Source organism: Bos indicus x Bos taurus, chromosome X, assembly GCF_003369695.1.
Source record: "Bos indicus x Bos taurus breed Angus x Brahman F1 hybrid chromosome X, Bos_hybrid_MaternalHap_v2.0, whole genome shotgun sequence".
Taxonomy (NCBI): domain Eukaryota; kingdom Metazoa; phylum Chordata; class Mammalia; order Artiodactyla; family Bovidae; genus Bos; species Bos indicus x Bos taurus.
In genome coordinates, this window is record NC_040105.1 from 79,671,453 (window position 1) to 79,743,541 (window position 72,089).

The 72,089-nt window shown below is 41.3% G+C and overlaps 1 pseudogene; it reads right to left on the minus strand.

Moving 5' to 3' along the window:
- Nucleotides 1–39,242: 39,242 nt before the first annotated feature.
- On the minus strand, nucleotides 39,243–55,322 carry LOC113888088 (annotated as a pseudogene).
- Nucleotides 55,323–72,089: the final 16,767 nt, after the last annotated feature.

Below are 72,089 nucleotides of genomic sequence, written 5' to 3' on the forward strand. Positions count from 1 at the left end.
CCTACAATCAAGAATACTCAGGAAGACACTCATTTAGATTTGATGGAGAAATCAAAAGCTTTAAAGAAAAGCAAAAGTTAAGAGAATTCACCACCACTAAACCAGTTTTAAAACAAATGCTCCTCTAGGCAGGAAACAGAAGAGAAGGAAAAGATCTAGAAAAAAATGACTCCCAAACAAGAAAGGTAATAGGATCATGCATATCAATAATTACCTTAAATGTACATTAATCCATTATTAAATGCACCAATCAAAATACATAAGCTGACTTGGTGGATACATAAACAAGACCTGTATATATGCTGTCTACAAGAGACCCACCTCAGATCTAGGGACACTTACAGACTGAAAGTAATGGGATAGGAAAAGGTATTCCACAAAATAGAAATCAAAAGAAAACTTGAGTAGCAATATGCATTCCAGACAAAATACACTTTAAAGCAAAGACTGCTTTAAGAGACAAAGAAGACAACATATAATGATGAGGGTTAAATTCAAGATGATATAACACATAAATATATACACACCCAACATAGGAGCACCTCAATATATAAGGCCATAACCTAACGACCATATATGGAGAAATTGCCAGTAACACAATAATAATGGTTTACCTGAATACCCTACTTTCATCAATGGACAGATCATTTAGAGAGAAAATTAATAAGGAAACAGATCTTTAATGACATTTTAGAAAAGTTGGACTTAATTGATATTTATAGAGAATTCCATCCAAAAATTGTGGACTACACATTCTTTTCAAGTACACACAGGACATTCTCCAGGATTGACCACATGCTGGGCCAAAAGATGAGCCTTGGTGAATTTAGGAAATCTGAAATTATATGAAGCATCTTTTTTGACCACAAATATATGAGATTAGATGTAAACTACAAAATTAAAAATATATATAAAACACAAACACATGGCAGCTAACCAATATGCTACTAACAAACAATGGATCACTCAAGAAATCAATGAGGAAATAAAAAATACCCAGAGACAAACGAAAATGAAAGCATAATGGTACAAAACATGGGATGTTGCAAAAGCATTTATAAGTGGGAATTTTATAGTAATACAATCTTACCTCTAGAAACAAGAAAAATCTCAAATAAGCAACCTAACCTTGCAACTAAAACAACTAGAGAAAGAATAAACAAAACCTAAAACTAGTAAATGGAAAGAAATTATAAATATCAGAGCAGGAATAAATGCAATACAGACAAAACAATTGCAAAGATTAATGAAACAAAAAGTTGGTTCTTTGAAAAGATAAACAAAATTGACAAAATCTAGACTCATCAAGAAAAAAAAAAGAGGGAGTACTCACATCAATAAAATTAGAAATGAAAAATAAGTTACAATTGACTCCACAGAAATACCAAGAATAATAAGAGACTAGTATCAGCAACAAAACTCTAGGAATCCAGATCCAACAATACGTTAAAAATATCATACACCACGATCAAGTGGCAATCATCCCAGGGATGCAAGTATTTTTCAATATTCACAAATCAAGCGGTAGGATGCATGACATAGCAAATTGAACATTAAAAACTATATGATCATCTCAATAGATGTAGAAAAAGGTTTTGACAAATTTCAGCATCCATTCATGATAAAAATTCTCCAGAAAGTGGGCATAAAGGGAACATATCTCAACATAACAAAGGCCATATGTGACAAACCTACAGTTAACATCACAGACAATAGTGAAAAGCTGAAAGAGTTCCCTCTAAAATCAGGAACAAGTCCAGGATATCCACTCTCACCACTTCTATTCAGCACAATTTTGGAAGTCCTAGCTATAGCAATGAGAAAAGAAAAAGTAAAGGGAATCCAAAATGGGAAAGAGAAAGTTACAGAGTCAATGTTTGCAGATGACATAAAACTACACATAGAAGATCCTAAAGATGCTACAAAAAAAACTACTAGAACTCCTCAATTAATTTGGTAATGTTGCAGGTTACAAAATTAATACACAAAAATCTGGTGCATTTCTACACACTAACAATGAAATATCAGAAAGAGAAATTCAAGAAACAATTCCATTTATCATCACACTGAAAAGAATAAAATACCAAGAATAAACCAACTTAAGGGTACAACAGACCTGTACTCTAAAAACTGTAAGATGCTGGCAAAAGAAATCAAAGACATAAATAGATGGAAAGATATACAAAGTTTGTGGATTGAAGAATCAATATTCTCAAAATGACTATACTGCTGCTGCTGCTGCTACTAAGTCATGTCAGTCATGTCCGACTCTGTGCGACCCCATAGACGGCAGCCCACCAGGCTCCCCGGTCCCTGGGATTCTCCAGGCAAGAACACTGAAGTGGGTTGCCATTTCCTTCTCCAATGCCTGAAAGCAAAAAGTGAAAGTGAAGTCCCTCAGTCGTGTCCGACTCTTAGCGATCCCATGGACTGCAGCCGACCAAGCTCCTCCGCCCATGGGATTTTCCAGGCAAGAGTACTGGAGTGGGGTGCCATTGCCTTCTCCATGACTCAAGGCAATCTACAGATTCAATGCAATCCCTATCAAATTATCAATGGCATTTTTTTTTTTTACAGAACTATAACTAAAACAAAAGCAATAAACCCTCAAAGTTTGTATGGAGAGACAAAAGACCAAGAATGGTCAAAGAAAACCTAAGGGCAGGGAGGGCGGGGAAGTGGAACTAAAGGAATCAGGGTCCTGGACTTCAGACTATACTACAAAGCTACAATCATTGAAAGAATGTGGTACTGGCACAAAAACAGAAAAATAGATAGATGAAACAGGATAGAAAACCCAGAAATAAGCCTCATGCATCTATGGTCAATTAATCTATGACTAACTACACAATATTGGAAAAACAGTCTCTTTAATAAATGGTGTTGAGAAAACCAGAAAGCTACATGTACCAAAATAAATAAATAAATAAATAATTCTTTAATTCCATACACAAAATAAGTTCAAAATTTATTAAAGACCTAAATGTGAAACCAGACAGTGTAAAACACTTAGAGGAAAACATAGGTAGAACACTGTCTGAAATAAATTGCAGCAGTATCTCTTTTTCCTCCATCTCCCAGAAAAATGAATAAATAAATAAATGGGACCTACTTCATGAAGCAATAAAGAAAATGAAAAGAAAAAACAAATACTGGGAGAAAATATTTGCAAATGATGTGCCTGATACTTGATTTGTCTTCAAATTTTACAAACAGCTCATGATGCTTAACAATATCAAAACAAGCAACTGCTCAGAGAGTAGAACACTTAAATAGATAATTCTCCAAAGAAATACACAGATGGCCAATACGCACATGAAAAGATGTTCAACATCTTAATTATTAGATAAATGAAAATTGAAATTACAATGAGATATCCTCATAGCAGGCAAAATGGTATCTTTAAAAAATCCACAAACAATGAATAATAGAGAGGGTGTGGAGAGAAGAGAATCCTCCTACACTTTTGGTAGGAATGTAAACTGATACAGCCACTATGGAGAACAGTAAGGAAGTTACTTAAAAAACTAAAAGTAGAACTATCATTAGTTCAGTTCAGTTCAGTCACTCAATTGTGTCCGACTCTTTGCAACCCCATGAATCACAGCACGCCAGGCCTCCCTGTGAATTGCCAATTCCCAGAGTTCACGCAAACTCACGCTCATTGAGTCGGTGATGACATCCAGCCATCTCATACTCTGTCGACCCCTTCTCCTCCTGCCCCCAATCCCTCTCAGCATCAGGGTCTTTTCCAATTACTCAACTCTTCACATAAGGTGGCCAAAGGATCAGAGTTTCAGCTTCAGCATCAGTCGCTCCAATGAACACCCAGGATTGATCTCCTTTAGGTTGGACTGGTTGAATCTCCTTGCAGTCCAAGGGACTCTCAAGAGTCTTCTCCAACTCCGAAGTTCAAAAGCATCAATTCTTCAGTGCTCAGCTTTCTTCACAGTCCAACTCTCTCATCCATACATGACCACTGGAAAAACCATAGCCTTGACTAGATGGACCTTTGTTGGCAAAGTAATATCTCTGCTTTTGAATATGCTATCTAGGTTGGTCATAACTTTCCTTCCAAGGAGTAAGCGTCTTTTAATTTCATGGCTGCAGTCACCATCTGCACCATGATTGGAGCCCCCCAAAATAAAGTCTGACACTGTTTCCACTGTTTCCCCATCTATTCCCCATGAAGTGATGGGACCAGATGCTATGATCTTCATTTTCTTTTTTTTTTTTTTTTAATTTTATTTTATTTTTAAACTTTACATAATTGTATTAGTTTTGCCAAATATCAAAATGAATCCACCACAGGTATACATGTGTTCCCCATCCTGAACCCTCCTCCCTCCCCATACCATCACTCTGGGTCGTCCCAGTACACTAGCCCCAAGCATCCAGTATCGTGCATCAAACCTGGACTGGCATCTCGTTTCATACATGATATTTTACATGTTTCAATGCAATTCTCCCAAATCTTCCCACCCTCTCCCTCTCCCTCAGAGTCCATAAGACTGTTCTATACATCAGTGTCTCTTTTGCTGTCTCGTACACAGGGTTATTGTTACCATCTTTCTAAATTCCATACATATGCGTTAGTATACTGTATTGGTGTTTTTCCTTCTGGCTTACTTCACTCTGTATAATAGGCTCCAGTTTCATCCACCTCATTAGAACTGATTCAAATGTATTCTTTTTAATGGCTGAGTAATACTCCATTGTGTATATGTACCATAGCTTTCTTATCCATTCATCTGCTGATGGACATCTAGGTTGCTTCCATGTCCTGGCTATTATAAACAGTGCTGCGATGAACATTGGGGTACACGTGTCTCTTTCCCTTCTGGTTTCCTCAGTGTGTATGCCCAGCAGTGGGATTGCTGGATCATAAGGCAGTTCTATTTCCAGTTTTTTAAGGAATCTCCACACTGTCCTCCATAGTGGCTGTACTAGTTTGCATTCCCACCAACAGTGTAAGAGGGTTCCCTTTTCTCCACACCTTCTCCAGCATTTATTATTTGTAGACTTTTGGATCACAGCCATTCTGACTGGTGTGAGATGGTACCTCATAGTGGTTTTGATTTGCATTTCTCTGATAATGAGTGATGTTGAGCATCTTTTCATGTGTTTGTTAGCCATCTGTATGTCTTCTTTGGAGAAATGCCTATTTAGTTCTTTGGCCCATTTTTTGATTGGGTCATTTATTTTTCTGGAGTTGAGCTGTAGGAGTTGCTTGTGTATTTTTGAGATTAGTTGTTTGTCAGTTGCTTCATTTGCTATTATTTTCTCCCATTCTGAAGGCTGTCTTTTCACCTTGCTAATAGTTTCCTTTGATGTGCAGAAGCTTTTAAGGTTAATTAGATCCTATTTGTTTATTTTTGATTTTATTTCCAATATTCTGGGAGGTGGGTCATAGAGGATCCTGCTGTGATGTATGTCAGAGAGTGTTTTGCCTATGTTCTCCTCTAGGAGTTTTATAGTTTCTGGTCTTACGTTTAGATCTTTAATCCATTTTGAGTTTATTTTTGTGTATGGTGTTAGAAAGTGTTCTAGTTTCATTCTTTTACAAGTGGTTGACCAGTTTTCCCAGCACCACTTGTTAAAGAGATTGTCTTTAATCCATTGTATATTCTTGCCTCCTTTGTCAAAGATCAGGTGTCCATATGTGCGTGGATTTATCTCTGGGCTTTCTATTTTGTTCCATTGATCTATATTTCTGTCTTTGTGCCAGTACCATACTGTCTTGATGACTGTGGCTTTGTAGTAGAGCTTGAAGTCAGGTAGGTTGATTCCTCCAGTTCTGATCTTCATTTTCTGAATGTTGAGCTTTAAGCTAACTTTTTCACTCTCTTCTTTCATTTTCATCAAAGGCTCTTTAGTTCCTCTTCACTTTCTGCCATAAGGGTTGTGTCATCTGCATACCTGATGTTACTGATATTTCTCCCAGCAATCTTGATTCCAGCTTGTGTTTCTTCCAGTCCAGTGTTTCTCATGATGTACTGCTGAGGGCCGGCGAGAGGCACTCCACTCGTGACAAAGGTCATGAGGAAGGAGGCTCGGCACACACAAAGGCGGGATTGAGCCTCAGGAGTCCCCCTGGATATTCTCAAGCATCTACCCCCCAAAAACCCAGAGTCTGCCTACTTTATTGCTTTGTGCTGTCACCTCTGACTTTACTTGGGGCTGTCCCCCACCACCATCTTGCTCTTTCTGACAAAGAGTTAACTTACAGCTCCAATTAATAAAGTTCCTGGGCATTAGGAGTGTTTAAATCTAAACCCCTCAGATAGTTCTCTAACTCGCCTGACAAGTTTACCCTGACTCCTACAGCTATGCATACTATTGTTTACAGTCTCCCAGCCTTGAGAGGCACGGGAAGCTTAAGATATTCAAATAGCTTAGAGCCTCTCAGAGAGTTAGAAACTGTCAGAATAAAGCTAGTAAGAGATTTCATTGATGAGCCAATGCTTGCTGCCAAGTTTTCACTTCCCCTGTATTGTATCCTTGAATGTGTATTAATTAATATATTTGGTATGTAGAAAAAATAAGTAGTGGCCTTGGTGTTAGCAACTTTAGACCCTTAAGGTAATAAATTCTTTCCTTTGTTGTAAACCCACTACACATCTGCCCTATAGGAATGCAATTTTATCTAACACCTTCGGAAGATGGCGCCAAACCTTAAAATAATTACTCTTAGAGAAAATAAGTCTTACGGTTGACAAACCTTTGTCAAGAGTCATAAAATGTTAATAGGCTTTCTGGCCAGAAGATGATGTAAATCACCTAAACCATTTGTATATGATAAATTTGCAGGAAAGAAACCCTGGTTTTTGATAAGGATCAAAGACTGCTGACTTTGCATCCCCTATTATCCTCTATGTGTAACTTAGGGTATAAAAGCCCCTGTTGAAAATAAAGCTACGGGCCTTGCTCACCAAAGATTGGTCTCCCCATGTCATTCTTTTCCTCAATTTCCAGCTGAGTCTCCATCTGGAACGCAGAGGTCCTCTGCGGCCATTTATTTGCCCAGGCTTCTAAGACCCACTCGAGAAGGTGTCTAAGGTGGGGCACCTTCCGCTATTCGAGAGGGCGCCTGGGGCCTCCGTGGTCAGAGCTAACCTGGTGTCACAGGTTATATTGATTTTCCGCGTAAACCAAGCTACTCAGCCTCTTTCCTCTGCTGAATTTTCCTACTGAGCTATCCTCATTCTATTACTCTTTATATCTTTGATGAATATTTAAGTTAAGTTGCCGATGCCGTCTCTGCTTCAAATACCCTGGATCAGCCGGGGCTGGACCTTGGCAATGTACTCTACATATAAGTTAAATAAGCAGGATGACAATATACAGTCTTGACGTACTCCTTTTCCTATTTGGAACCATTCTGTTGTTCCATGTCCAGTTCTAACTGTTGTTTGGTGACCTGCATATAGGTTTCTCAAGAGGCAGGTCAGGTGGTCTGGTATTCCCATCTCTTTCAGAATTTTCCACAGTTTATTGTGATCCACACAGTCAAAGGCTTTGGTATAGTCAATAAAGCAGAAATAGATGTTGTTTTTTTTTTTTGGAACTCTCTTGCTTTTTCAATGATATGATCTTGCAGTCCCACTCCTGGGAATATATCAAGAGAAAAACATGATCCAAAAGGACACATGCACCCAAATATCCATTGCAACACTGTTTACAATAGCCAAGACTTGGAAGCAAATGAAATGTTCATCGACAGAAGATGGATAAGAAGATGTGGTACGTATGTACAATGGAGTATGACCCAGCCATTAAAAAGAATGAAGCAATGCCATTTGTAGCAATGTGAATGGATCTAGAGTGTGTCAAACTGTGTGAAGTCAGAGAGAGAAGGAGAAATATCATATGATGTCCCTTACATGTGAAATCTAAGAAGAAATGATACAAATGAAGTTATGTACAAGACAGATTCACAGACTTTGAGAACAAGCTTATGGTTGCCAGGGGGAAAGGATCAGGAGAAGAGATAGTCTGGCAGTTTCGGATAGAAATGTACTTACTGCTATATTTAAAATGCATAACCAACAAGGACCTACTGTACAGCACATGCAACTCTGCTCAGTGTTATGTGGCAGCCTTGATAGAAAGGGAGTTTGGGGGAGAATGGATACATGCATATGTATGGCTGAGTCAGTTCACTGTTCACCTGAGACTACCACAATATTATTTGTTAATCAGCTATATCACAATACAAACTAAAAAAGTTTAAGAGAAAAAAAAAGACTAAAAAAAAAATAAACCAAACTTTGACTTAGTTTGGTTTTGTGCATTCTGAACATAAAGGTCGACATCAGACTTTGAACTAAGAGGTTCTCTTGCTCCTCGCAAGTTTCAGAGTTTTACAAGTTGTGACTTGTGTAATGTCCCATTGAAACCATGGAGGGGGGAAGTTCTAAGGAATACCAGTTCTTAGGCACTTTTATGGAAGAGTGAAACTGTTCCTTATTAGTAGTGTAATCCTAGACAAATGTCTTTAAGTTTTTAAAATTTATTCTCCTTATGTGTAAGCAACCTTCTCATAAAATCATGGAGAGTAAATGAGGGATTATGTTATGGACACATGTGTATTCACTTTAAGTCATAATTATTATTAAAAGCAAGCATTTTCAAAAAAATACAGGCAATTATCATTGATGAACAGAGATGCAAAAATCTTCAACAAAATACTAGCAAACCATTTTCCACAACACATTAAAAGTATCATACACCATGATCAATTGGGATTAATCCTTGGTGTCTCTGTGTTAAAGAATCTGTCTGCCAATGCAGGAGACGTGGATAAAATCACTGGGTCAAGAAGATCTCCTAGAGAAGAAAATGGCAACCCACTCCAGTAGTCTTGTCTGAAAAATTTCATGGAGAGAGGAGCCTTGTGGGTTACAATCTATGGTGTCACAAAAGAAATAGGCATGCCTTAGTAACTAAAACAGCAGAAAATTGCAAGGATGCAAGAATTCTTCAATAAACCTAAATCAATCAATGTGATACACCACATTAATAAACTGAAGGATAAAAAACCATATGATAATCTCAAAATATGTGAGAAAAGCTTTTGACAAAATTCAAGATCCATTTATAATAAAAACGCTCCAGATAGTGGGCATAAAGGGAACATACCTCAATATGATAAATGCCATGTATGACAAATCCACAGGAAACAGCATTCTCATTGGGGAAAAAAAAAAAAAAAAACCTGAAAACATTTCCTTGTATCAGTAATTAGGCAATGATGTCCACTCTTATCAGAGAAGGCAATGGCACCCCACTCCAGTACTCTTGCCTGGAAAATCCCATGGATGGAGGAGCCTGGTAGGCTGCAGTCCATGGGGTCACTAAGAGTCGGACATGACTGAGTGACTTCACTTTCACTTTTCACTTTCATGCATTGGAGAAGGAAATGGCAACCCACTCCAGTGTTCTTTCCTGGAGAATCCCAGGGACAGGGGAGACTAGTGGCTGCTGTCTATGGGGTCACACAGAGTCGGCCATGACTAAAATGACTTAGCGGCAGCAGCAGTCCACTCTCATTCAGTTCAGTTCAGTTCAGTTCAGTCGCTCAGTCGTGTCTGACTCTTTGCGACCCCATGAATTGCAGCACGCCAGGCCTTCCTGTCCATCACCAACTCCCGGAGTTCACTCAGACTCATGTCCATCGAGTCAGTGATGCCATCCAGCCATCTCATCCTCTGTCGTCCCCTTCTCCTCCTGCCCCCAAGCCCTCCCAGCATCAGAGTCCTTTCCAATGAGTCAACTCCTCGCATGAGGTAGCCAAAGTACTGGAGTTTCAGCTTTAGCATCATTCCTTCCAAAGAAATCCCAGGGCTGATCTCCTTCAGAATGGACTGGTTGGATCTCCTTGCAGTTCAAGGGACTCAAGAGTCTTCTCCAACACCATAGTTCAAAAGCATCGATTATTCAGCACTCAGCTTTCTTCACAGTCAAACTCTCACATCCATACATGACCACTGGAAAAACCATAACCTTGACTAGACTTGGCAAAGTAATGTCCCTGCTTTTCAATATACTATCTATGTTGGTCATAACTTTCCTTCCAAGGAGTAAGCGTCTTTTAATTTCATGGCTGCAGTCACCATCTGCAGTGATTTTGGAGCCCAAAAAAATAAAGTCTGACGTTGTTTCCACTGTTTCCCCATCTATTTCACATGAAGTGGTGGGACCGGAAGCCGTGATCTTCGTTTTCTGAATGTTGAGCTTTAAGCCAACTTTTTCACTCTCCACTTTCACTTTCATCAAGAGGCCTTTTAGTTCCTCTTCACTTTCTGCCATAAGGGTGGTGTCATCTGCATATCTGAAGTTCTTGATATTTCTCCTGGCAATCTGGATTTCAGCTTGTGCTTCTTCCAGCCCAGCGTTTCTCATGATGTACTCTGCATTTAAATTAAATAAGCAGGGTGACAATATACAGCCTTGATGTACTCCTTTACCTATTTGGAACCAGTCTGTTGTTCCATGTCCAGTTCTAACTGTTGCTTCCTAACCTTCATATAGATTTCTCAAGAAGCAGGTCATGTGGTCTGGTATTCCCACTCTCATTATGTCCATTAAATATAGTTTTGAGAGGCAGTCCTAAGATGGTGGAGGAATAGGACGAAGAGAGCACTTTCTTCCCCATAAAGTCATCAAAAGAACACTTGAACGCTGAGTAAATTCCAGAAAACAACCTCTGAATGTAGGCAGAGGACATCAGGCACCCGAAAAAGTAGCCCATTGTCTTCAAAAGGAGGTGAGAAAAAATATAAAAGATAAAAAGAGAGACAAAAGAGATAGGGACAGAGCTCTGTCCTGGGAAGGGCATCTTAAAAAGAGAGAAGTTTCCAAACACCAGGAAACATTGTCACTGCCGAGTCTGTGACGAGCCTTGGAACCACACAGGGCAACATAACTGGGAGGAAATATAAATAAATAATTAAAACCCACAGATTACATGCCCAATGGTAACTCTCGAGTGGAGAAGCAGCACAGACACCTGCACCCGCCACTAGCAAGCAGGGGCTGGGCAGGGAGGCGTGGGCTCCATTGCTTAGGGTAAGGACTGGGCCTGAATGCCCTTGGGGCAATCTGAGGGAACTAACCGGGGATAGGAAACCAGACTGTGGGACAGCTACCATACAAAAAGCCTTAACCTAAGACACCACCAGACCCGCTCACAGAACAAAGGATTGAACAGAGCTAGCCGGCTGCAGACCATCCTCCTCTAGTGACAGGCAGCTAGAGCCAGAATGGGGCAATCGCAACCCCAGAAAGGCATTATCTACCAAACTGCAAGCAGGCTTCTTTGTTAACTAAGACTTCTTCAGGTTCTGGACAGTCAACATCCACCTGAGAAGGTGTGCCGGGTATACACACAGAAAACTGAGCAGCAGGGATGGGGGAGGCGGTAAGTTGCAGCGACCATGCTCACCAAACACCTCATCACCTGAGCTGCTCGGACCTGGGAAGGGCACAAAACGTAGGCCCAAACGAGTCTGTGACTCTGAGGACTACCCAAGTGCCTGAACCTGAGCGGCTTAGACCTGGGAGGTGCATGAAGCCCAGGGCCACCCTCGGACAGTTCCCTGCAGAGCAACCTAGGGCTTGAGCAGTGCAGGAATGGAGGGCACATGTACCATGAGCTGGGGCAGACCCAGTGTGGCTGAGACACAGTGAGCACACGCCAGTGTTGTTTGCAGCATCCCTCCATCCCCACAGCGTGAATGAACAAGTGAGCCTAAAAAGGGTCCACCACCGCCCCCTTGTGTCAGAGTTGAAATAAAAAACTGAAGAAACAAGCAAACAGAAGAAGCTAAAACAGAGGGAACTGCCTTGGAAGTGACAGGTGCAATAGATAAAAACCCTATCGTTAGTACCAACTACATAGGAAGGGGCCTATAGATCTTGAGAAATATAAGCTGGACCAAGGAACTATCCAAAAATGAACTGAACCCACACTGCCCACAACACCACCAGAGAAAGTCCTAGATATATTTTTACTATCACTACTTTTTTTTATTTTTTTAAATTGTTGAGTCCTCTATTACTCCTTTAATTTTCATTTTTATAACCTGCTATTACTTTGCAAAAAAAAAGAGACCTTATTTTTAAAGCAAACTTTATATATATATATATATTATTATTATTATTTTTGTGACTTTTTTTTTCTTTTCTTTAATATTGTATTTCTGAAAATCCAACCTCTACTCTAGATTTTTAATCTTTGCTTTTGGGTATTTGTTATCAATTTTGTACCTTTAAGAACCCAATCTTCAGTACCCATTTTTACTTGGAAGTGAGATTACTGGATTGACTGCTCTCTCCACCTTTGAACTCTCCTTTTTCTTCACCACATTGCTTCTATCTCCTCCCTTCCCCTTCTCTTCTCTACCCAACTCTGTGAATCTCTTTGTGTATTCCAGACGGTGGAGAACATTCAGGGAACTGATTACTGGCTGGATCTGTATCTCTTCTTTTGATTCCCCCCTTTATCCTCCTGACCACATCTGTCTCCTTCTTCCCTCTTCTCTTCTTTGTGTAACTCTGTGAATGTCTCTGAGCAGTCCAGACTGCGGAGTGCACATAAGGAAGTGATTACTAGCTAGCTTGCTCTCTCCTCTTTTGATTCCACCTCATCTCATTCGGGGCACCTCTAACTCCCTCCTCCCTTTTCTCTTCTTCATGTAACTCTGTGAACCTCTCTGGGTGTCCCTCACTGTGGAGAAAATGTTTATCTTTAACCTAGATGTTCTATCAACAGTGCTGTATAGATGGAGAAGTCTTGAGGCTACTGTAAAAATAAGACTGAAAACCAGAAGCATGAGGCTTAAGTCCAAAACCTGAGAACACCACAGAACTCCTGACTCCAGGGAACATTAATCGACAGGAGCTCATCAAAAGCCTTCATACCTACACTGAAACCAAGCACCACCCAAGGGCCAACAAGTTCCAGAGAAAGACATACCATGCAAATTCTCCAGCAACACAGGAACACAGCCCTGAGCTTCAATATACAGTCTGCCCAAAGTTACTCCAAACCCACTGACATCTCATAACTCATTACTGGACACTTCATTGCACTCAAGAGAGAAGAAATCCATCTTAACCCACCAGAACACCGACACAAGCTTCCCTAACCAGGAAACTTTGACAAGACACCCATACAATCCCACCCACAGTGAGGAAACCACAATAAAGAGAACTCCACAAACAGCCAGCATATAGAAAGGCCACCCCAAACACAGCAATATAAACAGGATGACGAGACAGAGGAATACTCAGCAGGTAAAGGAACAGGATAAATGTCCACCAAACTAAAGAGAAGAGGAAGAGATAGGGAATCTACTTGACAAAGAATTCTAGATAATGATAGTGAAAATTATCCAAAATCTTAAAATAAAAATGGAATCACAGATAAAGAGCCTGGAGACAAAGATTGAGATGATGCAAGAAAGGTTTAACAAGGACCTAGAAGAAATAAAATGGGGAAGAAAATAATCACCCAAGTCCAAGAAACCCAGAGAGTCCCAAACAGGATAAACCCAAGGCAAAACACCACAAGACACATATTAATGAAATTAACAAAGGTCAAACACAAAGGACAAATATTAAAAGCAGCAAGGGAAAAACAAAAAGTAACACACAAGGGGATTCCAATAAGGAAAACAGCTAATCTTTCAATAGAAACTCTTCAGGCCAGGACAGAATGGCAGGACATACTTAAAGTGATGAAAGAAAATATCCTACAGCCCAGATTACTGTACCCAGCAAGGATCTCATTCAAATATGAAGGAGAAATCAAAAGTTTTACAGACAAGCAAAAGCTGAGAGAATTCAGCACCACCAAACCAGCTCTCCAACAAATGCTAAAGGATCTTCTCTAGACAGAAAACACAAAAAGTGTGTATAAACTCGAACCCTAAACAATAAAGTAAATGGCAACGGGATCATACTTATCAATACCTTAAAAATAAATGGGTTGAATGTCCCAACCAAAAGAAAAAGACTGGCTGAATGGATACAAAAATAAGACCCCTATATATGTTGTCTACAAGAGACCCACCTCAAAACAGGGGACACATACAGACTGAAAGCAAAGGGCTGGAAAAAGATAATCCACGCAAACAGAGACCAAAAGAAAGCAGGACTAGCAATACTCATATCAGATAAAATAGGCTTTAAAACAAAGGCTGTGAAAAGAGACAGAGAAGGACACTACATAATGATCAAAGGATCAATCCAAGATGAAGATATAACAATTATAAATATATATGCACCCAACATAGCATCACAATATGTAAGACAAATGCTAACATGTCTGAAAGGGGAAATTAACAATAACACAATAATAGTGGGAGACTTTAATACCCCACTCACACCTATGGATAAATCAACTAAACAGAAAATTAACAAGGTAACACAAACTTTAAATGATACAATAGACTAGTTAGACCTAATTGGTATCTATAGGATATTTAACCCCAAAAAAATGAATTTCACCTTTTTCTCAAGCACACACGGAACCTTCTCCAGGATAGATCACATTAAGGGCCATAAATCTAGCCTTGGTAAATACAAAAAAATATAAATAATTCCAAGCATCTTTTCTGACCAATATGCAGTAAGATTAGATCTCAATTACAGGAGAAAAACTATTAAGAATTCCAACATATGGAGGCCGAACAACACGCTGCTGAATAACCAACAAATCACAAAAGAAATAAAAAAAAGAAATCAAAATATGCATACAAACTAATGAAAATGAAAACACAACAACCTAAAACTTGTGGGACACTGTAAAAGCAGTGCTAAGGGGAAGGTCCATAGCAATACAGGCATACCTCAAGAAACAAGAAAAAAGAAATAAATAACCTAACTCTACCCCTAAAGCAACTAGAAAAGGATGAAATGAATAACCCAAGGGTTAGTAGAAGGAAAGAAATCTTAAAATTAGGGCAAAATGCAAAAGAAACAAAAGAGACAATAGCAAAAATCAACAAAGCCAAAAGCTGGTTCTTTGAAAGGATAAATAAAACTGACAAACCATTAGCCAGACTCATCAAGAAACAAAGGGAGAAAAATCAAATCAATAAAATTAGAAATGAAAATGGAGAGATCACAACAGAGAATATAGAAATAGAAAAGATCATAAGAGACTACTATCAGCAATTATATGCCAATATAATGGGCAACTTGGAGGAAATGTACAAATTCTTAGAAAAGTACAACTTTCCAAAACTGAACAAGGAAGAAATCGAAAAATCTTAACAGACCCATCATAAGCACAGAAATTGAAACTGTAATCAGAAATCTTCCAGCAAAGAAAGTCCAGGTCCAGACGGCTTCACAGCTGAATTCTACCAAAACTTGAGAGAAGAGCTAACACCTATCCTACTCAAACTTTTCCAGAAAATTGCAGAGGAAGGTAAACTTCCAAACTCATTCTATGAACCCACCATTACCCTAATACCAAAACCTGACAAAGATGTCACAAAAAAAGAAAACTACAGGACAATATCACTGATGAACATAGATGCGAAAATCCTTAACAAAACTGTAGCAACCAGAATCCAATAACACATTAAAAAGATCATACATCATGACCAAGTGAGCTTTATCCCAGGGATACAAGGATTCTTCAATATTCAAAAATCCATCCATGTAATACACCACATTAAGAAATTGAAAAAAATAAAAGCCATATGATTATCTTAATAGATGCAGAGAAAGCCTTTGACAAAATTCAACATCCATTTATGATAAAAACTCCAGAAACCAGGAGTAGAAGGAACATACGTCAACATAATAAAAGTTATATATGACAAACCCACAACAAACAATATCCTCAATGGTGAAAAATTGAAAGCATTCTGCCTAAAGTAAGGAACAAGGCAAGAAGCCCACTTTCATGACTACTATTGAACATAGTTTTGTAAGTTTTGGCCACAACAATCAGAGCAGAAAAATAAATAAAAAGAATCCAAATTGGAAAAGAAGAAGTAAAACTCTCACTGTTTGCAGATGACGTGATCCTCTACATAGAAAACCCTAAAGACTTCACCAGAAAATTACTAGAACTAATCAGTGATTATAGTAAAGTTGCAGGATATAAAATCAACACACAGAAATCCCTTGCATTCCTATACACCAATAATGAGAAAATAGAAAGAGAAATTAAGGAAACAATCCCATTCACCATTGCAACAAAAAGAATAAAATACTTAGGAATATATCTACCTAAAGAAACTAAAGACCTATACATAGAAAACTATAAAACACTGGTGAAAGAAATCAAAGAGGACACTAATAGATGGAGAAATATACCATGTTCATGGATTGGAAGAATAAATATAGTGAAAATATGTATACTACCCAAAGCATTCTATAGATTCAATGCAATCTGTATCAAGCTACCAACAGTATTCTTCACAGAGCTAGAACAAATAATTTCACAATTTGTATGGAAATACAAAAAACCTCAAATAGCCAAAGCAATCTTCAGAAAGAAGAATGGACCTGGAGGAATCAACCTGCCTGACTTCAGGCTCTACTACAAAGCCACAGTCATCAAGACAGTATGGTACTGGCACAAAGACAGAAGTACAGATCAATGGAACAAAATAGAAAGCCCAGAGATAAATCCACACACCTATGGATACCTTATCTTTGACAAAGGAGGCAAGAATATACAAGGGAGAAAATACAATCTCTTTAACAAGTGGTGTTGGGAACACTGGTCAACCACTTGTAAAAGAATGAAAATAGAACACTTTCTAACACCATACACAAAAATAAAGTCAAAATGGATTAAAGATCTAAATGTAAGACCAGAAACTATAAAACTCCTAGTGGAGAACATAGGCAAAACACTCTCTGACATAAATCACAGCAGGATCCTCTATGACCCACCTCCCAGAATATTGGAAATAAAAGCAAAAATAAACAAATGGGACCTAATTAAAATTAAAAGCTTCTGCACAACAAAGGAAACTATAAGCAAGGTGAAAAGACAGCCTTCAGAATGGGAGAAAATAATAGCAAATGAAGCAACAGACAAAGAATTAATCTCAAAAATATATAAGCAACTCCTGCGGCGCATTCCAGAAAAATAAACGACCCAATCAAAAAATTGGCCAAAGAACTAAACAGACATTTCTCCAAAGAAGACATACAGATGGCTAACAAACACATAAAAAGATGGCCAACATCGCTTATTATCAGAGAAATGCAAATGAAAACCACAATGAGGTACCATTTCACGCCAGTCAGAATGGCTGCTATCCAAAAGTTGACAAGCAATAAATGCTGGAGAGGATGTGGAGAAAAGGGAAGCCTCTTACAGTGTTAGTGGGAATGCAAACTAGTACATTCACTATGGAGAACAGTCTGAAGATTTCTTACAAGACTGGAAATAAAACTGCCTTATGACCCAGCAAGCCCACTACTGGGCGTACACACCGAAACCAGAATCAAAAGAGACACGTGTACCCCAATGTTCATCACAGCACTGTTTATAATAGCCAAGATATGGAAACAACCTAGATGACCATCAGCAGACAAATGGATAAGAAAGCTGTGGTACATATACACAATGAAGTATTACTCAGCCATTAAAAGAATACATTTGAATCAGTTCTAATGAGTTGGAGGAGACTGGAGCCTATTATACAGAGTGAAGTAAGCTGGAAAGAAAAACACCAATACAGTACACTAACACATATATATGGAATTTAGAAAGATGGTAATGATAACCCTGTATGTGAAACAGCAGAAGAGACACAGATGTATAGAACAGTCTTTTGGACTCTGTGGGAGAGGGAGAGGGTGGGATGATTTGGGAGAATGGCATTGAAACATGTATAATATCATATATGAAACAAATCACTGTTCTGGTTCGATGCATGATACAAGCTGCTTGGGGCTGGTGCACTGGGATGACACAGAGGGATGGTATGGGAAGGGAGTTGGAAGGGTGGTTCCGGATGGGGAATACGTGTACACCCTTGGTGCATTCATGTTGATGTATGGCAAAACCAATACAATATTGTAAATTAATTGGCCTCCAATTAAAATAAATTAATTTATATTAAAAATATAGTTTTGGAAGTTCTAGCCATGGTAATCTATAAAGAAAAATAAATTTAAAAATATCCAAATTGGAAAAGAAGACTCATTGTTTCCAATGACATGATTCTATACATAAAAAGTCCTATAAATGCTAACAGCTCATCGGTGGATTTAATAAAGATACAGGATACACAATTAATACACAAAAATATTTTGCAGTTTACAAAGCAACAATGAAAGAGCAATAAGAGATATTAAGGTAACAGTCCCATTTACCATCACATCAAAAGAGCAAATTACAGGAAATTCTCAGTTTATTTGGAGACTGTGACAGCATAATATTCAAAATCTCATCCTACTGCTCTAAAGACTCCTTTTTGGTGTACTTTGTAAACTTACATTGTCTCCCCTTAAATAAAAATGTTTAAATTTTCATTTTTGATCATAGCTTCTTAACCATTTTATGACTGTCCCTCAGAAATTTCATCAGCTGCTTTGATTCTATACTGATGACTTACAAATCTAACTCTATAACCCTGAATTTCATTTCTGTGGCATGTACAGTACAATTGTCTACAAGACAAATCACACATATTCCTAGGTATCTGAAACTCAACTTGAACCAAGTCAAATATATTTTCAGTAATTCTAGGATCTACCCTCATGTAATGTTTCCATTTCCACAACTGTTGTACATTTACTAATCCCATTTCCAATGTCTCTAAATAGGCCTACCTGCTTTCAATCCATCTTTTTTCTTTTCACAGTTTTAAACTTCTAAGATATGTCATTGCAGCCATTTTCTATCTTAAAAGACTGGAAATTTACTACAGCTTTCATTATAAGGTCTAAGCTTTTAATATGGCTTTCAAATTCTACAGGGCAGTGAATCTCAAAAAATTTTTGAAGTATTTGTAACTTCAAGGTGTATATAATGTGTTGATTTGATACGTTTGTATACTGCAATGTGATTACCACCCTTGCCTTAAGTAACACTTCTATTATGTCATGTAATTATAATTTCATTTTTGAAGGGTGAACAATTAAGATCTAATCTCTTAGAAACTTTGAAGTTTATTATACAGTATTGTTATGCTCTGCATTAGCTCTCCAGGACTTATTTATATATTAGTTCCCAGCTTGTACACTTAAATAAAATATCCCCAATTTCTGAATCCCCTAGCCTCTGGTGATCACCATTAAATTATCTTTATTTGCAAGTTCAACTTTTTCAGATTCCACATATATGTGATATCAAATAGCAATTTTCTTTCTCTGACTTATCTCACTTTTTATAAGGAGCTCAAGGTTCATCTGTATTGTTACATATGGCAGGGTTATCTTTTTTCTTATGGTTGAATTATATACATGTATGATTTATTTCAGAGAAGGCAATGGCACCCCACTCCAGTACTCTTGCCTGGAAAATCCCATGGACAGAGGAGCCTGGTGGGCTGCAGTCCATGGGGTCGCTAAGAGTCGGACACGACTGAGCGACTTCACTTCACTTCTGTGTATTCTTGCCACCTCTTCTTAATATCTTCTGCTTCTCTTAGGTTCATACTATTTCTGTTCTTTATCGAGCCCATCTTTTCATGAAATAGTCCCTTGGTATCTCTAATTTTCTTGAAGAGATCTCTAATCTTTCCCATTCTATTGTTTTCTTCTATTTTTTTGCATTGATCACTGAGGAAGGCTTTCTTATCTCTCCTTGCTATTCTTTGGAACTGTGCATTCAGGTGCTTACATCTTTCCTTTTCTCCTTTGCTTTTTGCTTCTCTTCTTTTCACAGCTATTTGTAAGGCCTCCCCAGACAGCTATTTTGCTTTTTTTGCATTTCTTTTCCATGGGGATGGTCTTGAACCCTGTCTCCTGTACAATGTCACGAACCTCCGTCCATAGTTCATCAGGCACTCTATCTAACAGTTCTAGTCCCATAAATCTATTTCTCACTTCCACTGTATAATATAAGGGATTATACGACATTTCCATTAATTTCAAGAAGATACCTGTCAGTGATACCTTCTGATATTGGTCTTTCTCTATCTGCCTTCCTTTACTTAGTATTATATTCACTCTATCCATCCACGCTGTTGTCACTGGCATTATTCCATTCTGATTCAGGGCTGGGTAGAATTCCAGTGCAGAGGTACACCACTCTGACTTCATTTTCCTGTTGATGAATAACTTCGTTGAATTTGTTGCAGGGAGGGCTTCCCTGGTGGCTCAGCCAGTAGAGAATGCACCTGCCAATGCAGGAAACGTGGGTTCAGTCCCTGAGTGGGGAAGATCCCCTAGAGAAGGGCATGGAAACCTACTCCAGTATAATTGCCTGGAGAATCCCATGGACAGAGGAGCCTGGCGGGCTACAGTCCATGGGGTCACAAAGTGTTGGACATAATGGAAGCGACTGAAAATACATGCAAAGTAAAAAAAGAGGATTGAGGTTTTTTGTTTGTTTGTTTGTTTGTTTGTTTTAATTATTCTTTCACCTTTTGAGAACAAAAGAGATAAAGAAATCAGTGAGCAGGCCTGAACATTCTTGGTTTTTTTTTTTTACTTTAACTGCTCATAACTCTGAATGTCTGCGACTGAGTTTGCTTTTCTGCCCCATAACTGTGTAGGAGCTACAAGTAACATTTTTTCCTTGGACTCTATGCTAAATGCATCCCCTATCTGGTGTTTACCCTTACAACACCCTTCGCCTTGTACTTACATATCAGAAAGAAGGCCGTGAGCCACCCCAACTGCCAGAGTCAGTTACTGGGTTATTGACTTCAATCTATCACTGTTTTTGAAAAAATACATGAGGAAGAAATCCAGATCCTACCCACTTTGTTCCTCATCACTGACTCCTGACTGTGAGCCCTTCCCTTATATAAGCCCCTAGACTCTTCAGGGCGGGGGATGGGGGGTGCACATTCCTTGAGACATGACCCTATTGTGTTCCCTTTCTGCTGTATTGGGGATAAAAGCCACCTTCTTATCTCCATCAAACTCTGTCTCCGTATTTTTTATTTGGCTTCACTGGGTAGAGAAAGCCAAGATTTTGGCCAGTAACAATTCTGGTTCTTGGCCATTGTCAATCGAGCTGCCCTGAAAACAAGGGTGCACGGGTCACTGTGAATTCTGATTTTCTCTGCGCCTGAGCCCAGACAAGGGATTTTCAGGACATGTAGTTTCTGGATGTTTAGTTGATAAAGAACTTCCTTGCTGGTTTTGATAGTTCCTGCACCCATTTACACCCCCACTGAGAGTATAGGAGAATTCCCTTTTGCCTCCATCCTCTGCAGCCCATATTCTCTGTAGATTTTTAGACAGTGGCCACTCTGACCTGTGGGAGGGGATTTTTCATGGGAGTTTTGATTTGCGTGGATTTAATACATAGTGGCATGCTGCAGTCCATGGGATTGCAAAGAGTAGGACACAACTGAGCAACTGAACTGAATATATAGTGAGCTGGACGAACTTTCCAGGTACTTTTTGATACTGTGCAGAGTGACTACAGTTTACCTCTTGACATTGTTTTCTTGAAAGGTGGCCCTGTTTTGAATTCCCATCTGATGATCTACCCCAGGACATGACTGGAAGAGAGGGTGCATTTACAATCCTGCAGTCCTTGTAAATATGAAGAGACAAGCAGCTCTAGGTTTAACGTTGTTTTTCTGGAAGATGATTCTAAGGAAATAGCATTGCTTCCTGCCCAACTCTGGTCCTCAGGCATTGAGTCTCATGGAAAACTCTGTTCATGGATTGTCAGCTAGAGTGTAATGTGCCAAGGCTTGAGTCTCATTTCTCCTTCCCCCTTACCCAAGATCCCCAGTGAAAGGTTGTTGCTGAAAGAGAAGACTCCGGGATTCTTGGCCTCTGGAGGAAAAGAATTCAATCTGGGGCCAGAGACGAGGCTTGATCGCTCAGAGCTTTTGTGTAATAAAGTTTTATTAAGGTATAAAGGAGATAGAGAAAGCTTCTGACATAGGCATCAGAAGTGGGCAGAAAGAGCACCCCCATGCTAGTCTTCAGCTGGATGTTATATAGTCACTAGCAGTTGTTAATGAAAGAAAGAAATGTCTTAAACTCAGAATGGCACCAGGCCCCTCACCCATAAGATACATTTTGGGAAAATCTTGGCACCAGATGATTCATCCTGGGCCATAAAATGATTGACTTGAATCTTACAGAAGGGCAGATAACCATACAAATAGTTTCGTTTACATAGTTTAGGGGAACAATATCTGAGTATAACATACTGGTTTGTCAAGTAGGTTCAGAGCCATTAGGCAGAACCGACTTGAAGACAGAGTCTGGGGTAAATGCATAGTACACTAACATAGCTTAAGACAAACATTTCCATAAGAAAAATGCATTGGTTAACTCAAGGTTTGAGATTAGTTAACTTCAGGTGAAACCAGGTGTCATCATAGCAACACAGTATTTTAAGAGAAACCTCCTTTAAAATTTGTATAGAGAAGGAAAAAAATATCACTAATTTGTTTCCTCCTGCTACTTAAGAGAGATAAAAATGTCTGACACTTGAAGCCTATTTCCTCCGTTTGGAGACCTCTGGCCTTCCTGCCTGTTACCCTCTCACCAGGACACATCCCAGTTTTGTGGACACCACTCTGCAGGGGGTACTGTCATCTGTAGGTGGGGTGACCCTAAGGATGGAGACTGGAGGTAGGAACCCCAGCCTAGGGGACATACAGTGGTCAAGGGACCTTGCAAACATGTTCCAGCCTGGAGACTCCACCAATTCTTGGGTGATGTAGGCTTGGTTTCCCTACTGGCGGTTCTGCCAGCATCTGGAGGTTGGGTGCTCATGCAGAGGGAAGGAGACACCCCAGGTCCATAGTGGGGTCACATTTCCTGGTACATGCTCCCACTCCATCTACACTGAGGCCCTCCAGTCATGGGACCAAAACCAGCTCAGGCTCCAGGGATGTGACACCATCCAGGTCACCATGTCCTGACGACAGTAGAGTCAGCATTTCTGACTCCTTTTTTACACTTTTATTCCCTAATTTGAATTGGCATATGTATTTGAATGACAAGGTTGTGGGTGTTTTTTGTTTTTGGATCGACAGCAACTTGATTCACTTGTAAGTAGATGTGTATATCTTCTCTTCCAGGTTCTTTTCTGATATAGGATGTTACAGTGTTGAATAGGATTCCTGTTTACACAGTGGTTCCTTGTAGATTCTTTTTTTTTTTTTTTAATAATAATATTAGCCTCCATATGTTAGACTGAATCAATTCATTGCTCCATGTCCCACATGTTTTTTTTTTTTTTTTTTTTTTTCCTTTCTGGGGACCATTGATTCTTTTCAGAGTCTGTGAGACTGTTTCTCTTTGGTAAAGAAGTTCATCTGTATCAATTTTACATCCCAGCTACAAGTGATATCTTATGCTAATAGTCCTCCTTGTCTCCCTCAGCTCACTTGCTATGATCATCTCTACTTTATTACCTGAGGCCACCCATGGCATTCTTTCCTCCGTGTTATGGCTGAGTGACTGTTCATCATCTATGTACCCCATCTTCTTTATTCCTTGCGGATGTCTTTGTTTGCAAATATTTTTTCCCATTCTGAGGACTGTCTTTCTCTTTCATTTAGGGTTCCTTTGCTCTGCAAACGCTTTTAAAGTAAATTCAGTCCTGTTTTCTTAGCTTTGGTTCATTTTTCATTATTCTGGGCACACTTCATGGAATTGATGTTACAGCATGCCATCATATTGTCATCAAAATTGCGTGGTGTCTGTCCGACATTTAGATTTTTATCTTTTTGAAGTTTATATTTGTGTATGGTTTGAGGGATATTCTAATTTCATTCTCATTTTCATTATTAATACATGTCCATGCTGTCATCCATAGTGGCTTTCACTTATTTTCATTTACAGCAACAGAGGTGGAGGGTTCCCTTTTCTTCATGGCATCTGGCAGATTTAACCTTTGTAGAGTGCTTGACAATCACCATTCTGATTGGTGTGAGGTGATACCGAAAATCCGTCCCTAATATTTAGCAATTTTGACATCTTTTCATGTGACTTTTTTTTTTTTTTTAATGTGAGTTAATGGTACCTGTTAAAATTGGTTTTGTGACGGTCTACCTAGTTATGAACTATTTTTTGGTGATCACTCATTGGAGACACCAGGAGATCAGTTTTTTTTTACTTAGAAACCCTTGGACCTTGTGAATATTAAATGCCCATCAACATGACTTTCTGTTGATAGGTGGGACTGTGCACACCCTGTTCTTTTACCAGAGAACAAACTATGGTGGAAATAATGAAGACAATGGTGATCTCCTTCAAAAGCTCCCGTGAATGCACTGCCACACCCAGTGCCCCTGACCCTGCAGCAGGCCGCCACCAACCCACACCTCCACCAGAAACCCCTGGGCACTCATGGGCAAGTCTGGGTCAGTCTCTTGTGGGGTCACTGCTCCTTTCTCCTGGGTCCTGGTGTGCACAAAGTTTTGTTTGTGCCCTCCAAGAGTCTGTTTCCCTAGTACTGTGGAAGTTTTATAATCAAATCTCACTGGCCTCCAAAGTCTAATTCCCTGGGGCTTCTCAGTCCCTTTGCCAGATTCCCAGGTTGGGAAATATGTTGTGGGTCTGAGAACTTTCTTAATAGTGTGATAGTTTCTTTGGTATAATAGCTCTACTGTTTGTGGGTCATCTGCTCAGTGTCTCTATGGTGGGGTTAATGGCAAACTCCTCCAAAAAGGCTTATGCCACACCCAGGACTGCTGCACCCAAAGCCCCTGCCCTTATGGCAGGCACTGCTGAACGATTCTTCCACTCAAAGGCAGGTCTGGTCAGTCTCTGTAGGGCCTCCTGGTGCACACAAGGTTTTGTTTGAGCCCTCCAAACTCAGTGTCTCTGGCGGGTATGGGGTTTGCTTCTAAACATGATTTCACCCCTCCTACCATCTTTTTGGAGCTTTTCCTTTGCCCTTGGACGTGGGGTATCTTTTTTTTTTTTTTGGTGGGATCCAACATTCTCCTGTTGATAGTTGTTCAGCAGTGAGTTTTATTTTGGAGTTCTCAGAGGAGAAGATAAGCACATGTCCTTCTACTCCTTCATTTTGTCACTTTGGATTAAAGATTTGCTGAGCATGGCCCCATCCATCAGAACAAGACCCAGTTTCCCTACAGTCAGTCTCTCCATTCAGGAAGCTTCCATAGGCCTTCTATCCTTGTCAGTCAGAGGGCAGACAGAATAAAAACCACAATCACAGAAAACTAATCAAATTGATCAATCAATCTTTAATGCTGAAGAAGCTGAAGTTGATGGGTTCTATGAAGACCTACAAGACCTTCTAGAACTAACATCCAAAAAAGATGTCCTTTCCTTTATAGGGGACTGGAATACAAAAGCAGGAAGTCAAAAAATACCTGGAGTAATGGGCAAATTTGCCCTTGGAGTACACAATGAAGCAGGACAAAGGCTAATATAGTTTTACCAAGAGAACACACTGGTCATAGCAAACACCCTCTTCCAACAACGCAAGAGAAGACTCTACACATGGACATCACCAGGTGGTCAATAGCAAAATCAGATTGATTATATTATTTGCAGCCGAAGATGGAGAAGCCCTATACAGTCAGCAAAACAAGATTGGGAGCTGACTGTGGCTCAGATCATGAAGTCTGTATTGCAAAATTCAGACTTCAGTTGAAGAAAGTATGGAAAACCACTAGACCATTCAGGTATGACCTACCTCAAATCCCTTATGATTATCCAGTGGAAGTGACAAATAGATTGAAGGGATTAGATCTTATAGACAGAATGCCTGAAGAACTATGGACAGAGGTTCGTGACATTTTATAGGAGGCAGTGATTAAGCATATCCCCAAGAAAAGGAAATGAAAAGAAAAGCAAAATAGTTGTGTGAGCAGGCCTTACAAATAGCTGAGAAAAGAAGAGAAGGTAAAGGCAAAGAAGAAAAATAAATATATAACCATTTGAAATCAGAGTTCCAAAGAATAGCCACGGAGAGATAAGAAAGCATTCCTCAGTGATCAATGCGAAACAATAGAGGAAAACAATATAATGGGAAAGACCAGAGATGTCTTCAAAAAAATTAGTGATACCAAGGGAACATTTCATGCAAAGATGGGCAGAATAAAGGACAGAAATGGTATGGATCTAATAGTAGTAGAAAATATTAAAAAGAGGTGGCAAGAAAACACATAAGAACTGTACAAAAAAATATCTTCATGACCGACATAACCATGATGGTGTGATCGTGGAGGATGAGAAAAGATGTGAAGATGTGAAAGGGGGTTGTACTCAGTGATGGAAAAGATGGAGAACTTCCTGAAAGCAAGTGCTAAGATGCAGAGGAGAGAGGAAGATGGATGGAGCAATACAGAAAGGCTGTGAGGAAATGTGGACAAAAGGAATGTCATTAATGGAAAACAAATTCAGAACATGGGCTCTGTAGGGGGTGAGCAGGGCAGGCATCATGAACAGTGTGTGTGCTGACCTGGCATGGATGGAGCTGGGATTGTTGTGTGCTGACCTGGCATGGATGGAGGTGGGGTGGTCTGTGTGCTGACCTTGCATGGGTAGAGCTGGACTCGTCTGTGCACTGACCTGGCATGGATGGAGGCGGGGTGGTCTGTGTGCTGACCTGGCATAGGTAGAGCTAGACTGGTCTGTGCACTGACCTGGCATGGATGGAGGTCGGGTGGTCTGTGTACTGACTGGCATGAATGGAGCTGAGGTAGTGTGTGTGGTGACCTGGCATGGATGGAGCTGAGGTGCTCTGTGTGCTGACTTGGTATGGATGGAGTTGGGGTGGGACCAATATATGTGTTCCTAAGCAACAGAGTCAATCTGTGGTTGGCTAATGGATGGGAGAGCTGGTTGATGATCAGGCAGGGAGGAGGCATATACCTGGAGGTGGGTTTGATTTCGCTGCTTGACCCCTTGCCCTCTGTAAATGAGAGACCAGATTTCTGTGCGTGTGAAGTGACTATTAATTAGCAGCGGGTATCTCTGACTCTCATTTTCGTAAACTGAGAGCATCAAAACTTTTTTTGAAGTGATTTGCATTAACCCCAAGAAGCTCCGTAACTCATGTCCCCATCCTTTGCTCCTCGTTCAGGGAGGCTTTGTGGGTTGACTGGAGTGCCCCTTGGGAAAGCCTGTGGAATTCAATGCTGGCACTGCATTTAGTGCCACTGTTTAAGCCTTTTCATTGTGTGTATTGGTTTGTTCATTTACTCTAATGTGTATTTGGAAAGCCATTATGAGATGTTCTCTTGAGATTTCTTATCCTCATAGGGGTTGATGCCATGTAGTTTGAAACAGATCCAGAAATCAGTAAGTGGAAGGAACTCTGTACCTGTCCTTTTTTCTTTCTTTACAGAGTTTTATTTCATTTTTACTTGCAGGATAATTACTTTACGATATTTTGATGGTTTCTGCTATACATCAGCACAAATCAGCCATAGGTGTACACGTCCGCTCCCTCTTAAAAATCTCCCATTCCATCCCTCTAGGTGTCACAGATTGGGGTTCCTGTGTCATACAGCAAATTCTCACTGGCTATCTACTTTACATATGTTAATGTATATGTTTCCATGCTAATCTGTCAATTTATCCCACCCTTTCCTTCTGGCAACGTGTCCACAAGTCTTTTCTCTATGTCTGCATCTCCATTGCTGCCCTGCAAGTAGGTTCATCAATGCCATCTTCCTAGATTCCCTATCTGTATGTTAATATACAGTATTTGTCTTTCCCTTTATGATTTACTTCACTTTCCATAATAGGCTCTAGGTTATTCTACCTCATTAGCAGTGACTCAAATGTGTTCCTTTTTATGGCTGAGTAGTATTCCACTGTATATGTGTACCACAGCTTCTTTATCCATTCATCTGTTGATGGACATCTAAGTTGCTTCCATATCCTAACTATTGTGAATAGTACCGCAGTGAGCGATGAGGTACATATATCTTTTTCAGTTATGGTTTCCTCTGGGTATATTCACAGTAGTAAGATTGCTGTGTCATATGGTAGTTTTATTCCTAGTTTTTTACAGAATCTCCATACTGTTATCCATAGTGGCTATATTGGCCTCTGTTCCCACCAAGGGTGCAAGAGGATTGCCCTTTCTTCATACCCTCTCTAGCATTTACTGTTTGTGAACTTTTGGATGATGGCCATTCTGACCCTTGTTGAACGGTACATCACTGTAGTTTTGATTTGCATTCCTCTAATAATGAGCAATGTTGAACACCTTTTCATGTGTTTTTTAGCCATCTGTATGTCTTCTTTGGAGAAGTGTCTATTTAGGTCTTCTGTCCACTTGTTGATTGGGTTGATTATTTTTTCTGGTATTGAGCTGCTGTGTTGCTTGTATATTTTGGAGATCAGTTCTTTGTCAGTTGTTTCATTTGCTATTTTTTCTTCTGTACTGAGGGGTGTCTTTTCACCTTGCATATAGTTTCCTTTGTTGTACAAAAGCTTTTAAGTTACTTAGGTCTCATTTGTTTATTTTTGTTGTTTAATCCTTTGGGTTTTAACCATGTTCCTTCATCTGCTGGATGTTTCTCTGTCATTTTGTTTTGTTTAATTTACTGTGTTTCTGATCCCTTTCTTGGTTGAAAGGCTATAGTTCCTGTTATCTATGGAGTCTACCTCTCCTGAGTGGGGTTTGACCAATGCCTTGTGAAGGTTTCCTGGTTGGGGGGATTCGTGTTTGTGTTCTGGTAGGTGGAGCTAGATCTTGTGTTTCTGAAGGGCAGTGGCTGTGTCCAGTAGTGTGGTTTGGGGCGTCTATGGGTTCAGTATGACTTGGAGCAGCCTATCTGCCGATGTTCAGGGTTGTGCCCTATTTGGCTGAAGGATAGGTGAGGGGAGTTTGGCACTACAGCTTGCTGGCTTTCGGGTGTGGCTTAGTCTTAGTGTTGAGATGGAGGCTTTTGGGAGGGCACTCATCTATTAATGTTCTATGGGGCCAGGAGTTTTCTAGTGATCGAAAGTCCTGGAGTAGTTAGCCATCAACCATTTCCTTCCCCAGGGGATCATCCCCACCAAAGGATCAAAGCCAGGTCCCTTGCATTACAGGCAGATTCTTTACTGTCTGCACGCCCAGGGAAGCCCTTAGAGAATGCCTGCTGGCACTGATTAAATATTAAACAAATATGTGTTGAAAATGAATAGTATACTGATGAATAGCAGAGACTGATTATCATGATAATTATTGTTATTTGACAAGTCTTTTCTGTGTGATTATAGCAGGAATGTGTATGGTAGGATGTAGAAACACAGGACAGTTTCCAACTGTGTGTTCATCTGAAAGTTTCTTAGGGTGATGGCAGGTTCTCAATTACCTTCTAATGACACTGACAGGATTTTTCATTGCTTTGTGTCTTTTTTTTTTTTTTTTTTAACCTTCCTTCACTTTCTCATCTACTTGTTGTTGTTTACTGGCTAAGTCATGTCAGACTCTTTGCGAACCTACGGACTGTGACCCAACAGGCCCCTCTGTCCATGGGATTTCCCAGGCCCCAAAAAATAAAATCCCGGTTGGGAAAAGAGCACATGGGCAGAGACCTCTGAGGACACAGGGATGAATAGGCCTGTGAGGAGAGGATGAGGATCAGAAAGCTTCAAGTTTATGCGAGGTCTAGTCAGGAATCATGGCTCCCAAGCCTGTCCATGGACACTGCCCAGCACCCATCTGCCTGCCCTCTGTCTGTCCTGCCCCACATTTGCCAGGAGCCCTGGGATCTAGACTGTGGTACTTGCTGAGCTCTAGACACAGCTGTCTGCTTGCAGGTGTGTGGGAGGGATGGAGTGCTCTTAACGACTCGCTACAACCCTGGAAAGTGGGAGCAAGAGGCTGGGGTTAATCTGGCTCAAAGGAGCTGAGGGACCTACGTTGGTCCCAGGGCCAGAGGCCAGACCAGAACTTCTGAAGAAGGAGCCCAGAAGATTTATTGAAAAACAAGTGAAATGGGTTATTAGAAAGCAGCACTGAAAAGACTACCAAAAAAAAAAAAAAAAACATGATATAAAGTAAAGTGTGAAACAAATGTGAAGTATTGTTGTCACTGGTGTTTTGTAGAAAGCTGGATTAAATGTGTTCTGTAATTGGCACGTTTATCCCAGAACTTTCAGTTTTATTTCCACCACACAGCATCAGCAGTGAGCAGTGGCTGTGTGGTGCTGGAGAGGCAAGCAGCTGAGAGGAGATACCCCATGTCCAAGATGAGGAGCGGGGGCCACGAGGAGATACCAAATACCCAAGGCCAGGAGTGGTGGTTGTGAGGAGATACCCCATGTTCAAGGTAAGGAGTGGTCTAATCACATGGGCCACAGCTTGTCTAACTCAATGAAACTATCAGCCATGCCGTGTAGGGCTGCGCCAGAGGGACAGGTCGAGGTGGAGAGTTCTAACAAAACGTGGGCCACTAGAGAAGAGAACAGCAAGCCACTTCAGTATTCTTGTCTTCAGAACCCCATGAATAGGATGAAAGACAAAAAGATAGGGCACTGAAAGATGAACTCCCCAGATCAGTAGGTGTCCAATATGCTACTGGAGATTAGTGGAGAACTCCAGAAAGAATGAAGAGACAGAGCCAAAGCAAAATGACACCCAGTTGTGGATGTGACTTGTGATGGAAACATGGTCGAATACTGTAAAGAGCAATATTACATGGGAACCTGGAATGTTAGGTAGATGAGTCAAGGCAAATTGGAAGTGGTCAAACAGAAGATGGCAAGAGTGAACGTCAACATTTTAGCAATCAGCAAATTAAAATGGACTGGAATGGGTGAATTTAATTCAGATGATATCTACTACTGTGGGCAAGAGTCCCCTTGAAGAAATGGAGTAGCCATCATAGTCAACAAGAGTCCAAAATGCAGTGCCTGGATGCAATCTCAAAAATGACAGAATGATCTCTGTTCGTTTCCAAGGCAAACCATTCAGCATCATAGTAATCAAAGTCTGTGCCCCGACCAGTAATACTGAAGAAGTTGAAGTTGAATGGTTCTGTGAAGACCTACAAAAAGTTTTAGAACTGACACCCAAAAAAGATGTTCTTTTCATTATAAAGGACTGAGATGCAAAAGTAGGAAGTCAAGAAACATCTGGAGTAACAGGCAAATGTGGCATTGGAGTACAGAATGAAGCAGGGCAAATGCCAATAGTGTTTTGCAAAGAGAACACACTGGTCATAGCAAACACTCTCTTCTAACAACAAAATAAGACTTTACACATGATCAACACCAAAATCAAATTGATTATATTCTTGCAGCCGACTATGGAGAAGCAACCATACAGTGAGCAAAACAAGACCAGGAGCTGACTGTGGTTCAGATCATGAACTCCTTATTGCCAAATTCAGACTTTAATAGAAGAAAGTAGGGAAAACCATTAGATAATTCAGGTATGACCTAAATCAAATGCCTTACAATTATACAGTGGAAGTGAGAAATAGATTTCAGGGACTACATCTGACAGAGTTCCTGATGAACTATGGGCGGAGGTTCGTGACACTGTACAGGAGGCAATGACCAAGACCATCCCCAAGAAGAAGAAATGCAGAAAGGCAAAATGGTTGTCTGAGGAGGCCTTACAGATAGCTGTGAAAAGAAGAGAAGTGAAAAGCTAAGGAGAAAAGAAAAGATATACCCTTTGAATGCAGAGTTCCAAAGAATAGCAAGAAGATAAAAGAAAGCCTTCCTCAGTGATCAGTGCAAATAAATAGAGGAAGACAATAGAATGGGAAAGGCTAGGGACCTCTTCAAGAAAATCAGAGATACAAAGGGAACATTTAATGCAAAAATGGGCTCAATAAAGGACAGAAATGTTATGGACCTAAGAGAAGCAGAAGATATTAAGAATAGGGGGCAAGGATACACAGAAATACTGTGCAAAAAAACGTCTTCATGACCCAGAAAATCAATGGTGTGATCACTCACCTAGAGCCAGACATCCTGGAATCTGAAGCCAACTGGGCCTTAGGAAGCATCACTACAAACAAAACTAGTGGGGGTGATGGAATTCCAGTTGAGCTATTTCAAATCCTGAAAGATGATGCTGTGAAAGTGCTGCACTCAATATGCCAGCAAATTTGGAAAACTCAGCAGGGGCCACAGGACTGGAAAAGGTCAGTTTTCATTCCAATCCCAAAGAAAGGCAATGTCAAAGAATGCTCAAACTATTACACAATTACACTCATTGCACACGCTAGCAAAGTAATGCTCAAAATTCTCTAGTCCAGGCTTCACTACTATGAGAACCATGAACTTCCAGTTGTTCAAGCTGATTTTAGAAAAGGCAGAGGAACCAGAGATAAAATTGCCAACATCCCCTGGATCATCAACAAAGCAATAAACTCAGAAAAAAATATTTCTGCTTTATTGACTATGCTAAAGCCTTTGGCCATTTGGATACAATAAACTGTGGAAAATTCTGAAAGAGATTGGAATACAAGACCACCTGACATGCCTTTTGAGATATCCGCATGCAGGTCAGGAAGCAACAGTTAGAACTGGTCATGGAATAGCATTCTGGTTCCAAATAGGAGAAGGAGTACATCAGGGCTATATTTTTTCACCCAGATTATTTAACTTATATGCAGAGTACATCCTGAGGAACACTGGCCTGGATGAAGCAGAATCTGGAATCAAGACTGCGGGGAGAAGTATCAATAACCTCAAATATGCATTTGACACCACCCTTATGGCAGAAAGTGAAGAAGAACTAAAGAGCCTCTTGATAAAAATGAAAGAGGAGAGTGAAAAACTTGGCTTAAAGCTCAACGTTCACAAAACTAAGATCATGGCATCCAGTCCCATCACTTCATGGCAAATAGATGGGGAAACAATGGAAGACTTTATTTTTTTCATGTGAACTGCATGTCCTTGTGTGGTTGTGTGGAGAAGTGCCCCCAGGACCCCCAGTAGTCCCCCTAGCCCATCCCTGTGCTCACACCTTCCCCCTCCATCCCCCTGGGGCAGCCACTGTCGAGCTTACCTTGTGACCATAGCTAACTTGCAGGGGCCAGCAGCAACTTTATTGATGCTGAGTGACTCCTTCCCATGTGACATGGGACAAGAATGTCCCAGGGAAAGTGTGACCCTGCTTCCCATGAAGAACACACCCCCCCTACTGCTTGGGGGTGGCTTGGTCTGCCGTGGTGCCATGTCCAGGCTCACAGGCTGTCTGCCGGTCAGCCATTAGCTCCCTTGGTATGTGGTGTAAGACCACGGGCTCAGCAGTGTTAGCCCATGGAACTTGTAGGTCTCTTTTGTGATGGTGAAAATGACCTGCAGGCAGACAGAGCGCTGAGAGTGCACACAGCCTGGCCCAGTGCTCCCTTGGGCCCAGCATCCCAGGGCTGGAATTGGGGAACAAGATCCCCAGAACCAGCTAGGGCACTATGGGTGGGTCTCGGGCATCCCCAGCAGAAGCACTCGGTTTGAGGGGCTCCTGGGCCTGAAGGTTCCCAAGGGTTAGGACACCCTGAACAGGTTGGGTGAAGGGGACAGGTAGCTTGAGGGGCTCGGGTGAGCCTATGTCCGCAGGAGCTGAGTCAGCCTGACATAGGGGTGGGGTGGCTCAGGTGTGATGTCGCCAAGGGTAGGAGCTCAGAGCAGCTGCCCATTGGGATTGGGGTGGGCAGGAAAGCCCTGCGGGTCACAGTGCATCTCAGGGCTCCATCCATCTGGCCCTCATGCCCACGTATGGGTAGAAGCTCTCCTGGCCCCTCTTCTGCCAGTAGCCCTCAGTGTCAAAGGACAGCTTGCAAGTGAGTGCCTTCATCTGTCCTGGTTTCAGGAGCACAGGGCAGCAGTCATCCAGGTCTGTGCACCTGGCGAGAGGAGGGGGCACTGCAGAGGGGTCCCCGCATGGTCTCTTGGGTCTGTGTGCTCAGGGGCCTGACTGGGACCTGGGTGAGCAGGGCCTAGATGGCTGTGCAGCAGGGAAGTGTCCAGGAACCAAGGCTACACTGCTTCACTGTCCTTAGGTAATCCCAGAGAAGGGAGAGAAGCTCCATGTCCACCCACAAGCAGTAATCACTTTATGTCTGACATGAACAGATTTTCTCTATGAGTAAGTGTACTTATTTACAAATTTAAATAAAGTGGGTTGTTCTAACCTTACTACCCTGCCCTGGCAAGTGCCAGGGGCCACATGTCCTGTGAATCCCCGGGAAGAACAGAAGGTGCCCACTCAGGGAGTGCCAGCAGGGTTCTGGGTGGTAGTTAGGGGGTCAACATAGCGATGGTGGTGCACAGACCTGTGGGGCCATGGAGACTCCTCGAGACAGTGGAGGGCATCAGGACTGGGAGGGGTGAAAGTGGAGTGGCCCTGCAGCCTAGGGCTGGGAATCAGGGTGAGGTAGGAGGGTCAGGGCTCGGGGATGTGGCAGTGGAGTGCTGGGCAGATGGACCTGGAGGGGCATAGGACAAGGGAAGGGGCGTGGACAGGGAGATCAGGACAGTGGAGAGCATCTGTAAGGGGAGGGGATGCAGGACAAGGGAAGGGGCACAGCGCAGACTGGGAGGAGATCAGGATGGACGGGGAGGAGAGGCAGGATCTGGGAAGGGGCTTGGGGCCAGATCTGGGTAGTAGGAAAAGACCTGGGTGGGCCCACTAATAGTGCAGGAGGAGCCCCACCACCTCCCAGGTCCTTCAACCAGGGCAGTTTGTTTTCCTTCCTGGTCAGGATTTGCTGGAAGCTGGAACAGACCTGGTGGAGGTGCCTCAGGCATGACGAACTCTTGGTTGGGATTGACAGCCCGAGGTGACCCCTTGTGGCACAGTTACCCCCACCCCCCTGCTCTGGCCCTTGACCCCCAAGGTGCAACACCCCACACACTGACAGCATAGGGTCAGGGCTCTGCAGAAATGAGGGGACAGACAAGGCTGAGCACACCGGGTGAAACCCATCATTGTATTAAACACCACAGTGATGTGTATACAGAACAGATTTTATGCAACAAATAAAAGTAAGGGCCTTCTGTGTTTACAGGCGGCCTGACGTGGCCTGACAGGTTGTATTGCTCTGGGTATGGGGTCCTTTTTCTTCTCCCTAACCTGCATATTCTAATGATTGGATAGTGAGCCTGGTCAATTTGAGCCTGAAGGATTGTGCATTGATTACAGCTGCTTTGGAGGTAACCAGAAAGTGTGTGTTTGAGATGTAAATGCCATGAGATTTGGTGGGGCTTGTGTTTTTTGGAGGTGACCACAAAGAGGCGCACACACACCTGTTTGGCAAACAGCCAAAGCATTGGAAAACGTCAGTTTTCATTCCAATTTCAAAGAAGGACTATGCCAAAGAATGTTCAAACTATCGCACAATTGCAGTCGTCACACATGCTAGCAAAGTAGTGCTTAAACTTTTCCAAGCCAGGCTTCAACAGTATGTGAACTGAGAACTTCCAGATGTTTAAGCTGGGATTAGAAAAGGCAGAGGAACTAGAGGTCAAATTGCCAACATCCGGTGGATCATCAAAAAAGCAAGAGAGTTCCAGAAAAATGTCTGCTTTGTTTACTACATGAAAGCCTTTGACTGAGAATCATAACAAAGTAAAAACTTCTTAGAGATTCGTATACCAGACCATCTTACCTACCTCCTGAGAAGCCTGTATGCAGGTCAAGAAGCAACAGTTAGAACCAGACATGGTACAAGAGACTGGTTCCAAATTGGGAAAGGAGTAATTAAGGCTGTATATTGTCACCCTGCTTATTCAACTTATATGCAGAGTACATCACAGAAAATGCCAGGCTGGATGAAGCGCACTCTGGAATCAAGAATTCTTGGAGAAATATCAGTAACCTCAGATGTGCAGAAGACATTACCCTTATGGCAGAAAGTGAAGAAAAACTAAAGAGCCTCTTGATGAAAGTGAGAGAGGAGAGTGAAAAAGTTGGCTTCAAACTCAGCATTCAGAAAACTAAGGTCACATCACTTCATGGCAATTAGATGGGGAAACAGTGGAACCAGTGACAGACTTTATTTTGAGGGGCTCCAAAATCACTGCAGATGGTGATTGCAGCCATGAAATTAAAAGACGCTTACTCCTTGGAAGAAAAGTTATGACTAACCTAGACAGCATATTACAAACTAGAGACATTACTTTGCCAACAAAGGTTCGTCTAGTCAAGGCTATGGTTTTTCCACTGGTCATGTATGGATGTGAGAGTTGGACTACAAAGATGGCAGTGTGCCAACGAATTGATGCTTTTGAACTGTGGTCTTGGCGATGACTCTTGAGAGCCCCTTGTACTGCAAGGAGATCCAACCAGTCCATCCTAAAGGAGATCAGACCTGAATATTCATTGTAAGGACTGATGCTGAAGCTGAAACTCCAATACTTTGGCCACCTAATGCAAAGAACTGAGTGATTGGAAAAGACTCTAATGCTGGGCAAGATTAAAGGCAGGAGGAGAAGGGGATGATAGAGAATGAGATGATTTGATGACATCACCGACTCAATGGACATGAGTTTGAGTAAATTCAGGAAGTTGGTGATGGACAGGGAGGCCTGGCGTGCATGTCCATGGGGTCGCAACGAGTTGGACATTACCGAGTGACTGGACTGAGTGACTGAATTGAACTGAAAACATTCCAGGTGATTCTTTCAAGCATGTAGCCCAAAGTGTTCTGCCTGAGCGAGTTGAGATCACACAGGTAAAGCATGTAACAGGCCACAGGATGCTCAGGACCGTGGAACTAAGAGTCCTTCCTGGGCAGCCACAACCCTGAGCAGTGATGAGACTCTCCTGGTTTTGGTTCCTGGAAGAAGGAAGCTGGTCTGCCTGCCAGTCATATCCAAGCCGGTGCTGGGAGGTCCCTACCTACCCTGACCACTGGAGCGACCCAAGTGGGTCCACCCACACAGGCCCCACTGAAACGTGTGCTCTGCACACGTCTGGAGAGTCTCTCCAGGCTGACGTGACAGAAATCTGTGGTGGGAACTCAACAGAAAGGGCATGACGGCAGATGGGACCTTCCTTCACTGAGGACGTACCATACCCAGGTACACTGAGGTGATGCAGTTGTCAAGGAGGCCATTTTAGATGGTGGTACATGCTGAGAAGGACATAGGGCATGGGGTGGCAGAGGCTGATGGGTGGTGAGTCCAGAAAGGTGCTCAGACCGAACTGCATCCATGGGCTGGAGCTCCAGCAGGGTGGGCAGTGAGCTGAGGAGGGCGAGGCCAGAGGTGACGGCCACAGGAGAGGTTCACTTGGCCTCTGGTAGAATTTCTGCTCCGCAAGGACTGGGGTTATTGTTTGTCTCCTCATGGCCGTCTCATACTTGGAACATGACCTGGCCAGAGGCAGGTACTAAACAAACATCTGTCACTGAATGAACGGTCTGAGTGTGAAGATGCACAGGACAGGTGGTGTCAGTCTGCAGACTGGGGGTTAAGTGGATTAGGAGGCAGAGACAGGAGAGAGGCATAAAGGGATTCTGAGTCAGGACTCCCAGCACCCTTGGGCTCTGCTCCAGCAAAGCCCGTCTGTTCCCCAGACACTCTGTTTTTTTTTTTTGTTTTGTTTTGTTTTGTTTTGTTTTTAATAGGAAACTCGCTCAGGTCTTCACTCACCTGAATGTCCTGCCCTGCATGACTTAAAAAGTAGCTCTGAGTCTGTTCCCACCACCTGTGCCTGAAGCCTCTGAAGTCTTTTGCACCTCTGCCTATGTGATGGTGCTGAGAGGCCAAGTGTTGGATGTGACTTTGGGGTCTTTCTAATTCGCAGAGCTCAACTCCACCTGCAGGGCTGCTAACGCCTCCAGCACCTCCAGTGGAGGCTGGTCACTAGAGCTCCTGTCCTTGGATGATCATAGCCCTGTTCCTCCAGCTTCTCCTGCCATTCTGTGAGGACACCTTCTCCTGCTCCTCCTCTGCCACCACTTCCACCTCCACAATGATGTCTTCCACCAGCAGCTGGAACACTTGCCACCAACTCTCTGTCCTCCAGGGTCACTCCTTTCTCCACTGCCTCCCTGCTGAAGAAGGCCGCCTCCTCACATGGTGGGCCACCTGCTGCCTGTGACATCCCCGACAGCCCCAGTGCACCAGCAGGTCTCAGGGCCCTGGCACCCTGAATACTCAGGCTCACACCAAAGAAGACCCAGGGTCTCCATGAACAGCAGGACCCAGGGAAGGATGATGTTGACAAAGGTGATTAATTCACCCTGCCTCTGGGAGAATCACCTGGGTCTCACCTGTTGTAAGCAGAGCTGCTCTGAATGAGACTTGGGCAAATGAAGTCCCCAAGCCTCCAGTCTTAGCCTGTCACCTGCTATCCGTATGACCTGAATCCAGGCTCTACATCCAGGCTGCATGAGCCTGAGCTTCTTCCCCACTGGGGAAAGGAGAGGGTCCTGGCCTCTCCACGGATCTGCTTTCAGGCCTAACCTCCTGATCCCCTCACATTCTCTGTGTCTCATCATTTACATCTCATGGGAGGACCTTCCTCCTGGGGGTAGTACTGCATGGGATTGACCCACAGCCCCTCGCCAGGGATCTGCTGGCTGCACGAGGGAGGTCAGCATGGGGCACATCAGGCCCCGAGCCCTGACATGGGCAGCCAAGAACCCCAACACCAGTTGCCCATTCTGGGGCCCAGAGAGACCCCACCTCAGCAATCCTGTTCCATCCTGGACAGTTGTGGCCCAACAACCAGTTAATGAAGTTCAGGCTACTGGTGTCCAGCCTGAGGCTGGGAGATCCCCATTCATCATCACAGAACCAGTGGACTGGAGAGGAAGTACATGACCTATATCCTGAAGGAGGACAGGGGAGACAGGGAAGATTCAGGTAGCAGAAGCATCAACCTCCCTCTCCCACCCACTCCCACTGCCCTGGGAGCCAAGTCGTACCAGCACTGCCAAAGTGGTTCTCCTTAACAATCTCTTTGTTCCTTAAGTATGTTTGTCCTGAAAGGAAAATACTTGCTTGCAGCAGGACTGGGGATGTCCTAATTCCTGCACCTACCAGTACCAGGAGGACAGAAAAGGTGAAGGTGCAAGCTTCTAGGGTCCTCAGCTTGCCTGCCAGGCAGGCATCAACATCTTCCATTTTTCCTTTCCTAAGGCTTACACTGAACACACGCATCCAGGTCATAGGATCCCCCCACCTCCACTTGCCTGCCCAGCTCCCCCACCTACCTGTCCTCAGGCTCCCTCCCTGCCCTTCAAAACCATCATGAAGCTAAGCAAGTCTTCATCTTGTTCGCTGACCATGATGGGCATCTGGCGGTGGTTCATCATCTGCTTTAGACCAAGGAGCCAGTCATGCCACATGCGGGGCAAGGAAGAATCTCGAGTAGCAGCGTTAGCCTCGGGCAGACCAAGGACACTGCGACAGATATCTTCACAGGCTCTCGGTACTCCCACTTGCCCGGCTGCCACAAGGACACCCCTAGTCCTTGCCACACCATCAGATGCACTCATCTCTCTGGGTCCCCTGTGGTCCTCTGGGACCCTTGTCTGCATCCCACAAGGGAGGATCTGTTTCTGACCACTCGTGATATATGGCTGGCATGTGTGTCCTGGGTAGTGGCATGTCAATTGCTTAAAACATCAGGATCTGGAGGCCCTGAAGCATGCTTTTTCCCTGGGAAAGTGCATGCATCTGAGTTTAGCAAGAGAGCCCTGGGTCTCTTACCTGCTCCCTGTCTTCACAAGGGGCAGCACGGATGTGTTGAGGTCCTTTAATGGACTGGAACCTGGTGATCCACAGTTGACGATAAGAAAGTCAAAATAAGATATTCCTTGGTTTACACAGAAAACCAATAAAGTCCCTGACATGGGGCTTACTCTGTTCTTGAAAGCCTCAGGCGCTTTTTCGATGGGGTAAAGGCACAGAGTGCGTTCTCAAGAGGGTCTTAGAAGCCTGGGCAGGAAAGTGAACCCAGAAGGCCTTTGCACTCCAAGGAATTAGCCTGAGAGAGAGAGGAGAGAAAGAAAGAGAGGGAGAGAGAAAACCCGGGGGCCAAAGCTCTGATGGAGCAAAGGTGTTTTAATCAATATGGTGTGGGCATATATACTGTCTTACAAGGTAGTTTTTCTCAGCAAAGATTTAGATTAAAATTTCAGACTTACAAAACATAGGTGATACATATTAAAGAGAAATAATCACTTTTACCATATGGTTTATAAGAAGGAAGAGGGTACTTATCACCGTATTGAAAAACTAACGAAGGGAATGCCTGCATTCCTCAGCCCCTGGAGAGGCTTGCCTCTCCTCCTAATTCCTTAATATTCAGGAATTAATATAGAAGAGAGGATTCCTGACAGATCCAAAACAGCACACAGGAAGCCTCCTTTTAAATGCTTCCTCACAATTCTCCCTATTTTATTATATTTGTAAAGTGAAATTTGATTTGTACACAGTTGTAGTCACTATGATTAAAATGAATCAAGAGTAACACAAAATTGATGTAATCTGGAAGCAAGTCCAGCCATGGGACCTTCTTCCCAGGTCGTTGGACCACAAATTATGTCGAGATCGAAGAATCAAAAGGGAATCATTTCTTAAAGAGAGAGAAGAGTTAAGACAAGTATATAGTTCTCAATTAATACAAGTTACAGAACGTAAAGGCTTATTAAATTGTAAATTTCCTATGGCTATAACAAAAGGAATGGGACATAGACTTGTATAAAATATGACTGTTTATAGTGAAAGAAATAGTTACTATGACCATGACTGTTCCCTGTGAAATGTCTGGTCCAAGTTCCAAATTCTTCAGTGCTCGATGCTCGCAGCAAGTTTCCAAATGCCCCATTGTTCAGGCCCACTCTGTTTATTGAGGACGATCCTAGGACAGGGTGGAGCTAATCCACCATCAAGCCACCCAAGAAGTCCTTTTTCATGGTAATGTTCCATCATAGTGTCAGTGACCTTCCATGCCTTTTGCAAAGCATAGTCACCCACCATGCTGTTAACCTCTTCTGAGCAGTTAAATAACCACATGCCATGGGACCCCCAATCAACAATTAAATAATTAGCCACAAACATTAATTTTCCTGATTTGGCTTGACATTAGTCCCAATAAACAGGAGTATATGTGAAGTTCTTATAAGTAACGTTCTTTGTTCTTTCCCTAACACTTTCCCTAAAATCTCAGTAGTATAAACATGGTTCACAGACAAAGAAAGGGCAGTAATAGTCTAAGAAAAGTCCAAAAATCCTTTTTGGGAGGCAGGGCAAAAGCCCATTTGATGGCTGATGTTTATGCTCAATTCTGCTGAGCGCATGCACAAGGGAAGGACTTCATAACCTAAAGAAATGTTAATTAGTTTTCCCTCCTCCCCAGGGTGTGAAGGGCCCTTTCACATTCCAGGGAGGCATCATATGGGTGGAGTCATTGTTTGATATGATTGGTCTTTTTTTTTGTCCATTCTACGACCTGCAATAGAGGGGGGTTGGGTATTAGCTCAAGTGGGGGGAAGTACAGGTCAAGAAACTGAGCATTGCCAGGAGAATGTACTCAGGACTCCAAGGCAATTGCTGTTGAGAGAACAAATTTTCTGCTCGATTAGTAAGGGTTTTTATTTGTCCCCAAGTGGGGAGATCATAAGGGTGATGCCGCCAAGGGCGATGCTTCCTGGAGATTTTTAGAGCTGCCATGGCCCATACTGGAATTTCTTCCTCTTAGAGTCCTTGTTGTCTCATCTCCATTTTGAAGACCAGGGGCCCCCTTGGGTGGAATCTTCCTAAGAGGAAGCCATGTGAGTTCGTTGGATCCATCTGGGGAAATAAAAGCATACCCCCTTCCCTGTAAGATTAGTTTCCCAGATTTCCATTGTTTTGTTAACCTGTCTTGGTACCAAATGGGCAGAGGAAGAAAAGTGTCTTTCATTTCTTTGAAATGCCTTTCTGCTCTTGTTAAGATATCTCCCTGTGGTAAGTTTAAAAAAATTAAAACAAATAAAGTTTTATTAACAATAGTTATATGCAGAGTACATCATGAGACACACTGGGCTGGAAGAAGCACAAGCTGGATTCAAGATTGCCAGATAAATATCAACAATCTCAGATACGCAGATGACACCATCCTTAGGGCAGAAAGTGAAGAGGAACTAAAAAGCCTCTTGATGAAAGTGAAAGAGAAGAGTGAAAAAGTTGGCTCAAAGCTCAACATTCAGAAAACTAAGGTTATGGCATCTGGTCCCATCACTTCATGGCAAATAGATGGGGAAACAGTGGAAACAGTGTCAGACTTTATTTTTTGGGGTTCCAAAATCACTGCAGATGGTGATTGCAGCCATGAAATTAAAAGACGTTTACTTCTTGGAAGGAAAGTTATGACCAACTTAGATAGCATATTGAAAAGCAGAGACATTACTTTGCCAACAAAGGTCTGTCTAGTCAAGGCTATGGTTTTTCCAGTGGTCGTGTATGGATGTGAGAGTTGGACTATGAAGAAGGCTGAGTGCTGAAGAATTGATGCTTTTGAAGTGTGGTGTTGGAGAAGACCCTTAGAGTCCCTTGGACTGCAAGGAGATCCAACCAGTCCATTCTGAAGGAGATCAGTCCTGGGTGTTCATTGGAAGGACTGATGCTAAAGCTGAAACTCCAATACTTTGGCCACCTGATGCGAAGAGTTGACTCATTGGAAAAGACCCTGATGCTGGGAGAGATTGGGGGCAGGAGGAGAAGGGGATGACAGAAAATGAGATGGCTGGATGGCATCACTGACTCAATGGACATGAGTTTGAGTGAACTCTGGGAGTTGGTGATAGACAGGGAGGCCTGCTGCCTGTGATTCATGGGGTCACAAAGAGTCGGACACAACTGAGTGACTGAATTGAATTCAACTGATAGGTTTAGAAAATATCTTATGTTGGAATCTAGTAAAGTCCGCTTTAGATAAGGAAGACAGTAGTGTTGTATTCCCCCTTTTTAAATTGTTTTATTTGCAACTTTAGTTTGTGATGTGCTCATTTGACTATGCCTAGTGTCCGTGGATTATAAGGAATACCTGTAATATGTTTAATAGAAAAATATTGCAAAAACTGTTTACAGTGTCCAGAAATATAGGCAGGTGTTGAAGTCCTTTAATGGACCAGAATCTGGTGGTCCAGAGTCGACCAATAAGAAAGTAAAGGAGAGAGAAAGAGGCTGATATTCCTTGGTTTACACAGAAAGCCAATAAAGTCCCTAACAAGGGGCTTGTTCTGTTTGTGGAGGCCTCAGGCACCCTCTCGATCGGGTGAAGGCACAGAGTGCCTTCTCAAGAGGGTCTTAGAAGCCTGGTCAGGAAAGTGAACCCAGAGGGCCTCTGCGCCCCAAGGAATTAGCCTGAGAGAGAGAACGAAAGAGAGGGAGAGAGAAGACATGGGGACCAAAGCTCTGATGGAGCAAAGGTGTTTTAATCAACATGGTGTGGGCATATATACTGTCTTACAAGGTAGTTATTCTAAGCAAAGATAAAGATTAAATTTCCAGACTTACAAAACATAGGTGATCCACATTAAAGAGAGAGAGAGTTGTAAATAATCACTTTACAATATGGTTCATAAAAAGGAAGAGGGTATTCATCACCATATTGAAAAACTAACAAAGGAAATGCTTGGATTCCTCAGCCCCAGGAGAGGCTTCAGGAATTAATAAGGAACAGAGAATTCTTGACAGATCCAAAACAGCACACAGGAAGCCTACTGTTAAATGCTTCCTAACAGGCAGGGCCATTGTTTGTTTTTATAGAACTAGGAATTCCCATTACAACAAAACAAGCTAATAAGTGAGTTTTAACATTTTGTGTAGCCTCACGGTGAAGAGGTGTGGCCCAAATAAAAGAATAATTAGTGTGGATACAGACATGCAAGAAAGAAGATGGAGAGAGTTCAGGAATGAGTTACATCTATTTTCCATAGTTCATTGGGTTGCAAACAGCGAGGATTAATACCTTGTGTGATGGGTCAAAGATGTAGGTGTATACAAGTAAACAATTACTAATAATTTCTTTAGCCTGGTGGTATGGAATTTTCCATAGCTGGTGAAGGGAGCCAGCATTGTTATGCAACAGAGCATGCTGTTCCTCTGGACTAGCAAAGGAAACCAGTTTATCAGCTTGCTCATTACCATAAGTCATTGGGCCAGGATGACAAGAATGTGCTCGAATATGTGTACCATAAATGGGAGAATTGCCGTTTCTAACAACAGATTGTAGTTTGAAAAAGAGTTGTTGAATAATAGGTTGATTGGAGTTTATGATGGAGGTTTCTATATTTTTTTTAATACAAAAACAGAATAGAGTCAAAGACTATATTAATGGGGTAAAGTGAAAGTGAAGTCACTCAGTCGTGTCCGACTTTTTGTGACTCCATAGACTGTAGCCTACCAGGCTCCTCCATCCATGGGATTTTCCAGGCAATAGTACTGGACTGGGTTGCCATTTCCTTTGCCTGGGGATCTTCCTGACCCAGGGATCGAATGCAGGTCTTCTGCATTGCAGACAGACGCTTCACCTTCTGAGCCATGGGTTAAGGATGCAGGCAAATAACTTGAATAAGAGCATATAATTCATTTGTTGAGCAGAATGAAATTTAGTATAAAAGACTTTATATTCCTTAAGAGACCAGAATGAAGCTTTGGCATTTTTATTCCCATCTATATAAAAAACCTCACTCTGTGGTATAGGCTGTGAGCTGATAATGCGAGAAATAATGAATTCAGTATTTTTGAAGAAATTCCACAGCTTACCAAAAGGATAATGAAATGAAATTTCTCCAAAATATTCCAGAAAGCTATTTGGAAATCTGGAGAAGTTTGTAATGCATTCTCAAATTGAGATTGATAGGTATTATAATTTTATGAGGATCGGAGCCAATTAGAGTTTTAGTCCTATTTCTTCCATTGATAATGATTAGAACAATTAAATCAAGGTAGGGTGTAAGTGACTTTATTCACCTAAAACAGGTATGGATCCATTCTACTGGGTGTTCTTTTTGGGCAAGAAGTTCTGTGGGAGAATGAAGAGAGGGGAATATAAACAATTCTAGAGGTAAATCTAGTTTGATGTGAGTAAAAAATTGTTTTTGTAATTTATTTTGCACCAAATAGAGTTCTTCTCATGTCTCTTGAGAAAGTGAACGAGGGCTATTTAAATCAGGCTCTCCTTTTAAAGTATTAAATAGGTTATTCAGTTGATAATTAGCAATGCCTAAAGAAGGTCTAATCCAGTTAATATCACCTAAGAGATTTTGAAAATCATTTAAGGTTGATAATTTATCAGTACAGATCTGAGTTAGCTGGGGAGTAATATGTTGTCTCTTAACAACAAACCCCAAGTAATGGTAAGGTAGAGGTTTGAGTTTTTTCAGGGGCAATGATTAACCCAGAGTTTTTGAAAGCATAGTTGAGCTATATCAAACATGTGTTGAGTTTCTAAGATAGATGGAACTGAAAACAATATATCATCCATATAGTGAATAACAAGAAAGTTAGGAAATTGCTTTCTCACAGACTCAAGGGCTTTGGCTACATAGTACAGACGCATGGTGGGAGAATTCATCATCCCTTGTGGCAGTGCAGTCCATTGGTACCGTTTATGAGGTCCAATATGATTAGGATAAGGGAGAGAAAAAGTGAATCTCTCTTGGTCTAAAGGGTGTAAAAGTATATTAAAAAAGCAAACTTGTAAATCAATAATAATAATATGCCAATTTTGAGGAATAGTGGTAGATGATGGGATTCCTGGTTCTAATGCAACCATAGGTTTCATATATGCATTAACTTTTCTAAGGTATGTTCAGTTCAGTCAGTCAGTTCAGTAGCGCAGTTGTGTCCGATTCTTTGCGACACCATGAATTGCAGCACGCCAGGCCTTCCTGTCCATCACCAACTCCCGGAGATCACTCAGACTCATGACCATTGAGTCGGTGATGCCATCCAGCCTTCTCATCCTCTGTCGTCCCCTTTTCCTCCTGCCCCCAATCACTCCCAGTATCAGAGTCTTTTCCAATGAGTCAATTCTTTGCATGAGGTGGCCAAAGTACTGGAGTTTCAGCTTTAGTATCATTCCTTCCTAAGAACACCCAGGACTGATCTCCTTTAAATGGACTGGTTGGAACTCCTTGCAGTGCAAGAGACTCTCAGGAGTCTTCCCTAATACCACAGTTCAAAACCATCAATTGTTCAGCACTCAGCTTTCTTCACAGTCCAACTCTCACATCCATACATGACCACTGGACAAACCATAGCCTTGACTAGATGGACCTTTGTTGGCAGACTAATGTCTCTGTTTTTGAGTATGCTATCTAGGTTGGTCATAATTTCCTTCCAAGGAGTAAGTGTCTTTTAATTTCATGGTTGCAATCACCATCTGCAGTGACTTTGGAGCCCAGAAAAATAAAGTCTGACACTGTTTCCCCATCTATTTCCCATGAAGTGATGGGACCAGATGCCGTGATCTTCGTTTTCTGAATGTTGAGCTTTAAGCCAACTTTTTCACTCTCCTCTTTCACTTACATCAAGAGGTTTTTAGTTCCTCTTCACTTTCTGCCATAAGGGTGGTGTCAGCTGCATATATGAGGTTATTGATATTTCTCCCGACAATTTTTATTCTAGCTTGTGCTTCTTCAAGCTCAGCGTTTCTCATGATGTATTCTGCCTATAAGTTCAATAAGCAAGGTGACAACATACAGCCTTGACGTACTCCTTTCCTGTTTGGAACCAGTTTGCTGTTCCATGTCCATTTCTAACTGTTGCTTCCTGACCTGCATATAGGTTTCTCAAGACGCAGGTCAGGTGGTCTAGTATTCCCATCTCTTTCAGAATTTTCCAGTTTATTGTGATCCACACAGTCCAAGGCTTTGGCATAGTCAATAAAGCAGAAATAGATGTTTTTCTGGAACTCTCTTGCTTTTTCCATGATCCAGCAGATGTTGGCAATTTGATCTCTGGTTCCTCTGCCTTTTCTAAAACCAGCTTGAACATCTGGAAGTTCACAGTTCACGTATTGCTGAAGCCTGGCTTGGATAATTTTGAGCATTACTTTACTAGCATGTGCTGCTGCTGCTGCTAAGACGCTTCAGTCATGTCCGACTCTGTGCAGTCCCATAGACGGCAGCCCACCAGGCTTCCCCGTCACTGGGATTCTCCAGGCAAGAACACTTGAGTGGGTTGCCATATCCTTCTCCAGTGCATGAAAGTGAAAAGTCAAAGTGAAGTTGCTCAGTCGTGTCCGACTCTAGCGGCCCCATGGACTGCAGCCTACCAGGCTCTTCCATCCATGTAATTTTCTAGGAAAAAGTACCAGAGTGGGGTGCCATTGCCTTCTCCGACTAGGGTGTGAGATGAGTGCAACTGTGCCATAGTTTGAGCATTCTTTGGCATTGCCTTTCTTTGGGATTGGAATGAAAACTGACCTTTTCCAGTCCTGTGGCCACTGCTGAGTTTTCCAAATTTGCTGGCATGTTGAGTACAGCACTTTCACAGCATCATCTTTCAGGATTTGAAATAGCACAACTGGAATTCCATCACCTCCACTAGCTTTGTTCGTAGTGATGATTTCTAAGGCCCACTTGACTTCACATTCCAGGATGTCTGGCTCTAGGTGAGTGATCATACCATCGTGATTATCTGGGTCATGAAGATCTTCTTTGTACAGTTCTTTTGTGTATTCTTGCCACCTCTTCTTAATATCTTCTGCCTCTGTTAGGTCCATACCATTTCTGTCCTTTATCGAGCACATCTTTGCATGAAATGTCCCCTTGGTATCTCTAATTTTCTTGAAGAGATCTCTAGTCTTTCCCATTCTGTTGTTTTCCTCTATTTCTTTGCATTGATCGCTGAGGAAGGCTTTCTTATCTCTTCTTGCTATTCTTTGGACCTCTGCATTCAGATGCTTATATCTTTCCTTTTCTCCTTTGCTTTTCTCTTCTCTTCTTTTCACAGCTATTTGTAAGGGCTCTGCAGACTGCTATTTTGCTTTTTTGAATTTCTTTTCCATAGGGATTGTCTTGTTCCCTGTCTCCTGTACAATGTCACGATCCTCCGTCCATAGTTCATCAGGCACTCTATCTATCAGATCTAGGCCCTTAAATCTATTTCTCACTTCCACTGTATAATCATAAGGAATTTGATTTAGGTCATACCTGAATGGTCTAGTGGTTTTCCTTACTTTTTTCAATTTAAATCTGAATTTGGAAATAAGGAGTTTATTATCTGAGCCACAGTCGACTCATGGTCTTTTTTTGCTGACTGTATACAGCTTCTACATCTTTGGCTGCAAAGCATATAAGCAGTCTGTTTTCAGTGTTGACCATCTGGTGATGTCCATGTGTAGAGTCTTCTCTTGTGTTGTTGGAAGAGGGTGTTTCATATGATCAGGGCGTTCTCTTGGCAAAACTCTATTAGCCTTTGTCCTGCTTCATTCCGTACTCCAAGGGCAAATTTGCCTGTTACTCCAGGTGTTTCTTCACTTCCTACTTTTGCATTCCAGTCCCCTATAATGAAAAGGACATCTTTTTTGGGTGTTAGTTCTAAAAGGTCTTGTAGGTCTTCACAGAACCGTTCAACCGCAGCCTTTTCAGTGGTACTGGTTGGGGCATAGACTTGGATTACTGTGATATTAAATGGTTTGCCTTGAAAATGAGCAGAGAGCCTTCTGAAATTTTTGAGATTGCATCCAAGAACTGCATTTCGGACTCTTTTCTTGACCATGATGGCTACTCCATTTCTTCTAAGGGATTCCTGCCCATAGTAGTAGATATAATGGTCATCTGAGTTAAATTCACCCATTCAAGTCCATTTTAGTTCACTGATTCCTAGAATGTCGACATTCAATCTTGCCATCTCCTGTTTGACCACTCCCGATTTGCTTGAATCATGGATCTAACATTCCAGGTTCCTATGCAATATTGCTCTTTACAGCATCGGACCATGGTTCTATCACCAGTCACATCTGCAACTGGGTATTGTATCCCTTCATTCTTTTTGGAGTTTTTTTTCCACTGATCTCCAGTAGCATATTGGGCACCTACAGACCTGGGGAGTCACTTTTTCAGTATCTTATCATTTTGCCTTTTCATACTGTTCATGGGGTTCTCAAGGAAAGAATGCTGAAGTGGTTTGCCATTCCCTTTTCCAGTGGACCACATTCTGTCAGACGTCTCCACCATGCCCGCCCATCTTGGGTGGCCCCACAGGGCATGGATTTGTTTCACTGAGTTAGACAAGGCTGTGGTCCTAGTGTGATTAGATTGACTAGTTTTCTGTGATTATGGTTTCAGTGTGTCTGCCTTCTGATGCCCTCTTGCAACACCTACTGTCTTACTTGAGTTTCTCTTTCCTGGATGTGGGGTATCTCTTCACAGCTCCTCCAGCAAAGTGCAGCTGCTGCTTTTTACCTTGGATGAGGCATATCTCCTCACTACCACCCCTCCTGACCTTGAATGTAGAGTAGCTCCTCTTGGCCCTCCTGCGCCCGTGCATCCACTGCTCCTTGGACGTGGGGTTGCTCTTCTTGGCCGCTGCCCCTGATCTTGGGAGTGTGATTGCTCCTCTGGGCCGCTCCTAAACTGTCACAGCCTGGCACTCTTGGCCATCACCCCCGGCCTCGGACATGGGGTAGCTCCCCTCGGCCGTTAGGAGACGCCATTTGTTAAATTTCTTTTTTATAACAAAAATAGGAGAGTTCCAAGGAGAATAAGATTCCTCAATATGCTTTAATTCTAGTTGTGTATCTATAAGTTCCTTCAGTTCAGTTCAGTTCAGTAGCTCAGTCATGTCTGACTCTTTGCGACTCCATGAATCGCAGCACGCCAAGACTCCCTGTCCATCACAAACTCCCGGAGTTCACTCAAACACACGTCCATCGAGTCAGTGATGCCATCCAGCCATTTCATCCTCTGTCATCCCCTTCTCCTCCTGCCCCCAATCCCTCCCAGCATCAGTCTTTTCCAATGAGTTAACTCTTCGCATGAGGTGGCCAAAGTACTGGAGTTTCAGCTTTAGCATCATTCCTTCCAAAGAACACCCAGGGCTGATCTCCCTTCAAATGGACTTGTTGGATGTCCTTGCAGTCCAAGGGTCTCTCAAGAGTCTTCTCCAACACAACAGTTCAAAAGCATCAATTCTTCAGCACTCAGCTTTCTTCACAGTCCAACTCTCACATCTATACATGAACACTGGAAAAACCATAGCCTTGTCTAGACGGACCTTTGTTCCTTAGCTGCCTGTAATTTCTCTTTCATGAGGAGTCACTGCTCTGTCCAAATAGGCTCGTCATCCTTCCAAGTTATTTTAATAATTGTATTGTTTGTTAAATGAGAAGTGGCCCTTAGGAAAAATGTGGAATGTATATCTGAGTTTGCCATTGCATATGTAAGTCCCTTCCTATTAGATTAAGGGGTGCATCTATCACATAATGTTTTAATGTTGCAAGTTGGCCTTCTGGTCCCTCACATGGATACATTTGAGTACTCTGATTAATCTCTTGTACTTTGGTTTGAGAAAGCCATGCAATTTGGCAAGAAATTTTTTGTACAGGTCAGGATTTGGGCCATAAATGTTTGGAAATAATAGTAATATCAGATCCAGTGTCGAGGAGACCAGAAAATCTTTTACCATTAATTTTAATATTTATAGTCGGTCAGGCAAATTTAGATATTAATGATGTCCAAAACGACTGTTTTTGATCTGTACTGCCAAATCTGCCCATCTGTACATCATTAGAGGAATTAATAGAAATATAAGGTAAAAGGAATAATTGAGCTATTTTATCCCCTTTTTTGAATTGCCATAAAATCTGAGATGACATCATAATTTGAATTTCTCCTTTATAATCAGAATCAATTACTCCAGGGTGAACAGTAATTCCTTTAGAAGTCAAACTAAATTGGCCAAGTAAAAGACCACAGGTTTGTGGGGTCAGAGGTCCAAAAAGTCCAGTAGGTATTCTAGAGGGGACTGCCTGGGGGTAAAGGAGAAAGTAATTTAAGGCCGGTATATCGACGACAGCACTGCTGGATGTTGAGGGTTTGAGGGAAAAGATGGGATTTGCTACTGGTTTTTGTTGAAGGGAACCTGTGAGGTCCCCTGCTTGGAGTTTCCTGGAATTGGTCTCCCTTCAGTTTCAACTTTAGGCTTACAATCTTTGGCCCAATGCATTCCTCTATGGCAGTGAGGGCAGATTTTTGGAGGTTTTTTATAAACTTTCTTAGGGCATTCCCTTTTTAAATTGTTCTTATCTCCACATGTAAAGCATCCATCATTTCCCTTTCTTAAAGCAGCAACCATTGTTTCAGCTAGGATTTTCATCTTTTGAGTTTCTGACCCTAGATTGTGACAAGCCTTCAAATAATCAACAATAGTCCCTGTGTAATGAATTGAAGCTATAGATTTTTGACATTTCTGATTTGCATTTTCATAAGAAAGTTATTTCTCTAGTTGCCTTTTGTCTTCTTCTCCAATTACAGTATGGGAAATAGCAGTTTTGTAATCTAGCTAAAAAAATCAGCATATGTTTCATTGGGACCCTGTAATATTTTAGTATAGCTACCTGTAGGTGCCCCTTGAGGAGTAATTTGATCCCAAGCTTAAAGGGCTATTGTTTTTAATTGTTCATGTAACAAGGGAGGGCACTGTATTTGAGCTTCTGTATGGAAAAAGCAAGAGAGTTCCAGAAAAACGTCTATTTCTGCTTTATTGACTATGCCAAAGCCTTTGACTATGTGTATCACAATAAACTGTGGAAATTCTGAAAGAGATGGGAATACAAGACCACCTGATCTGCCTCTTGAGAAATTTGTATGCAGGTCAGGAAGCAGTAGTTAAAACTGGACATGGGACAACAGACTGGTTCCAAATAGGAAAAAGAGTTTGTCAAGGCTGTATATCGTCACCCTGTTTATTTAACTTATATGCAGAGTACATCATGAGAAATGCTGGACTGGAAGAAACACAAGCTGGAATCAAGATTGCCAGGAGAAATATCAATAACTTCAGATATGCAGATGACACTACCCTTATGGCAGAAAGTGAAGGGGAACTAAAAACCTCTTGATGAAAGTGAAAGCGGAGAGTGAAAAAGTTGGCTTAAAGCTCAACATTCAGAAAACGAAGATCATGGCATCTGGTCCAATCACTTCATGGGAAATAGATGGGGAAACAGTGGAAACAGTGTCAGACTTTATTTTTCTTGACTCCAAAATCACTACAGATGGTGACTGCAGCCATGAAATTAAAAGACGCTTACTCCTTGGAAGGAAAGTTATGACCAACCTAGATAGCATATTCAAGAGCAGAGACATTACTTTGCCAACAAAGGTTCGTCTAGTCAAGGCTATGGTTTTTCCTGTGGTCATGTATGGATGTGAAAGTTGGACTGGGAAGAAGGCTGAGCACCGAAGAATTGATGGTTTTGAACTGTGGTGCTGGAGAAGACTCTTGAGAGTCCCTTGGACTGCAAGGAGATCCAACCAGTCCATTCTGAAGGAGATCAGCCCTAGGATTTCTTTGGAAGGAATGATACTAAAGCTGAAGCTCCAGTACTTTGGCCACCTCATGTGAAGAGTTGACTCATTGGAAAAGACCCTGATGCTGGGAGGGATTGGGGGCAAGAGGAGCAGGGGACGACAGAGGATGAAATGGCTGGATGGCATCACTGACTCGACGGACATTAGTCTGAGTGATCTCCGGGAGTTGGTGATGGACAGGGAGGCCTGGCGTGCTGCGATTCATGGGGTCGCAAAGAGTCAGACAGGACTGAGCGACTGATCTGATCTGATCTGAGCATCAAATTGTCCTGTGCCAGTTAGCATTTCAAAAGTTATTTGATTTTGGGGAGCAGCAGCTCGAGCATTTCTGTTAGCATGTTCTCTGGCTATATCATGAAACCACAATATCCATTGAAGTTATTCTCCTGGTTTAAGAAGGGCTTTTATTAAAGTTCGCCAATCATGGGGAATAAAACCTCCAATAGAAGATGTTACAGAATTTAGAAGTGCTTTAGTAAAAGGTGAATGTGGGCCATACATAGCTATAGCTTTTTTTTTTTTTTTAATGTGTCGCATGTGAAAAATGTTAATACTCTCATAATGAGGTATTATGTGCCCTTGATTGTCAGGATTTCTAAAAACTGGAAAGGCAGAGAAACCATCAGCTTCAGAGAATTGTTTTCAAAGCCAGCCATTCAGAGAGCCTCTGTCGTGAAGGAGAGTGAGTAGGGAGATTATTGTTATTCCGAAAGGTGTTATTGGCTTTAATGTCAAAAGGTGTCTTAAAGGAGTCGTTGCCAGAATCATTAGGTTCTAGCAAGGGAGAGACTTTGGGATTTGTGCCCACTGGCAGGGGAGGAGCACTTATAGCAACCAGGGCAGGGCTTGTAAGAAAATTCTGAAATATTTTATGTCGTTCTAACTGGGCCTTTCCTAAGGTTTTGTCATCTAATTCATATTCATGTAATAAGTGTTCTGCCTGTTGCCTAATATTAGGAGGGCTAGAATTACCTTGTAATTGCAAAATCACGACTTCAATAAGAGCCCATAGGGGCCAGAAATCTATCGGGATATTTTTTTTTTCCCTGTCTGGCGGCACATTCAACATTCTCTTTAGCCCAGTGCCAAATTTCTAAATCAAAACTATCTTCATCAGGGAACCAAGGGTTACATTCAACTACTGTCTGAAGGCAAGCCTGTATTCACTGAGGCAAAACTGAAAATCCCTGAACTTTAAATAAGTGATGAAGTAAAGTAGAAAAGTGATGGGGCTTTCCAGCCGTTTGACCCATATTTTAGTACTTACTGGCCTCAATAGGCCCTCGGGGTCACTCCATCTGTACCTGCCATGTGTACCACGCTCCTGTTCTGGGTGCCACTTGTTGAGGTCCTTTAATGGACCAGAACCTGGTGGTCCAGAGTCAATGATAAGAAAGTAAAGGAGAGTGAAAGAGGCTGATATTCCTTAGTTTATGCAGAAAACCAATAAAATCCCTGACACGGGGCTTGATCTGTTCACAAAGGCCTCAAGTGCCCTCCCGATGGGGTGAAGGTGCAGAGTGCCTTCTCGAGAGGGTCTTAGAAGCCCTGGCAGGAAAGTGAACCCAGAGGGCCTCTGCACTCGAATGAATTAGCCTGAGAGAGAGAAAGAAAGAGAAGGAGAGAGAAGACATGGGGACTAAAGCTCTGATAGAGCAAAGGTGTTTTAATCAACATGATGTGGACATATATCCTGTCTTACAAGGTAGTTATTCTCAGCAAAGATAAAGATTAAAATTTAAGACTTACAAAACATAGGTGATCCATATTAAAGAGAGAGAGTGTTGTAAACAATCACTTTTACCGTATGGTTCATAAGAAGGAAGAGAGTACTTATCACCGTATTGAAAAACTATCAAAGGAAATGCTTGCATTCCTTAGCCATGGGAGAGGATTGCTTCTACTATTAACTCCTGAATATTCAGGAATTAATAAGGCACAGAGGATTCCTGACAGATCCAAAAGAGCATGCAGGAAGCCTCCTATTAAATGCTTCCTGAAATGGTTGTACTGGAGTCATCTGGCACACTGTCTCTGGTCACTGATGACATACATTCCTGCCAAAGTGTGTAGCATCTATGCAGATGTGAGCCAAAATGAGCCTCCCATAGTCATTTGCTTAGACACATACAGGTAGAGAGACTGCCAGGCTCTGCTGGCACTGTGCCTGTGGAGATCACAACTCCCCCTGTCCCCAATTCCCTTGCCCCCCAATTCCCTCGACCCCCCTCAGCTGGCTGGTGCCCTCACCCCCACCCCTCCTCCTGCTCCTGTTCCTTCTCCTCCTCTGAGCATCTGACCTAGAAGAAGCAGCAGTAAGGATACGGCTTTTCCCCAGGTGCCAGGGATGCCCTGGATGATGGCACTTCTCTGATTCAAGGGATGCTTTCTCTTCTGATGGTCCTTCTTCTGGATCCGAAGATAGGCTTTGGGGTCTTTCTCATTGGCAGAGCTCAGCTCCACCTGCAGGGCCACCAATGCTGCCAGTGCTTCCAGTTGGGGCTGGTCACTCGAGGCTCCTGTCCTTGGATGTTCCTGGCCCTGCTCCTCCAGCTGCTCCTCCTGCTCTTTTGCAGACACCTTCTTCTGCTCCTCCTCCGCCACCACTTCTACCTCCTAAATGTTGTCTGCCACCAGCAGCTGGAACACTTCCTGATCCCCAACACCTCTCCCTCCTCCAGTGCCTCTCCTTCCTACACTGCCTCCTTTCTGAAGAAGGAAAACTTTGCACCCATATTTTAATATGTGAAGTAGAAGAAAAGTAATTTTTTAATACAGGGAAATCATCCTTCAGGTGCACATATGCATGAAGCAGGGCATCCAAAGCTAGTGATCTGGAAGAATCCAGAGGAAAAGGGTGAGGAGGGATGAAGGGTGGGCTTAAGGATGTGTTGGACACATGTGTACCTATGGCTCACTAAGTTTGATGTATGGCAGAAACCATCACTATGTTGTATAGTAATCATACTCCAGTTAAAATAAAGAAATCAATTTAAATTACTAACAAAATTTTAAAAAGCCCTGTGGTGACACAAATGGAAAGACAATCCAACTTGAAGGAATCTATGTAAGCATATAATTGATTCACACTGATGTACAGCACAAACTACTACAACAGTATAAAATAACTACACTCAAATAAAAATTGATTTAAAAATATTACAATGCAACTATACCTCCAAAGTCAAAAGTGAAGTGAAGTCGCTCAGTCATATCCGACACCTTGCGACCCCATGGACTGTAGCTTACAAGGTTTCTCTGTCCATGAGATTTTCCAGGCAAGAGTACTGGAGTGGGTTGCCATTATACCTCCAGCAGTGAATAAATAAATGGTTCCCCCATTTGCAATGTATATGTCTTTAGGGACATTACACTAAGTAAAATATTCAGTTAGAGGAAGACAAAAACATTATCATCACATGATACTGTTAGTTAAAATACCTGAGTAATAGAAACAGAGAGTTGAATGTCGTTGTTGAGGGCTAGTGGAAATGGACCATGATGGTCCAAGGTACCAACTTTAGTCATACATTGAATAATCGCAGAAGAGAAGATACTGTAAGAGGGCAGGAGGAATAAGGAGCTGCACATTGAGCTCAGGTCCATTAGTGAAGTTCAAAATCCAGCTCCACCAGAGTCAGCCTCTTAGAAGAGTTTAGTTAAAGATATATTGCAGGCTTTGCCCAGGGCCCTCCAGGTCCTCTGGCCTTGGGTTGGGGAGCAAGTCAGAACCCCTGGGGACAGGCCAAAGGCTGTGTCTTGCAGTGGCCCAGAGCTGCTTGCTAGAGCCATTCACTGGCCTGGCCCCAGGTTCAGAGCAATAGCCGAGCTCTCCCATCCCCACTTCCATGACCGAATGGTTGTGGCTTCTGCCTGAGTCATTCTATAGGACCCAGCCCCCACCCACTGGGTAGACTGAGAAGACTGAGGGCCAGCTGCATGGTGGACACCTGGCTCCTTCATTGAAGATGGTTGGGCAAGGTATGGAGACCTTTAAAGAGGAGGGCCCAGAGACTGAGAGCTGCCTCTTCAGCTAGGACTGGCCACTGGTGGGAGGATCAAGACTGGGTGCTGGATGAATGCTCCCAGTCAGGATAACCAGCCTGCCCAGGGTCCCCCTCCTCCTAAACAGGACCTTGGAGTATGAAAGCCAAGCTTGGAAGCTTTTCTTTCAGCATAGGTAGTAATAGTTGTTTCACCAGAGGCTTACATGAACACTGTTACCTCACTGTGACCTTATTTCAGCAGCAGAGGATCTGACAGGGAGACACTTGCAACAGTTAATCACACCACTCCCTCACCTCTCCCAGAAGTGTGTTTTGCTTAAAACTCTTGGGGAGTTCAGGATCATGGCCCTGCAATAAAACTCTCTGCTTTACACTCCAATGTTCTGATATTGCTTGGCCTAACTATATTGGGTACATGGATATTCATTAACACTAGCCCCTAAAGACTCATTTCTGTAGAGGGTAACTGTCTAAGAGAATGCCTCATTCCAAAACCACATTCAGTCATTAAATTATGTGCAATTTATCATTCTTCCATAGAAAACAAATTACCAAACACTGATGGCTACAACAAATTACCAGGTGAATTTAGGAAAAAACTACTGTGACAAATGTTGTCATCTGGTCTTATTTGAGGACTACATATTATTTTGAAAACTTTGTAATGACTGTACTTAATAGGATCATTTCAGTCACTCAGTCATGTCTACTTTTTTGTGATCAATGTATTTTTTTGTGACCCATGAATGCCAGGCTTTCCTGTCCTCGATCTCACAGAGCCTGCTGAAATTTATGTCCATTGAGTCGGTGATGCCAATCCAACTTTAAATCGGTGGTGGAAGTAAAAAGAATGTACATTTTACTAATGATAACTTATTAAATAGAAAAGTGTTCATCAGGCAGAGTATTCACTAGACACTTGAAAACAAGTATCTTAAGATTTTGCTTCTCTTGAAAATCCAAAGCATATAAAAATGTTGATTAAAATATCCCCCCCCCCCCAAAGAGAACTAACACATTCTCTGCTGACACAAAAACAAGACTGTGGATAACTGAACTATAACAAGATCTACATTGAGTTAGTTAAAATGGAACATTAGATTTTCTGTAAATCTATGTTCTATTGAGGTGTTTGCTAATTTATCTTCTCTGTTTATAGAATATATACAAGAACATTTAGACTTTCATAATTACAAAATACACTGAGAGAAAATAAACTTTGCTCTCAAGTAGCAAACAGTTTAGATACTGTTCTTTTTGAAATATATTTTCTTCAATAACCATACCAACATATTTTATGATTGCTCTCTGTTTCAAACATTATATAAATGGATTCATTTGAATCTCAATGGAGAAGAGGCACAGACTGTTGAAAACTGGAATAGCGAGCATATAGTTTTTCAAAACAATATGCAGAACACACATAATAAAATGAAGATTCATATAAAATACACATATGCTTGTAATGAAACTTCATGATAAATGCAAAACTGCAACTGGTATGAAAACAGATTTGGTAAACATCTAGCAAGGATAGAAGAGAATCAAAGCAAACCAAAGAAAAAGGTGAGAAGTTCATGCTGAACTTAAAGTTTTGTGTGGAAGCACTGAACAATAGTGGACAAAGCAATACTCAGGAAAAGAAAATATGCTCAGTGTTGTTCAGTTAAAACTACTTTTGTTTCTAATATACATGATTTCAACTTATGAGTCTTTCATGAAAAAATTATTAGAGGACTAATTAAGGAAAGTAATCACTGATGGCTTAAACAGAGGCAGAAGTTTTGCTGAGCAGAAGTCTTCTTAAACCTCAGATTAAAGATGAAACGCCTGAAGAATTGATGGTAATAAAACACAATGGAAATATAGAAATAAGATAACATTTTAGAGTAGACTGGTGAAATTAGAACATGAGATACAAACTACAGGCTTATTGGAATGGTCAAGTAAAAAATCTGAAAAACCATTTACCAGCAAAGATGAGGGACAACAGGAACTCTCACTCATTGTTAGTGGGAATGCAATTTGGAAGCAATATCTTGCAGGGCTAAATGTTGTCATACCACATGATTTAAAAATTATGCTCCTAGATAGTTCAGAAAAAGATTTGATAGCTACTGCCCACACAAAAACATGCACATGAACTCTATAACAGCTTAATTCATACTATCACTCTCTTTCTCTGACAGACACACACACCAAAGTGTCCTTTAATAGATGACTGGATAAGCAAAGATCAACATAACACAATATTATTCAAGAATAAAATGAAATGAGCTATCAAATTGCAAAAATAAATGGATGAAACCTAAATGAATGTTATTTTATTAGTTTGCATAAGGTATGTCAACACTCAACAATTCCTCTCCTACTTTGACTCATAAATCTACTCAGTTGGATTCTTCATTGCTCCAGAGCTCCTAAGTCTGCAGGAACCTCGACATTGAGGGGTTTGTGGTTACCACCGGTTGACATGATGAGTTTCAGATTTCGTACACTGGACACAAATTTCACAAGGTACATCTCGAGCAAGGTTAAGGTATGAAACATGTAGTCTTCTTCAAAGGAAGACTTTTCCTTTTTTTTTTTTTTAATGAGACAGCCGAATGAACAGCCCTGACGGGCAGCAGGAGTCTAAATTTTACTCTCTCCACTCTCTCCTGCCAACTTCACTGTCACGTACATCAGCACAATGAAGAAAAGCCAGAGCAACGTGATCTCAAACCAGTCTCATGCATACTCTTGTAGATTCTGCTAAATTAAAATGTGCCCTCCACAGAGCATCTTCCACTGGATTTCTTCAGCTTTGTCTCTCAGAGAAGTAAACATTAAGGCATAGACACAGGTAACAGCCATGGAAAAGCACAGGAACGATTTGAGGGACCACATAGTGAGCTGAGAGGAAATGGCTCCTGGTGTGCTGGACTGCCCAGGCACCTAGAGACTGAGGACCAGCCAGGGCTGGGTCCTAGCTAATATCATAGAGGGCCCTGCCCCAGCCAGAACCCATGTGGCCATTGCGATGAATTCAGGGTGGAGGATAAGGAGGCTTGCCAGGGTCAACTGGTAGTAGGGCTTAAAAAAGATGGCGATATTTCCAGTGGATAGTTGCAAAAGAGAAGGCAATGGCACCCCACTTCAGTACTCTTGCCTGGAAAATCCCATGGACGGAGGAGCCTGGTAGGCTGCAGTCCATGGGGTCGCTAAGAGTCGGACACGACTGAGGGACTTCACTTTCACTTTTCACTTTCATGCATTGGAGGAGGAAATGGCAACCCACTCCAGTGTTCTTGCCTGCAGAATCCCAGGGACGGCAGGGCCTGGTGGGCTGCCATCTATGGGGTTGCACAGAGTTGGACACGACTGAAGCAACTTAGCAGTAGCAGCAGCAGCAGTTGCAAAAGAGTTGGGGGTAGGGGTGACAGAATGCCATCTCCTTGCCACTGTATTCTTTCTGAACCTGGTCCTCTACTGGGAGGGTGGGTACATCTTTTTTATTTTTCAATTTGTTAAATCCAGACATGTTGAGCAGAGCAGACACATGGGCATGTGCCTCTATGGAACAGAGAGCCTAGTGTGAAAGAAAGTTATTAAACAAGAGGCCACAAACTAGGAGCCACTGATGTGTTTTCTGTGGCCAATATGGTTCCTAAAAATGACTGTGCTCAGTCACTAACTTGTGTCAGGCTCTATAAGACCCCAAGCACTGTAGCCCACCAGGCTCCACTGTCCCTGGGATTTCCCAGGCAAGAATACTGGAGTAGGTTGCTATTTCCTCTCCATGCATAGAGAATGTTTAAGAGCAGTGGAACTATCCAGTATGATGTTATGGTAAATACATGGCACTATATATTTGTTAAAACCAATAGACCCTTACAACACAAAAAGTGTCAGTGTATGCATATTTAAAAAAGAACACATTTTGACATCAAGAATGGAATGCAGAATTTAACCAATCTAATTATATTACAAATCTATGAAGCCACCTTACTAAGATCCCCTGACGTAAGTAATTTTGGAAATGAATGTAGTTTGCAAGATTGAAACAAAGATAAAAGCACTGTAATCTAGTTGATAGTATTTTTTCTCTTGGGTTACATGTTAACCATCGTGATAATCTTCAGTTCAGTCGCTCAGTTGTGTCTGACTCTTTGCAACCCCATGAATTGCAGCACGCCAGGCCTCCCTGTCCATCACCAACTCCCGGAGTTCACTCAGACTCACATCCAGCGAGTCAGGGATGCCATCCAGCCATCTAATCCTCTGTCGTCCCCTTCTCCTCCTGCCCCCAATCCCTCTCAGCATCAGAGTCTTTTCCAATGAGTCAACTCTTCACATGAGGTGGCCAAAGTACTGGAGTTTCAGATTTAGCATTATTCCTTCCAAAAAAATCCCAGGGCTGATCTCCTTCAGAATGGACTGGATGGATCTCCTTGCAGTCCAAGGGACTCCTAAGAGTCTTCTCCAACACCACAGTTCAAAGGCATCAATTCTTTGGTGCTCAGCCTTCTTCACAGTCCAACTCTCACATCCATACATGACCACAGGAAAAACCACAGCCTTGACTAGACGGACCTTTGTTGGCAAAGTAATGTCTCTGCTTTTGAATATGCTATCTAGGTTTGTCATAACCTTCCTTCCAAGGAGTAATCTTACACATGCATAATTGAATTGAACAGTTAAATAGATGGCACATGAGTATACATACATATATTTATTTGTCTTGTTAGCTGAAAGGGTCTAAGAGAAATGAAACTCTCAAAATCCAAAAGAAACAATGATGTAGAAATAAGTACACATCTTGGTTCCCAATACTCTTTTCCAATAAAAGGAGCCAGGCTTCTTGGAAAAATTACTGATTGTAGGGCTCAGAGAGGAAATATAGAAGAGTAGTTGGGTGGATTTTATTGTATCAAAAAGGAAATAGTAAAAAAAAAAACAAAAAACAGAGTAATGTAAGTAAGTGTTAGTTGCTCAGTCATGCCCGACACTTTGCGAACCTACGGAGTGCATCATGACAGGCCTCCCTGTCCATTGCCAACCCCAGGAGTTTACTCAAACTCACGTCCATTGAGTTGGTGATGCCATACAACCATCTCATCTTCTGTCATCCCCTTTTCCTCTTGCCTTCAATCTTTCCCAGCATCAGGGTCTTTTTAAATGAATCAGTACTTCATATCAGGTGGCCAAAGCATTGAAGTTTCAGCTTCACAATTAGTCCTTCCAATGAATATTTGGGACTGATTTCCTTTAGGATGAACTGGTTAGTTCTCCTTGTGGTGCTCAGCTTTCTCTATAGTCCAACATTCACTTCCATACATGACTACTGGTAAAACCATAGCCTTAACTAGATGGACCTTTGTTGGCAAACTAATGTCTCTGCTTTTTAATATGCTGTCTATGTTGGTCATAACTTTTCTTCCAAGAAACAAGTGTCTTTTCATTTCATGGCTGCAGTCACCGTCTGCAGTGATTTTGGAGTCCAGGAAAATAAAGTCTGTCACTGTTTCCACTGTTTCCCCATCTATTTGCCATGAAGTGATGGGACGAGATTCCATGAACTTAGTTTCCTGAATGTTGAGTTTGAAGTCAACTTTTTCACTCTCCTCTTTCACTTTCATCAAGAGGCTCTTTAGTTCTTCTGCACATTCTGCCATAAGGGTGGTGTCATCTGCATATCTGAGGTTATCGACATTTCTCCTGGAAATCTTGATTCGAGCTTGTGCTTCATCCAGCCCAGGATTTCTCTTGATGTACTCTGCATATAAGTTAAATAAACAGGGTCACAATAACAGCCTTGACTCACTCCTTTCCCTATTTAGAAACAGTCTGTTGTTCCATGTCCAGTTCTAACTGTTTCTTCCTGACCTGCATACAGATTTCTCAAGAGACAGGTCAGGTGGTCTGGTATTCCCATCTCGTTAAGAATGTTCCAGTTTGTTGTGGTCCACACAATCAGAGACTTTGGCAGAATCAATAAATGAGAAGTAGATATTCTACTGGAACTCTCTTGCTTTTTCACTTTGAGAAGAGTGAAAGCAAAAACACATTATACATAAGGTAGGGGATGTAGCAAACCAAACTCAAATAGGCAGCCATATTAAACAATAAATATTGCAGCATAATAAAAGAAATAGAGAATAGAAAAACCACAGAGGTACTCAACAAATGAAAATTTCATTGTTTAGAAAGGTCAGTAAGTTAACACAATTTTCGTGATATTGTTCAAGGGAAGAAGAAGACTCAAATCACTAAAATTAACAATAGAAAAGGAAAAATTACTACCAACTTTAGAGGAATAAACATAATTGTAAGGGAATACCATGGCACTAATTAGAAATTTTAGATGAAATGGACAAATTTCTAGAAATACACAATTGACTGAAATTGACTTAAGAAGAAACTGAAAATCTGAATAGCAAAGAGATAGAATTATTCATTTTTAAACTTCTTGCCCAACCCACCTCATGAAAGTCCCCCTATTATACCTAGACCCAGATAGACTCACTGCTGAATTCTACCAAATACATAAAGCAAAAGGCATGCCAATTCTCCACACATGCATTCTAGATGTATCCATAGAAGTTGAAAGGAACATTTCCCAGCTCATTCTGTGAGGCAGTATTACTCGAATGCCAAAATAGAAGCCAGTTATTTTGTAGAATTCTCAACTTTGCTCCATCCAGTGTTTGCCCATGAAGAATATCATGTTTTGCATCTTTGACAGGAAAATGATGGAAGTGATACTGTGTTCATATCATCTCATTTTATCAAGTGGTTCATGATTTCAGTGTGTCCCAATATTGATGACATTCATTTGAATCACTTGATTAAAGTGGTTGCTGTCAAGTTCCTCCACTGTCAAATTACTCTCCCCTATGTTGTAATTAAAACATTCTTTTGTGTTTTTATATATATATATATATATATATATATATATATATATATATATATTATTCCTCACCAAAATTTAGATTCATTAATTTAATTAAATCTATTTGATTAATAGCCTCCTATTTTACTATGGGAGTCATGACTTGTCACTATCATTATTTATAGTGATGTCCATATTGTTCCAGCCTTGGACAGTGGGAATCTCCTTAAGCCAGGCTCTCTGTCCTTTTGACATCTTCCCATCATTCTTTGAACAATTTGATGCTTTTGGTACAAGGTATTCCAGGCTCATCTTGTACTTTCCCTGAATTTGCCATGGAATTAACAATTTCTCCCAGAAATACCAAAAAGTTTTAGTGGAAAAAGGAATTTAGAATCCAATATATGAGACTTGTATGTACTCATTATTTCCCAGTTCCTCTCATTGGACAGAGTCTGGGAAGTGTACATGTGTGTGTGCATGCCTTTGTGTGAATATTCTCCCTGCATAATTCTGGCTCTGATATCATAAAATTCTGGATTGTCCCCAACCTATGTACCTTTCTCAACATATTCAGACTCTGACACACACTCCAGGCAACCATTTTATAAACATACCCCCCTTACCCTGCTTGGGCTTTGATACCCTGCAATAGGATACCCCCATGTTCAGATACTCACCTTGTTCCACTCAGCCTCTAACTGCCTCTAACACAGGGCTGCCCACTTCCATGCATGGATGCCCTCCTCCTCTTGCTTGGCCTCTGACTTTCTACACAAATCTGCCTCCTCCATGTGAATTTCCACTTCTCTGGACTTAGGCTTTTACTCTGCATGCCTGGCCAGCTTCCTATTTGATATCCTCTGGACTAAACTGACTCTTGTGGGAGGTTTCTCTGCTCTGTGAATGCCTCTTAATCCCACTTAGGCACTGACTGCCCATGATACTTCCTGGGATGGATATCGTTTTATCCCTGTTCAAGTTCTCACATATCATACTACACACCTCTCTTCCCTGTTCTTGTGGATCTTATCATTTCACCCTATTTGAGTTCTGACGCCCCATACTAGGATACTTTGTCTGCATGGATTCCTCTTCACCCCTACCATCTCATCTGGCCCACTATGGTATTATGACCCCCTATCATGGATGTCTGTCTTGATAGACCTCACCAAATTGCTTTTTGAATAGTTGCTTTATACTTTGGGGTATAATCCCAAAGGATGACTTACTTAATGTATTGCATTGCTCATTCTGTTCTAGTTTTTGCCACTGGAAGCTCATTCCTGTCTTCTTTGACATAACCCCCTAACTGTGGGGCTTTTTTTTTTCACTTCTGTTTTGATATGATAAGATCCCCCAGACTGCTCTTCTATGTTTCTTCTCTGAGCCCTATAATCAGCAATTTCTCCTAGAAGCCTGGTTCCTTTCCTTGGAAAAAGTATCGGGAACCAAAATCTGTGCTTATTTCTACATCATTGTTTCTTTAGATTTGGGGAGTATCATTTCTCTTAGACTCTTTCAGCTCACAGAACAAAGAAATACATGTATTTATACACATTTGCCATCTATTTAACAGTTTAATTTACGTATACATGTGTAACTGTATCAAGATTGTTAACCTGTATTCCTACGAGAAAGAACACTATCAACTAGATTACAGTGCTTTTATCTTTTGCTTTCAGCCTTGCAAACTCCATTCATTTCCAAAGTTACTTAAATCAAGGAATCTGATTGAGGTAGTTGTAAATATTTGCAATAATATAACTAGATTGTTTAGTCAAATTTTGCATTCCATTCTTGATGTCAAAAAAAATTTAATATGCATACATTGATTCACTTTATGTGCTGTAAGACTCTAAGGGTTTTGACAAATATGCAGTGTCATCTATTTACCATAACATCATACAGAAAAGTTTCACTGCCCTCGAACATCCTCTATGCCTGGAGAAGAAAATGGCAACCCACTCCAGTATTCTTGCCTGGGAAATCCCAGGGACAGAGAAGCCTGAAGGACTATAGTCCATGTGGTCTCAATGAGTCACTCACGACTTAACAACTGAGCATAGTCATTTTTAGGAACAGTGAAGGACACACAAAACACATCAGTGGCTCCTAGTTTGTGGCCTCTCCTTTACTATCCTTCTTTCACACTTGGCCCTCTGCTCCACAGGGGCACATGCCCATGGGTCTGCTCTGCTCACCCATTGTCTGGATTTAACAAATGGAAAAAGAAAAATGAAAGATGGACCTATCCTCCCGGTAGAACACCAAGTTCAGAAAGAATACACTGGCAAGGAGGTGCCATTCTGTCATCCCCCAACTCCTTTGCAACTACCCGCTGGAAATGTTGCCATCTTCCTTTAAGCCCTAATACCAGTTGACCCCTGCAAGCCTCCTTATCCTCCACCCTGAAATCATCACAATGGCCTCATGGGTTCTGGCTGGGGCAGGGCCCTCTCTGACATCACCAAGGGCCCAGCCCAGGCTGGTCCTCAGTCTCCAGGTGCCAGGGCAGACCAGCACACCAGGATCCATTTCCTCTCAGCTCACCATGTGGTCCCTCAAATCATTCCTGTGCATTTCCATGAGTGTTACCTGTGTCTACACATTAATGTTTACTTCTCTGAAAGAGAAAGTGGAAGAAATCCAGGGGAAGATGCTCTGTGGAGGGCACTTTTTAATTTGGCAGAATCTACAAGAGCATGCCCATGACTGGCTTGAGCTCTCGTTGTTCTGACTTTTCTTTACTGTACGTGACAGTAAAGTTGGTGAAAGAGAGTGGCAAGAGTAAGTGCAGACTCCTGCTGCCTGTTAGGGCCGTTCATTCATCTCTCTCAGAAGGAAGAAGGAAAAGTCTTCCTCTGAAGAAGACTGCATGTTCCATACATTAACCCTGCTTGAGATGTACCTTGTGAAATTTGTGTCCAGTGTGCGGAATCTGAAACTCACCACGTCAACCAGTGGTAACCTCAACCCCCTCAATATGGAGGTTCCTGCAGACCTATGAGCCCAGGGCCAATGAAGAATCCCACTGAGTGGATTTGTGAGTCAAAGTAGGAAAGGAATTGTTGAGAGTTGACATACCTTATCCAAACTAGTAAAACTATTCTGAAGCAAAAGAAAAAAGCCTGAGATATGTTTTATTTGCTCTATAGTTTTACCTTTTCCAGACTGTCATATGATTGGCAGCATGCAGTGTATAATCTTTTGCAGACTAGCTTATTTTACTTAATAACATTCATTCAGGTTTCATACATTTATTTTTGTGATTTAATAGCTCATTTCATTTTATTCTTGAATAATATTCTGTTATGTTGATGTACTGTAGTTTATCCAGTCGTCTATTAGACACTTTGGTTGCTTCCAATTTGTGTGTATGTGTGTGTGTGTGAGTGTGTGTGTGTGTGAGGGAGAGAGTGATAGTATGAATTAAGCTGTAATAAAACTCATGTGCATGTTTTTGTGTGGGCAGTAGCTATCAAATCATTTGCTGAACTATCTAGAAGCATAATTGTTAAATCATGTGGTATGACAACATTTAGCCCTGTAAGATATTGCTTCCAAATTGCATTCCCACTAACAACGAGTGAGAGTTCCTGTTGTCCCTCATCTTTGCTGGTAAATGGTTTTTCAGATTTTTGTACTTGACCGTTCCAATAAGCCTGTAGTTTGTATCTCATTGTTCTAATTTCACCAGTCTACTCTAAAAAGTTATCTTATTTCTATATTTCCATTGTGTTTTATTATCATCAATGTTTCACTTTTATAACCTATTACTTTGCAAAAAAAAAAAAAAAAGACCCTAATTTTATTTTTTTTTAATTTTATTTAACTTTACAATATTGTATTGGTTTTGCCATTTATCAAAATGAATCTGCCACAGGTATACATATGTTCCCCATCCTGAACCCTCCTCCTTCCTCCCTCCCCATACCATCCCTCTGGGTTGTCCCAGTGCACCAGCCCCAAGCATCCAGTATTGTGCATTGAACCTGGACTGGCGACTCGTTTCATATATGATATTATACATATTTCAATACCATTCTCCCAAATCATCCCACCCTCTCCCTCTCCCACAGAGTCCAAAAGACTGTTTTATACATTAGTGTCTCTTTTGCTGTCTCGTATACAGAGTTATTGTTACCATCTTTCTAAATTCCATATATAAGTGTTAGTATACTGTATTGGTGTTTTTCTTTCTGGCTTGCTTCACTCTGTATAATAGGCTCCAGTTTCATCCACCTCATTAGAACTGATTCAAATGTATTATTTTTAATGGCTGAGTAATACTCCATTGTGTGTATGTACCACTGCTTTCTTATCCATTCATCTGCTGATGGACATTTAGGTTGCTTCCATGTCCTGGCAATTATAAACAGTGCTGCGATGAACATTGGGGTACACGTGTCTCTTTCAGTTCTGGTTTCCTCACTGTGTATGCCCAGCAGTGGGATTGCTGGATCATAAGGCAGTTCTATTTCCAGGTTTTTAAAGAATCTCTACACTGTTCTCCATAGTGGCTGTACTAGTTTGCATTCCCACCAACAGTGTAAGAGGGTTCCCTTTTCTCCACACCCTCTCCAGCACTTATTGCTTGTAGACTTTTGGATTGCAGCCATTCTGATTGGCGTGAAATGGTACCTCATAGTGGTTTTGATTTGCATTTCTCTGATAATGAGTGATGTTGAGCATCTTTTCATGTGCTTGTTAGCCATCTGTATGTTTTCTTTGGAGAAATGTCTCTTTAGTTCTTTGGCCCATTTTTTAATTGGGTCGTTTATTTTTCTGGAATTGAGCTGTAGGTGTTGCTTGTATATTTTTGAGATTAGTTGTTTGTCTGTTGCATCATTTGCTATTATTTTCTCCCATTCTGAAGACTGTCTTTTCACCTTGCTTATAGTTTCCTTTGTTGTGCAGGAGCTTTTAAGTTTAATTAGGTCCCATTTGTTTATTTTTGCTTTTATTTCCAATATTCTGGGAGGTGGGTCATAGAGGATCCTGCTCTGATATATGTCAGAGAGTGTTTTGCCTATGTTCTCCTCTAGGAGTTTTATAGTTTCTGGTCTTATGTTTAGATCTTTAATCAATTTTGAGTTTATTTTTGTGTATGGTGTTAGAAAGTGGTCTAGTTTCATTCTTTTACAAGTGATTGACCAGTTTTCCCAGCACCACTTGTTAAAGAGATTGTCTTTAATCCATTGTATATTCTTGCCTCCTTTGTCAAAGATAAGGTGTCCATATGTGCATGAATTTATCTCTGGGCTTTCTATTTTGTTCCATTGATCTATATTTCTGTCTTTGTGCCAGTACCATACTGTCTTGATGACTGTGGCTTTGTAGTAGAGCCTGAAGTCAGGCAGGTTGATTCCTCCAGTTCCATTTTTCTTTCTCAAGATTGCTTTGGCTATTCGAGGTTTTTTGTATTTCCATACAAATTGTGAAATTATTTGTTCTAGCTCTGTGAAGAATACCGTTGGTAGCTTGATAGGGATTGCATTGAATCTATAGATTGTTTTGGGTAGTATAGTCATTTTCACTATATTCATTCCTCCAGTCCATGAAAATGGTCTATTTCTCCATCTATTAGTGTCCTCTTTGATTTCTTTCACCAGTGTTTTATAGTTTTCTATACATAGGCCTTTAGTTTCTTTAGGTAGATATATTCCTAAGTATTTTATTCTTTTCGTTGCAATGGTGAATGGGATTGTTTCCTTAATTTCTCTTTCTATTTTCTCATTATTAGTGTATAGGAATGCAAGGGATTACTGTGTGTTGATTTTACATCCTGCAACTTTACTATATTCACTGATTAGTTCTAGTAATTTTCTGGTGGAGTCTTTAGGGTTTTCTATGTAGAGGATCATGTCATCTGCAAACAGTGAGAGTTTTATTTCTTCTTTTCCAGTTTGGATTCCTTTTATTTCTTTTTGTGCTCTGATTGCTGTGGCCAAAACTTCCAGAACTATGTTGAATAGTAATGGTAAAATGGGCACCCTTTTCTTCTTCCTGACTTTAGGGGAAATTCTTTCAATTTTTCACCATTGAGGATAATGTTTGCTGTGGGTTTGTCATATATAGCTTTTATTATGTTGAGGTATGTTCCTTCTATTCCTGATTTTTGGAGAGTTCTTATCATAAATGGATGTTTAATTTTGTCAAAGGCTTTCTCTGCATCTATTGAGATAATCATATGGTTTTTATTTTTCAATTTGTTAATGTGGTGTATTACATTGATTGATTTGCTAATATTGAAGAATCCTTGCATCCCTGGGATAAAGCTCACTTGGTCATGGTGTATGATCTTTTTAATGTGTTCTTGGATTCTGATTGTTAGAATTTTGTTAAGGATTTTTTTATCTATGTTAATCAGTGATATGGCCTGTAGTTTTATTTTTTTGTAGCATCTTTTTCAGGTTTTGGTATTAGGGTGATGGTGGCCTCATAGAATGAGTTTGGAAGTTTATCTCCCTCTGCAATTTTCTGGAAGAGTTTGAGCAGGATAGGTGTTAGCTCTTCTCTAAAATTTTGGTAGAATTCAGCTGTGAAGCCGTCTGGACCTGGGCTTTTGTTTGCTGGAACGTTTCTGATTACAGTTTCAATTTCTGTGCTTGTGATGGGTCTGTTAAGATTTTCTATTTCTTCCTGGTCCAGTTTGGGAAAGTTGTACTTTTCTAAGAATTTGTCCATTTCTTCCACGTTGTCTATTTTATTGGCATATGATTGCTAATAGTAGTCTCTTATGATCCTTTGTATTTCTGTGTTGTTTGTTGTGATCTCTCCATTTTCACTTCTAATTTTATTGATTTGATTTTTCCCCCTTGTTTCTTGATGAGTCTGGCTAATGGTTTGTCAATTTTATTTATCCTTTCAAAGAACCTGCTTTTGGCTTTGTTGATTTTTCCTATGATCTCTTTTGTTTCTTTTGCATTTATTTCTGCCCTAATTTTTAAGATTTCTTTCCTTCTCCTAACCCTGGGGTTCTTCATTTCTTCCTTTTCTAGTTGCTTTAGGTGTAGAGTTAGATTACTTATTTGACCTTTTTCTTGTTTCTTGAGGTATGCCTGTATGAATTTTCCCCTTAGGACTGCTTTTACAATGTCCCACATGTTTTGGGTTGTTGTGTTTTCATTATCATTCATTTCTATGCAAATTTTAATTTCTTTTTTGATTTCTTCTGTGATTTGTTGGTTATTCAGCAGTGTGTTCTTCAGTCTCCATAGGTTGGAATTTTTAATAGTTTTTCTCCTGTCACTGAGATCTAATCTTACTGCATTGTGGTCAGAAAAGATGCTTGGAATGATTTCAGTTTTTTTGAATTTACCAAGGCTAGATTTATGGCCCAGGATGTGATCTGTCCTGGAGAAGGTTCTGTGCACGCTTGAGAAAAAGATGAAATTCATTGTTTTGGGATGAAATGTCCTATAGATATCAATTAGGTCTAATTGGTCTATTGCATCATTTAAAGTTTGTGTTTCCTTGTTAATTTTCTGTTTAGTTGATCTATCCATAGGTGTGAGTGGAGTATTAAAGTCTCCTACTATTATTGTGTTATTGTTAATTTCTCCTTTCATATTTGTTAGTATTTGTCTTACATATTGCGGTGCTCCTATGTTGGGTGCATGTATATTTATAATTGTTATATATTCTTCTTGGATTGATCCTTTGATCTTCATGTATTTACCTTCTTTGTCTCTTTTCATAGCCTTTGTTTTAAAGTCTATTTTATCTGATATGAGTATTGCTACTCCTGCTTTCTTTTGGTCCCTATTTGCATGGAAAATCTTTTTCCAGCCCTTCACTTTCAGTATGTATGTGTCCCCTGTTTTGAGTTGGGTCTCTTGTAGACAACATATGTAGGGGTCTTGTTTTTGGATCCATTCAGCCAGTCTTTGTCTTTTGGTTGGGGCTTTCAATCCATTCACGTTTAAGGTAATTATTGATAAGTATGATCCCGTTACCATTTACTTTATTGTTTTGGTTTTGAATTTATACACCCTTTTTGTGTTTCCTGTCTAGAGAATATCCTTTAGTATTTGTTGGAGAGCTGGTTTGGTGGTGCTGAATTCTCTCAGCATTTGCTTGTCTGAAAAGCTTTTGATTTCTCCTTCATATTTGAATGAGATCCTTGCTGAGTACAATAATCTGGGCTGTAGGTTATTTTCTTTCATCACTTTAAGTATGTCTTGCCATTCCCTCCTGGCTTGAAGAGTTTCTACTGAAAGATCAGCTGTTATCCTTATGGGAATCCCCTTGTGTGTTATTTGTTGCTTTTCCCTTGCTGCTTTTAATATTTGTTCTTTGTGTTTGATCTTTGTTAATTTGATTAATATGTGTCTTGGCGTGTTTCGCCTTGGGTTTATCCTGTTTGGGACTCTCTGGGTTTCTTGGACTTGGGTGATTATTTCCTTCCCCATTTCAGGGAAGTTTTCAACTATTATCTCCTCAAGTATTTTCTCATGGTCTTTCTTTTTGTCTTCTTCTTCTGGGACCCCTATGATTCGAATGTTGTAGCGTTTAATATTGTCCTGGACGTCTCTGAGATTGTCCTCATTTCTTTTAATTCATTTTTCTTTTTTCCTCTCTGATTCATTTATTTCTACCATTCTATCGTCTAATTCACTAATCCTATCTTCTGCCTCTCTTATTCTA